Below are 72,089 nucleotides of genomic sequence, written 5' to 3' on the forward strand. Positions count from 1 at the left end.
GGGTTGGAATGCCATCTAGCTCCACCAAAATCACAAAAGTAGAACCTTCCTAGCTGGAGACATCTACGAAATTACTAAAATCTGAGAGTCACAGAATGAATGTCCTTTGGCTCATCTCTCCTGTGAGGACAATCTCTGGTGAAATGGCCCCTTTCTCCACAGCAGAAGCATGGTGATCCAACTGAAGTTTGCAGGTAAGGTGAAAAGTCTGGCCAGACCAGCACTACTGATAATCGAGATCTCTGAGTCATAAGACTCCGCTGTCCTCTGTCTGGATCGAGAGCTTTTCTCGAAATCGTGGTGATTCGGTCTGAGCCTGATAATAGGCCTCTGCTGTTTGGAACCCTGCCCGCGGATAACCCCGCAAGCAGGCACTCAGCCCAACCTGCATGCTTCACCCGACGCGGCATGGACGCCGCCGTCAGGCCTTCATCGCGGTCGGAGTGGTGGACTTGTATTGCCCACACAGCCCGGAGGCTGCCCCTGGTGTTCTTCTTCACCGCGGCCAGAGCCGTGGACTTTCCGCATCCTCCCATGCGGCACGGAGCGCCGCCGACATCATTTCATCTTCCGGGGCTGCAGGCTGCGAGCCCCAGACTAGAGTAGCAGCTGGAGCCGCCCCCGGGGCCTCCTGCAGTGGCTGGAGCTGCTGCCGTCATCGGGCCTGCTTCTCAGGCCAGCCTGCTTCCTCCTGACGTCGATGCTGTGCAGGCCGCTGTCCACGGTCCTGCACAGCCAGCTTCTTGCTCCTCCTAGATGCGCGGCCGCGCCTCTCTACAGTATTTAAAGGGCCAGACACAGGAAGTGTGCTGGCCCCACCTAAGATTGGACTTCCTGCTCCAGCCCTATAAAGGGCTGTCTTCGCATTACGTCTTCGCCTTGCATCGGAGTTACTTCAGTCCTGGAGGCTCCTGCCTGCCAGCGCTCCGACAGGTCCTTGATGTTCTTTGTGGAGCTCCTCGTTTCGTCTACTTTATGCCATGTCTTCGTGCCATGTCTTCATGCTTAAAGTCCCCATCCAAGTCCCCGGATGTCTCGCTTCCTAGTGTTCCAGCCCTTCTTGATGTTTTGTTCTTCAGTGCTCCTGAGCCTTCTGGTACCTGTCAGGCCGTGCTCTCTTGGATGACGTCTTTCCCGAGCATGGAGTAGCCTACAGGTGGACTGGTGTCCTATGCTCCTGAGCCGTCATGTCCTGCCAGCCTTTGCAGAGCTCCGGATGACTTATGGCTCCGTCGTCGAAGTTCTGCCTCAGCTGGATTCTTCCCTGCGCTTGTTACGTTCTCAGCGTGGTCCGGACCAGCCTCCTCGGGCTGTGTAGGGTGCGCAGTGGGACAGGGTGGTCCGCGACCAGTCCCGCGGGTAGACTGTGTAGGGCGCCCTGAGAGACAATGCCAATATCCTTCCGCCCAGCTTCTCGTCTCTTCTGGACTTCGTCAAGTTGCTCGTCTCGTCCCAGATGCCGTTGCATCAGTTTTGGTATCATGTTAACGTCTTGTTCCTGATGTCGTTGCATCGACCCTGGTCCGGGATGCCGTCGCATCAACCACTGGTCTGTGATGTCTTCACATCAGCCTTGGTGTCATGTCTTCAGCTACTTTGGTGTCATGTCCTGTGCCAGCTTTCGTCTCTGATGCCGTCCACATCAGCCTTGGTGTCATGTCTTTGTCTGCGATGCCGTAGCATCGATCTTGGTGTCATGTCTTTGTGTCAAGGCCCGTCTGCCCTCGACCTCAGGCCAGGCCTGCTGCTCCATGCCGATCTAAGCGGCAGGTCCGAAAGGGCTCGGAATGGTCGGAGCACCATTCAACTTCCAACATCATCCTTGGGAGCTTGCCGGCCTGGCAGAGGGTAAGACCGTCTGCCATGGTGGAACCCGCCGTCAACCCTTGGTTCTGTCCTGGATCCATCTGGGGTCGGGCTGAGGCCCAAGGGCACACTAAATCACCCTGTCACGTAACATCTGCTACTTCTAGGGCCTTTTCCACTGTAAGGCTTGGGTGTCAGTACACCCACTGCTGTATGCGCCATTTGAGGCTGTCTAGGAACTGTTCCAGGCGAACTGCCTTGGCTACTTCACTCCAGTTTTCCCTTCTGGTTGCAACCACTTCCAGGTGACATTTTAAGCCAATGGAATAGGTTCCTTGGATTTTCTCCAGCCTGCAGAACTCACCGCCAAAATTTCTGTTGGTAGGCTTCTGAGTTGAGTCCTGCTCTCTTGAGAATGGCTGCCTCGGCTTCCTGGTAGGTGGCCCTCCCTTCTGGATTAGCGATTTGGAAGGCTTCTGGACTAGTCCCAGTGAGTAGATACCCATATAGGTAGCCCACCTATTCTCTGGCCAGGCTGCCAGTCGTTCTGTGTATTCAAAATTTTTCAAGAAACCATTCTCTGGGGTTCATCTTAAGTAGTTGTCAATGACATGGAAGGTTATGGTCATTTGCACAATTTGGGCCATCTGCATTAGCACCATTTGCTGCTGCACCACTTGCTCTTGTAACTCCTGCTGCTGATCAATTTGCATTTGTAGGGCATTTTGTAGTTGTTGCTGCACTGTAGCAAGGACTTGATCACCTGCTTACCAAGCTGCCTCCAAACTATGTACCTTTCCAGGAATAGGAGAAAGGTTTCAAAAACAAAAAAAACCTGCTGGCCTGTCCGGCCCTTACTGAACTGCTTGACTCCTGACTATACAGTGGGGATAGCTCCCTTGTGTTACCTCTAGCAGGGCTTCGGCAGGCTCCCATGTCACTCCCTGACTGCAACTTCCGACTCAGCGTGGCACCGCGTGACTCACGGGTTGACCCTGCCCCCTTTCCATGTCAGCTGCCGGCAGAAGTTCCCATGGAGCACGGGAAAAAGCCCTACTTAAAGGGAGCTCTCCAGTACAGCAGGGCCTCGGCTAACTGTTACACCCCTGATAGTGGAACCGCCTTACCTTGTTCTAGTAAGATGTTCAGGAATCCGAAAGGCAATCCAGGTCGAGGTAGGCAGCAGGATAACAAGTCCGAAAGGCAGTCCGGGTCGAAGCAGGCAGCAGACAAGAGAACCAAGGCAAACGTAATCCAGAGGCAGGCAGCAAGGTAACAGGTCCGAGAGGCAGTCCGGGTCAAGCCAGGCAGCAGACAAGAGAACAGGAATCCAGCAGAGCTCCAGCATAAGCAAGCCTGTAGCCGAGGCCCTGCTGTGCTGGAGAGCTCCCTTTAAGTAGGGCTTTTTTCCGCGCTCCGCGGGAACTTCCGCTGGTAACTGACGTGAAAAGAGGGCAGGGTCAACCCGCGAGTCACGCGGTGCTGCGCCAAGTTGGAAGCTGCAGTCGGGGAGTGACACAGGAACCTGCCGAAGCCCTGCTAGAGGTAACACATTGTCCTGTTGCGCAAAACTAAGGGTGTATAACTGGGAGGCCCCACAAAAAAAGAGAAAACAAACTCTGCAGGGTTATTTTTTTTTCTCTTCTGCATTGTGGCTGTGGGATCTTGTCTCTGCTTCCCGCTTAGGCAAGATATCCCACTGTGCCACCAAATGTGGTAATTTGAGAGCAGCTTTTAAATAGCCAGAGTTAAAAGGTGGCAAACTCTGGCTGTTCCTTAAATGAAGTTTATTTACAGTGAAAACAAAGAGCAGTGTAAAGCAAAACAAACAAATTAGGCAGCTCACCTTGAAGTTCAGCTATCTCTCAAATACTGGGTATCACACATATTCCTGGTTTTTGCCTGCTCCCCAGGGCCTCTCTAACCCATGTGGGCCCTGCCAACTTATCGGGCCGATACAGTAAAAATCGCGCGAGAGCACAGGACACACTCCTGTGCACGCGATACAGTAAATACATTTATTTAAATTAGGCCCGGTGGTAAAAAGAGGGACACTAGCGCGTCCCTAGCGCCTCTTTTCGGACAGGAGCGGCGGCTGTCAGCGGGTTTGACAGCCGACGCTCAATTTTGCCGGCGTCGATTCTCCAGCCCACTGACAGCCACGGATTCGGAAACCGGACGCCGGCAAAATTGAGCGTCCGGTTTTCAACCCGCAAGCCGTGGGCCTATTTCAAATTTTTTATTTTTTGTTTTTTTACTTTTTTAAACTTTTGGGACCTCTGACTTAATATCACCATGATATTAAGTCGGAGGGTGCACAGAGAAATTAGTGCCTACCTTTGGGTAGGCACTAATTTCTGAAAGTAAAATGTGTGGCTTGGCCGCACATTTTACTTACTGAATCACACAGGAATACCTAATAGGGCCATCAACATGCATTTGCATGTTGCAGGTGCTATTAGGTTTGGGGGGGGGGGGTTGGTTGCACATTTTGGACGTGCTATTACCCCTTACTGAATAAGGGGTAAAGCTAGTGCGTCAAAAACGCACGTCCAAATGCTGGCTAACAGTGTGCATCCAAATGCTGGCTAACAGTGCGCTCTGTCGGAGCGCACTGTACTGTATTTGCCTGTATGTTTGGCTGAAGGCATCCTTCCTGGGCCCAGAATCCCTTACACGGCTGATCCTTAAGGAAAATCCGGCTAGATCTCTGTGGCCAGTCCCTTAAGGTACTTTGAGGGACTTTCTGGTATACTCACTGACAGTGACATTATCATCTCTTAGGTCAGAGATCCCCAAAACTTTCTAGTCACTGTCAGGCCGATAAGACGCGCACTTAAAATGGGCGCTTGTATTGAGCATCCGTTTTCCTAACATATGCGCAGCTGCAGCCCCTGTGTGCCCGATGCAGTATTTAAATGAGAGTGAAATTGCGACAGTGTAAAAAAAGGCACGATAAGGGAGAATTGTGCATTTCTGGTGCTCAAAGTAGTTTATTGCATTGGTATTTATACCAGCATCTGTTTCGATTGCTCTTCATTTTGATTATTTTGCTGAGGTTCATAGACTTTGCTGATTTTAATGTTGAAGTTCATTATATCAGGCGACCATTGCCATTGACATCTAAATTGTGCAGTCATAAAAGAAAGTACACTTCTTTTTAATAAAATCAATATTTTTTTTTTTCTCCACCAGAAGCAGTAAATTCAAGAGTCAGGATGATACTAAGGAGGGCGACACATTTATCGCAACACAGAGGACCATATTTTTTTATGTTTCTTACCACTGCAAATTAACTTCACTCCACCTCCGGAGCTGCAGTTAAATTCCCCATGTTAAAAGATGTCCACTAGGCACCCAGCCTTTGGGTGCACTTTCCTGCATTGGGAGGTAATAGCTAATGTCTTCATTTACATGAAATTTAAATACGATGGGTACTTAATGGTATGATTTTGTTGGAGTGCACGTTTCAAATATACTAATCTTGCTGTATCAGACACCATTATTGCTCGCCCAAAACATGCACCCAACCGCAAGTAAACATGTGCGCAAAGCTGGATGCACCTTATTGCATCAGCCTGTGAGAAGGCTGGGTTGGGGGTCTTGCCTCCCAGCCCCCTCAGCTTGGAGTCTGAGTTTGCTGAGTGGGGGGTAGGAGCGAGTCTGTCCTTTTCAATTACTTGAAATGTCAGAAGAGGGGGAGGCAGGAGACAGAAGCAGGGGTTCTCAGGGGAGAGGCAGATAGTAAGATTGTAAATAATAATATTTCTAGATTTCTCAGAAAATGGCAACTCTTACTCTGCCATGCCCCTAGGAAACTTGCCCCCTGCCTTCCTGATGTAAGAGCATATGCCACTACCTCTGCCTCTCTTCAGGGCACCTTAGGTGAATCTTTGTTCATTCTCTCCCTCTCCCCCAACTTAACTACCGGCAGCAGTGGCTCCGGTACAGAGCTCCCTTCTTTGATGGTACTGGCTGTGGAACAGCACCCCTCTAGTCATCACTCTGGCTAGATTTTGCTGCCCTCAAAACCTTGACACTCTAGGCAATCACCTAGTTTTCTTAATGGAAACACAGACCCTCCCTCTTCCTCTGTCTCTCCCCCTTTCTCCCTCCCTCTCTTACCCCCACATCTGCTTTCCCTTCCCTTTCTCCCTCCATCATCTTTACCTCCATTCTCACCCCCTCATCTCCCTCCCCCTCCCACCATGCGTTCCCTCTCACTCCCTCCACCATTCCTTACCTCTTTCTCACTCCCCCTTTTCCCTCATTCCCCCTTCCCTTCATCTTCCTTTCTTCTCCCATCCTTTTCTCCTTCCCCCTCACGCCTTTCCCTCTCCCTTCCCTCTCAGACCCCCTTCCCCTAACCCCCTCCCTTCCCTTCCAACTCCCTTAAGAAATTGCCATGATGGGTCAGATCAAGGGTCCATCAAGCCCAGCATCCTGTTTCCAACAGAGGCCAAACCAGGCCATAAGAACCTGGCAATTACCTACACACTAAGAAGATCCCAAATGCATCACGAGTCAAAAATTGCGTTTTTCAGTTTAGAGCAGTTTTTTGTTTTTTTTTTTTAGTTCTGGTTTATTTCCATAACTTTTTACTACATCCAATGGGGACTGGTTTTTTTTTTTTTGTTTTTTTTAACATGTGTTAAATAAAACCCATGCTAAAATCTAACTTTGATTTTAGGAATGGTTATATTACATCAGCCCTGTAGTTTGCCCTACTCCCAACTCCTTTGGCTCTCACTTATCCAGCTAGATATTCAGCTGATAGGGCTTGGCTTCTCCAACAGCAGCTGAGTTCAGCAGTCTGGGTTGACCTGCTTCTGTTCGGCTGATGGGGCCTGGCCTCCCCATCAGTTCAACTCAGCGGCATTGGTCAGCCAGCTCTTCTTCAACTGGCGGGTCCTGGGAAACCCCATCAGCTTTTCTGTTGTTGTCATTGCCATCACCTCACATCATCATCATCCATTTCCGCTGATGGGGCCTGGGAAACCCCACCAACCTGTCTGCTGCCTCCGATGCTGCATGTGAAATAAAAGTATTTTGTGGGCCAGAACCTGCAGTAGGAAGGCAAAGGATGGTGAGTTGGAAAAATAAGCTCTGTTGGCTGGGTCTGGCATGCGGGCCATAGTTTGGGAATCTCTATTTTAGGGTCACAACCTCCAGTTTACCTTTGTATACTGACAAACAAAACAGATCCAAATGGTCAATACAGTCAGAGGTTCAGTGTCATCAAGGTAGAGGTTAAGAACTGTTCATCTGGGTCTTGCATCACATGTCTGTAGAAAATTCTATGGAGAATGATAGTCAAAAGGTTTGCCCAGGTAACTTTTTGAGTTACCCAGACAAAATGCAGGATTTAAACATTGCCCTCCCCCCACCCCTGGATTTAAATATTGCCCTCCCCCCCCTTCTTCTTTCTGTTTACTGGTGTAAATGAAGTTGTATAAAAAGAAACAGCACAGGTGGCATAATGTAGATATTCAGCTAGTGTTGATAGAGTTAGCCAAATAAAGATATCCAGATAACTTTGGTAATAAAAATTGCTGCCCTAAAGTTAGCCAGATAACTTAAAAAAAACAAAAACAACTAGTAGCCAAACAGCTGTCAATCCCACCCCCACCCTCAATATGTTTAAACATTTTAGCATGAGCTAAGCAGTCTCCCTCCCTCCCCCCAATAAGTATAAAAATTATCGGGCCATGCAGCCCTATTCCCTTCTCCCAGTCTCCTATATTTAAAAAAATTGTGCCCAAACGTCATACCCCAAGCCCCCAAACATGTTCCCAAAGCAGAGTGGGAGAGGAGAGGCTCTTACCTCATTCTAATCCGCTGTATATTGCTGGTACAGTTTGACAGCTAACAGCATTTAGTATTAATTTATTCACTTTACTCCCTGGATGAAGCAGTGAATCCCCATTCAGAACTCAGTACTAAGAAAGGGAATTGGCTGCTTCTCTGTCAGTGAATGCTGAATGGATTTTGGTCTCTTCCCAGTGAATCAACAATTGTTCAAGGTGCATTGCAGTATCTGTCAGCGTGAGTGTGTGAGGGAGGTGGGTGCCGGAAATGGATAACATGTCTGGTACAACAATTGCCCGAGACAGTGTTCGAATACAATTGAATGCCCAGTGTCTTAGGAGGTTGGAGTGTGTCTGGATCAGTGGGCACCGCATTTGGAAAGGTCAGTGATAGAGAATATGATACAGCGTTTGTCAGGAGGTTCAGTGCAGAATCTGGCAGAGTGAGTTTTTGGGAAGTGGCTACCTTATTTGGCAGGGTCTATATGCTAGAGAGATCATAGGTGGGAGCAGTATCCATGTAGGATCTGTGTAGGAAGGTGGAAGGGTCAGTATCAGTGCTGATGCATTTTATTCGGTCTAATGTCGTGCTGCTGGCAAACTGAGGGATTTGTATCTTGTCCACGTAACCATTTTATCTCTGCTTATTCAGCAGTTGTGTTGTAGATTACAGATCCATTTAGATGGGTGTAAAGATTTTCCTGAAGTTTTTGTGTCTACTGCTATAGATAGAAAAGAGAGATGCATTCTAGGCTTTTAGGTCACCTCCCCTCTATAATCTTTGTTCTGATGCTGTTCCTTTCTTATGTGGTCCCTCTGCTGCTGTCTATTTCTGTTAAGACTGGATACACATATTTGTTTATTTGAGTACAAGAAATTATAACCATCTTGTCCAAGCCGGGGTGCATCCAAGGCATCCATAAAAAACATGAAAGAAGATAGACATACCCAATAAAAACATAAAAACATAATGATAGCCCCATTCTAACCTCAAGACCTGCTGGTTAAATCACACACATTCTCTTTCTGTGGTCATAGTTTTATGTGTACCACACACATGGACGGAGTATGAGATCTCTCTAAAGCAATGGAAATTACCTGTAGATCCGCATAGCGCAATCTACAGCAGAAGCTGCATTTTAGCAGTTTGACATGTTCATCATTTTTATTTTACAAGAGCCCTCAATTCTTTTCTTTTCCTGTGCATATTGGCTTAATTCTTCCCCCTTTCTGTTATGTCATTACCTCATTGCAGCCAGATGGAGAAGTTCTTTCCATATAATTGGTGCTGAGTGCAAGTGTTGACTGAGGATATACATTTACTCAGTGGTGTACTAAGGGGGGGGGGGGTTGTGGGGGTGCAGCCAGCCCCAAGTGACAGCCAGAAGGGGTGTGCCAGCCGGGAGGTCAGCGGCCATGTGTGCAGCCCATCCCGCTCGTGGTAGAAGAAGATGGAGGCCTCCGGGCTGTGAGCGGTGGGAGCACTAGGCGGCCACCTAGAGTGCCATGGGTCTGGAGCTGGCAATTGCATAGCCTTTTCTTCTCCCCCCCCCGTAGCCTGGAAGAGGAAGTGGTGGGTCCGCGATGGTGGGAAGAAGGAAAGGGCATGCAATCGTGGCCCCGAAGAAGGAGGAAGCGCTGTCCCCCAACCTCCCCACTGCAGATGCAGGAAGAAGAGCCCCACCAGTCCCCGTGTCACCTCAAGCAAAATGAAGAGTTCCCATCTGTCGCAGGGACTGAAGGAGGAAACTGCTGCTGTGCTTCTGTGTGTTAGAGCATGTGTGTGTGTATATGGAAGTGAGAGTGTATGTTTGTGTGTGAGAGAGGGAGCTGTGTGAAGGGGTGTGTATGTGAGAGAGAGAGAAATGGAGGGAGCCTGTGTGCAGGGGTGTGTGAAAGTGTGTGCAAGAGAGAGAGAGAGCCTGTACGAGGGAGGGGGAACCAGAGATCACTGGGGGGGGGGGGGGAGGAGAGACAGAGAAGTGAATCTGGGGGATGGTGCCAAAGGAATTATCCACCCCGGGTGCCAAATAATTTAGGTACGTCACTGCATTTATTTCACTTGCTGGGCAGTCCGGGAGAGAAAGGGAGTCACTCACTCTCTCTAGTCTCAGCCATTCTTTTCGTTGTACGTTGGGTGAATCCTTTTATCTCTCTCTACTTCAGTGTATCCAAACATCTAAAAAAATAACATTGCTGTTTCTCCTCTCCTCATGTTAAAATCTTCACCCAGACCAGGCCATCGCCCCCAGAACTGGTTGAAAGAAGGATTCCAAATGATTATATTGTTAAGCCCATCGTGTTCTTCTTTATAAGACGCTATAGAAGTTCTAATTATTATCATGATTATGTAATATGATAACATGAATGTATGATTGTACTTTACATCGGTCACTCTTGGAGACTGCGGATTATAAAACATGCTAAATAAATAAATAAATGATGGGACAAAATTTAATCCTTTCTATTGCTCCCCCCACATCTCAAGCTGGCATAACCAAGAAAAAAAAACCTACCCTGCATGTCCAAAACCTTGCGCCCACTTCACTTTGCTAAAAGTAGGCCCCTCCCCCACAGATGTCCTGCTCCCCCTAATCCTCCTTCCCACCTTATGATAGGGCAAGGCAAAGACGTCAAGAGCAGGAGTGATGACTAATTGTTCCTGCTGCGCCAGCAATGAAATTCAAAATTGCATCAGCTGAGTAGCACTTCTTTGCCCCACATGTAAGAGGTGATGCAGAGTTGTGGATCAGCCTACGTCCACCCTGAAGTTCAGTACTGCGATTCAGTATCGCTCCAGCTCCTTAAGACCTCAGTTTATTTGAAGGTAAGGGAGAGCTGAGTAGGGAGCCCAGGGACCTGGGACACTTCATTTCTGGGAACTCAGAAAGAGGCTAGTTTCAGTGTGCGCTAATCACAATTAGTGTAATTTCTTTGCAATTAGTTCACACTAGTTGTAAAGAGTAATTCCCTCTAATGCATGTGCATAGCAGTCACTACTGGCACAAACACAATGAGAAAAAAGCCAATGTAATCCCTATATACATACACACACAAACACACATAAATATATATGTGTGTGTGTGTGTGAAATAACTAGAAATCGGGCAATGTGCATATTATATCAAGTGCTCAATGAAATTATATCAGAAAAATTCCCAAAAGGAAAAAAAGCACTAATGATTAATGTCTACATTAAAAACAATACTTTATTCTTAAATTACAAACATTAAAATAAATGAGCAGCTTCTAACTTAATCCTTCCTTATGTGTCTCTATACATGAATGTTACTGGATCTCTACAATTTTACATGTTTTACAATGCTAGTCTTGAGCAACGCTAGATACATACCATACGTCGTAATATATTTAAACACTGTAAATCATATATGTATATATTTCACAGTGAAATTGAAGTACCACAAATTTTTAATGACACATTCCTGAAATCCTCACTAATCACAGATGAACAGAGAATGACATTTTATAGCACTCATTATCTCTAAATGAATACACTGAAAACCCCATACTTCCATTCAAAGAATACAAATAGGACTTGAGACTGTTGGATATTATTTCTTGGGTCTGATGGAAAATCCCCAACAAGGCCCTTGATTTGCCGGTGAAGGCTTCGATGAACCCCTGGCACAGAGAACACCGTGAAGTCTGCTTATCAAAGGCTTCTCCCAATGAATGTGAACAAGAAGAGCCGTGTCATTTTTTAATTTGTGAGGGTCAAAGTTTCATACCAGAGGAATAACAGTTGCGCTGAAGTTCCGATGAGCAAGTGTCAGTTGTGAAAATACTGCTAGATTAAAGTTGGTTCATTGTGTAATACTCAGGCAAAAAATAAATACGTGACACTGGGGGAGCTGCCTAGACTAATGTGGCATCAGCAAGCCTCTGATGCAGAAAGGTACAGTCTTTTAAACATGTTTTTGAAATGGTAAAATCGAAAACTCGACATTCCTCCTGCTACCAAATAGCTCGCAGGAACCAAAATGAGGCCTATATATTATACAAATAGGGACTGTATTTGTCTTAAACACTGAACAAAGATTAACAGACAGAAAGAGTCTGATTAGGTTATTTCCATATGAGAAATGATTTTCAGTGCTCTTTCAGCAGTATGATTAGCCAGAAATATGTCAATAATTTTAGTATTTAGAACAAAGGAAATGTTTCATTCTTTTTATCCTGAATTATTTTTATTTCCTAAGGCAAGGCTAGGGTTTCAAATTTTACAAAAGCTCCCCCAACTTAGTTACTCCTACCACTATGAATCAAAGTAAATAGAAGGCGCTGCTGTACTGATCATCATCAGAACATCACACTGATAACATGTATAGTGTAAATAAAGCATGGAAAACTGAAGAGCAGATCACCAGAGCTTCACACAGGCGACATACTGATAAATTTAAAGCATGAAGACAGCACAGACAGCTGAAGAGTAAACTCAAAGAGAATTTTTAATAATGGAATATAGCCATAATCAAAGGTCAACACGACCAAAAGGGGAATATTACCGAAAGAGAAGGCAATGAATTGAATACAAGAAACATGTAAGATTCTGATTGGAACATTCTAGCTGTTTCTACTATTGAACACCAAGAGGTCCACAGCTCCAAGACACAAAAGATTTAACCTGGATTCATCTGATGGTATGAATCCATGTCAGGTTACACTGGTTATTCTACAGAATTTATTAATGAGACTCAGATAGCTATATTTTGACTCATTGACCACTTCAAGCTGAAAAAAAGTATCTAAAAGCAAAACTCAACTAATCTTGTGTGCTATTACAGGGGATTATCTGAGGTGTGAAGAGTGCCACAGCAATGGGACAGACTGCAGAGAGAATACAAATATCTGTCGTCCAGGAACAAAACACTGTACTACAATGCTGGCAGAAGTGATTCTTGGCATGTGAGACTTCCCTCAAAGTGCTATCAGTGGGCAATGTACGAAAGAAATGCCAGGATGACAACCTTTGATTGTACCACTCAGGATTTTGCACTGTGTCATCTGATCATAAAAACCTGAAGTTGGAGGCATCAAAAGCAAATTAAAAGGTCAGAACAATACACCTCACAGAGCACAGCCCAGGAGATTACAGCCTGTAGTGTATGGGGACAAGAGTGAAGCAGAGCCTAGGGCATTACAGAGACATGAGGGAATTCCTCTGGTGTTACAATACAGACCAGTGGTTTCTAGGAGTGCCACAATGAAGATGCGTGAGATTTTTTGCATACAATGGAGGCAGTGCATGCAAATAAGTCCCTTACATATTCATTGTGACAATCCTGAAACCTGACTGGGTTGCAGCCTTTAAGGACCGAGTTTGGGGACATCTGGTAGAGGGGAAAGAGAGGTGCAGAGTATACGAGATTACAGTGCATGGGGGAGTTCTTCTTTTACAGTATGCAACATGACCAAAAGGGGTAGATTTTCAAAATCCTACCCCTGCGTGCGCCGAGCCTATTTTGCATAGGCAAGGCAGCGCACGCAAGCCCCGGGACGCGCGTATGTCCCGGGGCTTCGAAAAAGGGACGGTCCGGGAGCGTGGCCGGGGCATGGCGGCAGGCCGGGGCCAGAGGCAGGTGGGGGGGGGGGGGGGATTTAGGTAGGGCTGCGGGGGGGGTTAGATAGGGGAAGGGAGGGAAAGGTGGGGGGGACCAAAAAAAAAGTTCCCTCCAAGGCAGCTCCGATTTCAGAGCGGCCTTGGAGGGAACGGGGAAAGCCATCGGGGCTCCCCTCGGGCTCAGCGTGCACAAGGTGCACATGTGTGCACCCCCTTGCGCGCGCCGACCCTGGATTTTATAACATGCTCACGGCAGCACGTGCATGTTATAAAATCGGGTGTACATTTGTGTGTGCCACGTGGCGCGCACAAATGTACCCCGCGCGCGTAACTTTTAAAATCGGCCCTAAAGGGAATTTGACTAGAAGAGGATGCAAAGGAGAGAGAGAGAGAGCAAAGTATGCAAAAGATGGAAAAATGCAAAATACAAAAAAAGGGAAGTAGAGCAAGGATCTCCTCTAGTGCCACAGGACAGGGACAAGGAGTGAGCAGAGCCCAGGAGATTGCAGGGTCCTGGAGAAATCCATGTAATGTTATAATGTAACTGTGCTTCTCAACCCATGAATATGCATGCAAATCTGTCTCCTGCATATTCATTATGGATTTCATGAAAACTTGAGTGGCTAGGTGTGCCCCAAGAACTGGGTTGAGAAGCACTGCAGTATAGGGTGAGAGGGGAGCAGAACCCAGGACATTACAGAGACAGGAGGGGATTCCTCTGGTGTCACAACACAGGGGAAAGAGGGGAGCATAGCCCAGAAGGTTACAAAGATTTGGGGGCAAACTCCTTTAGTTAAGAACAGAGCCCATGAATTTACAGGAACATAGGGGAACTCCTTTTTTGTTACAATATAGGTGAGAAAGGGAGCAGAGCCCAGGAAGTTAGACATTGGAGAATCCCTCTAAGGGTTAGAGGAGAGAGATGAACAGAGCCCAAGAGGTTACAGAAGAAATCCACTGTGTTTCTGTCTGTGAGACAAACAGCCCACATAGGCAAAAGTCTGCAGGTACTTTTTATTATTATTAATAATAATAATAATAATAATAATATAATAATAATAATAGTAGTGTATTTCTGCCTTGTATGATGAAACTTCAAAGCAGATTACATTCAGATACTGTAAATATTTCCCTGTCTCCAAAGAGCTTAATCTAAGGGGCCTATTTACTAAAGGTTTTCTCCCATTCTATGAGCAAAATGCTTAGTAAACAGAGCCCTAAATTTGTACCTCAGGCACTGGAGGGTGAAGTGACTTGCCCAAGGTCATAATGGGGGTCATTAGGATTTGAATCTTAGCTTCTCTGCTTGTTAACCTACTGCTCTAACCGCTAGGCTACTCCTCCCTTCAGTACAATGTAGTCCAAATATTCAAAATGCAATGATACCACACGCTTGATCTTAGCCAAAAGGCTGTACTTAAATCCACCTTGTGCAGAATCATGGCTGACATACACATGCAAAGTTACACTTGCTCAGGAGCAGGAACGTGTATATTTATGTGCATATTTGCAAAAATTAAAAGAATGCCTGTAAATCATGTCCCCTGTCCCATCTACACCCCCCCCCCCTCCCCAGAATGCCACTTTGTGTAAAAGTACATGATGTTTAGAGTATTTTTACATGCACAACCCCCCAGGATATCTTTTAAATGCCATTTATGCATTGAAAATTACCCCTACAAAGTGGAAGAATCTAAGAGGTCAATACTGAAAGGGATCAAGCTGAATAAGTAAGGGCTTAGCTGGCTAATCAAAGCCTTTGAAAACTGACCAGGCTAACAGGCAAAATGTATCCACTTTACTTTCATTCCATGGCAACATTTAGCCAGTCAAATTCTGGTTCTTCCTGGGGGACGGGTCATGGCAGAGAAAGTTAGGGAGCCAGAACTCATTTTCCTTCCTTTTTGGGGCTGGAAGGAGGGGCACTTTCTTTTTGGAGGAAAGGAAGAGGTTGCATACCCTGGGACCATTTTCAAGGGTGAGGAGCGAGGGAGACAGGAAGAGGTCGCTAATACTTTGTTTTTTTGATTTTTTTAATGAGTTTTAAAGACCGGAGGAGGGAGGAAATGCATTGAGCCAGGAGGGGAAAAGGGGACATTTTTTTAAACATTTAGAGACATGGAGGGATAGAGGGCAGGGAATGGGCTGCCTGAGGAGAAGGGTTGTTTTTTCTTACAATTAAAAGGCATGAATCAGAGGAGGGAAGTGTTCAGGTGGCAGGGGTTCCATTTTTTAAATGTAAAGACCTATAGGGAGGGAAGGGGTGAGGGAAGGAGCAGTTTTCTAGATTTAAAGAATTCAATAACCTATAAAAAAAAAAAAAAAAAAGGATTTAGTTGACTAATGCCTAATTTTCCACACCACCTAAATTTAGCCAGGGAATTCAATTGCAATAAATCTAGCCAAATATTCAGTTAGAGACTTAGGAGTACATTTTCAAAGGGTTATGCGTGGAAAACCTAACTCTGCATGCCGAGCCTATTTTGTATAGACTCAGCGGCGCGCGCAAGCCCCAGGACGTGCGTATGTCCTGGGGCTTTCAAAAATAGGTGGTCCGGGGGTGTGGCCGGGGGCGGGGCTGCGGTTTGGTGGCAGTCCGGGGTGTGGCCGGGGGCATGGAGGTGGTCCGGGGGCATGGCCAGGGGTGGGGCGGCGGTCCGAGGGTGGTCCCGAGTCCTCCGGCACAGAGGCAGGCGTAACTCAAAGAAATAAAGTAGGGGGGAATTTAGGTAGGGCTGGGGGGGGGGTTGGATAGGGGAAGGGAGGGAAAGGTGGGGGGGAGCTAAAAAAAAAAGTTCCCTCCAAGGCAGCTTCGATTTCAGAGCGGCCTTGGAGGGAACGGGAAAAGCCATCGGGGCTCCCCTCGGGCTCAGAGCGCGCAAGGTGCTGCACTTCAGAGTTATGTAACAATTGTTCAACAATGTGTAAGTATCTCTAAGTACAATATGTAGTAGGGATGTATGCAGAAAACATGTTCATTTTGTTTCATTTATTTCATTTGTTTCAAACAAAATACATTTTTCATTTAAGAACATAAGAAATTGCCATACTGGGTCAGACCAAAGGTCCATCAAGCCCAGCATCCTGTTTCCAACAGTGGCCAATCCAGACTACAAGAACTTGGCAAGAGCCCAAACACCAAGAAGATCCCATGCTACTGATACCAGTAATTGCAGTGGCTGGCTATTACCTAAGTCAGCTTGATAAATAGCAGTTAATGGACTTCTCTTCCAAGAACTTATCCAAACCTTTTTTAAACCCAGCTACACTAACTGCACTAATCACATTCTCTGGCAACAAATTCCAGAGCTTAATTGTGCACTGAGTGAAAAAGAATTTTCTCCGATTAGTTTTAAATATGCTACATGCTAACTTCATGGAGTGCCTCCTAGTCCTTCTATTATCAGAAATTGTAAATAACTGATTCACATTTACCTCTCATGAATTTAAAGCCTCTATCATATCCCCCCTCAGCCGTCTCTTCTCTAAGCTGAACAACCCTAACCTCTTTAGCCTTTCCTCACAGGGGAACTGTTCCATCCCCTTTATTATTTTGGTCACCCTTCTCTGTACCTTCTCCAGTGCAACTATATTTATTTGTTGCACTGGATAATAATGTATCCTATTTTGGGCTCAAAAATTGGGATTTTCTAATCAATTGTACTGAAACTTGTGAGCAGAAGAGAAGCACTCCAAGACATAAAGACTTATCAAAGTGGCACAAATAGCACAAGCCATCATGACCAAGTTAAACACGCCTCAAGGCACCATGAAAGGAGCAGAGCAGCAGCAAAAGTGGCAAGACCATTCCAAAAGAGTGGTAAAGGTATCAACTAGGAGTGTGTATTTGGTCCCTACATATTGGTAATCCGCAATGGATGTGGCCATATTCGTTGTATTCGTGGGGAAGCGAAACGTATCGCGATTCCCCATGAATACACGAATCTTCACCAAATTATTCAGCCGTCTAAAGAAACCAATTTAAACAAACTCCCCACCCTCCTGACCCTCCCGCCCCCAAGACTTACCAAAACTCCCTGGTGGTCCAGAGGGGGGTCCGGGAGCCATCCCTTGCACTCACACCCTCGGTGCTGGTTTCAAAATGTCGCCAATAGCCTTTGACCTACTATGTCACAGGGGCTACTGGTTCCATTGGTCAGCCCCTGTCACATGGCCATCAGCGCCATCTTGTGCTCCTACCATGTGACAGGGGATGACCAATGGCACCGGTAGTCCCTGTGACATAGTATGGGCAAAGGCTATTGGCGCCATTTTGATTACTTGCAGCCAATGGTCGGAGTGGAGGAAGTTGCTCCCGGACCCCCGCTGGACCACCAGGAACTTTTGGAAAGTCTTGGGGGACCCTCCTGACCCCCACAAGACTTGCCAAAAGTCCAGCGGGGGTCCAGGAGCGACCTGCAGGCTATCACAGGCATAGCACCACCGTAAAAGGTGGTGCTATTCCCCATGCTACTACTGGCGATAATGTTTAGAACATTATCGATGGCAGTGATGCTGCCGCTGATTACCATAATTCCTTCCCTCACTCCGCCCCAACTCCTTCCCTCCCCCTAATTTAAATCTTACCGCTGCGATAAGGGCCTATTGCAGCTTGTAAAATAACCCCCTTAGTTAGATGCATAAAATAAATCTCAAATTTATTTTAAAAAATTTGTATTAGTATTTTATTTATTCCATGTAGATGTATCTGGTATTTATTTATTTTATTTATTTATTTAAAGGCTTTATATACCGGAGTTCATGCACTTGTGCATACCACTTCGGTTTACACAGAACAAGGAACAGAAAATTACATCAAACAGATTGAACAATTAAACAAATATACAATTACATCCAACAATTGGGTATAAATAACATGGCTAACTTAGTAGGAACTTAGAGTTTGAGGTAAAGGAGAGAAATAGTACCAAGTGGTAACAGAACAATGTTAATAGCTAAATAATAAATATAAATAGTAAATACAAATTCTTATAATAAATACAGGTGTTTACAGATTACAGTCTTCATGAAAAGTTTACGTCTACAGAATAGGGTTAAGTAAATAAGAACTGGCGGTTATTTCTATAGGAGTGAAGACTTCAAAAACTGAGGTTACATCTGGATTAAGAGGTATTGGTGTAGCATGCTCAAATATTTAATGATTTGGAATTGTGAGACCAAGGATAAAAATTAGGAGTTGTTTGATATGATTATAAAAGCGAGAATGATTCAAGTTCTGGGATGTGGTTCTGAGCTAGACCTTTAAGTGTAGGCTTTTGTAAAGAGCCAGGTCTTGAGTTTCTTTTTGAATGTTCGAGTACACGTTTCGAGGCGAATGTCCGTGGGGAGGGCATTCCAATGAAGGGGGCTGGCAGTCGAGAATGCACGTTTCTTGAGTGAGGACTTGGCTGAAGGTACGTGTAAGGTGCCTAAGTATCTGTTTCTGATTGGTCTTGAAGACTCGTGTAGGCGAAGTGGAAGGCTTAGATCTAGCGACGTTTGTGAATGGATGTTCTTGTGTGTTATAGTTAGCACTTTGAAAATGATTCTGGATCTGATGGGGAGCCAGTGTAAGTGTTTTAGTATGGGTGTTATGTGTTCACTTCTGCTGGTGTTAGTGAGAATCCTTGCGGCGGAGTTCTGCAACATTTGTAGAGGTTTTGTGGTTATGGTTGGAAGGTCTATAAGCAGAGAGTTGCAGTAATCGATCTTGGAAAATAGTATTGTTTGGAGGACTGTTCTGAAGTCCTGAAAATGCAGGAGAGGTTTCAGCTTTTTCAGAATATGTAGTTTATAGTAGCATTCTTTTGTTGTGTTCTTGACAAATTCTTTGAGGTTCAGCCTTTTGTCTAAGGTGACCCCCAGGTCTCTTACTTGAGTGGAATTATTTGAGTATTAATTATTTCATAAAATATTTAACTAATTAAAAAAAAACAACAATAATTTGGAAACTGTACCTTAATTTACTCAGCTATATTATTCAAGTGACTGTGCACAAAATTAATTCCAATACCGGGTGGTCTACACATTCTAATCCCTCCGCAATATCGCTCACAAAGATATTCAACAGAACTAGTCCCAGAACCAGTCCTTGAGGAACTCCAGTTATTATACTTTCTTCAGAGTAGGTTCCATTTACCACTACTCATTGACTTCTGTCAGGCAGCCAATTTGTAATCCATTCCACCACCTTGGGACTCACGCTCAAGCTTCTCATTTTATTAATAAGCCCCCTATGTGGGACTGAATCAAAAGCCTTGCTGAAATCCAAGTAATCCACATTGCTATTCCATGATCCAATTCTCTAGTCACACATTCAAAAAAAATCAATCAGATTTGATTAACAGGATCTTACTCTGGTAAAACCATGTTGCCTCAGATCCTGTAACTCACTGGATTGTAGATAGTTCATTATCCTTTCCTTTGGTAGTCTCACCATTAACTTTCCCACCACAAAGGTAAGGCTAACCAGACTGTAGTTTTCAGCCTCCTCCCTTCTATTACCTTTGGGAAGCAGGACCACAACTGCCCTTTTCCAATCCTGCAGCACTACACAGGTTCTACTGAACAATAAGAACATAAGATATGCCATACTGGGTCAGACCAAGGGTCCATCAAGCCCAGCATCCTGTGTCCATCAGGGGCCAATCCAAGTCACAAGTAACTGGCAAGTACCCAAACATTAAATAGATCCCAAGTTACTATTCCTTATTGATTAATAGCAGTTTATGGACTTCTCTAGGAACTTATACAAACCTTTTTTAAACCCAGTTATACTAAATGCCTTAACCACATCTTCTGGCAATTAATTCCAGAGTTTAACTACGCGTTGAGTGAAAAAGAATTTTTTCCTATTTGTTTTAAATGAGCTACTTGCTAACTTGCAAACAGTTAATTGAACTGCCCTACCTAATGGTGACCCCCGTGGTGAAGTTTGCCTACTTTGTTCCCTTGCATTAACAATTTATGCTTCCAGGTGGCCACTGAAGAGAGTGTTCTTTGATGGAATTTCGCATTAAGTAAAGTCTTATAATCCCAAAAATGTTTTTTATCCCTTTCTAAATTGGATAAAATATATTATCATTTAGCCCCCTTTACTTTATTGGGTAAGTCTAAAATGTCTCTATCTAGTTCTTTCCTACCTGGATAGAATAACCAAGAATCTCTCCTCATAGTAGAACCTTTTCTGTTTCCTAGAACAATATAGGCTGGCTCCTTTGTTGCTGGTTATGATAAGTGAAAGCCTGCCACTTGTCTAATAAGAACTGTTTAAAACCTTTGTCCAATAATAGCCAAGAGGACATTTTCCAATTATTTGAAGATGCATTGGAGGAGTTCTCCTCCAAAACACAAGAGACTGGACAATGATCAGAGATGGCTAGTGTTTCTATATTAGCCTGGGAACAACTAGGAAACAAACTTTTAGAGAGAAACAAATAATCTATTCACCTGCCAATAATGGAATCTTTTTTAGCTTTAGAAGGGTGCGCTCTAGAAATATGAGTGTAATCTAGGGATGTGTAGAGAGTACAGATTCATCCGATTCGGTATTCGTATTCATCGGCAGGCAAATACGTTGCATTCGTTCAATGGCGCCCCCCGATACGTTGCATTCGTTTTCCGGTTCCCATTAAAGTCAGTGGGGGAAGTATTTGCAGCCTATTTTTGGCTGCAGAATTAGGGTTTTCTTATCAATTTTGATGAAACTTCTGGGGAGCAATCATCAGAACAAGAAAAGAGCTCCAAGGTACTTAAACTATGGCAAAGTGGCACCAAAGTGGCATGAATAGCCTAAGATACTTTAAAGGGGCAAAGGGGTACCAGGAGTAGCAAGAAGAGTGCTTTAATAGAGGTGCAAAGCAGCAGCAAGAGTGTCAAAAACACACCACAGCTTCAAAAGAGAGCATCGATAACAGATGCATGAACCCTCAAAGGCAACACGACAGGCAAAGCGGCAAGACAAGTGGCATCAACATCCTACAGCACAATGAAGGGGGAACATAGCAAGCAGAAAGACTAGCACCAACAGACTGAGCAACCATGATAGTGGCAAGAATACCACAAAGAGTTCAGTGAGCCATCTGGTGTATGGCAGCAAGGCACAGAGGCAGAGGGTAGATACAGGCTGGCTACACCTGGGGAGAGTTCCCTTTCCTTTGCGCAGGAAAAGGCTCCCTAGAATGGGTACGCCCCTAGAGTGGGGTGTTTCCGTTGGCATCTAGTGAGCTCTCGCTGGTCTTTTAAAATCTGATGGAGTTAGCAGATATACAAATGAGAATTTTCAAGGCCGAGCAGGAGGAGGTTTCCATGTAAACAGCGGTTCAACATGGGTCAGAGGGTAGAAACAGGCTGGCTACACTCAGGGAGAGTTCCCTTTCCTTTGCACAGAAAAGGGCTCCCTAGAATGGGTTCGCCCCTAGAGTGGGGTGTTTCCATTGGCGTCTAGTGAGCTCTCGCTGATCTTTTACAATCTGGTGGATGTGGCTGATATACAAACGAGAGTTTTCAAGGCCGAGACAGAGGAGGGTACATGTGAACAGCGGTTCAACATGGGTCAGAGGGTAGATACAGGCTGGCTACACCCGGAGAGAGTTCCCTTTCCTTTGAGCCGGGAAGGTCTCCCCGGAATGGTTTGGCCCCTAGAGTGGAGCACAAGCCTTCAAAGCCTGGCGACGTGGAGCAGGGTGCCATGTGAACTGCGGTTCAACATGGGTCAACCGGTGCTAAGAGATAGGCTGCAACACCGGAGAGAGTTCTCTTTCTTTGAGCCAGAAAGGGCTTCCTTGGAATGGGTTGGCCCCTAGAGTGAAGCATGAGCCTTCAAAGCATGGTGACGTGAAGCAGGGTCTCACTGTGAGCATGGTCTCACTGTGTTTGCCACAGTCTAAGTACCTTGGAGCTCTTTTCTCGTTCTTAACATGGGTCAACAGGTGCTAAGAGATAGGCTGCAACACCGGGGAGAGTTCCCTTTCTTTGAGCAAGAAAGGGCTTCCTTGGAATGGGTTGACCCCTCTTGAGTATCGGTATAGTAAAAAGAAGTAAATAAATAAATAAATAAATAAAATAGTGTGGAGCACGAGCCTTCAAAGTGTGGCGACGTGGAGCAGAGTGCCATGTGAACAGCGGTTCAACATGGGTCAACCGGTGCTAAGAGATAGGCTGCAACACAGGGGAGAGTTCCCTTTCCTTTGAGCAGGAAAGGGCTCTCTGGAATGGGTTGGCCCCTAGAGTGTATAATGGTACAAATTGTTAGGATTTAAGCATTTGCAAACAGATCATGACTTCATAAGCAAGACGGAGGAAGTTCTCCTCTCAGCCCTGAAACTAAAGGAAACTTTTATTTAAGGATGCATGCTGTGAAGGATTACTAGTTTGAATTGCCAGAGACTGAAGTTTCCCTTTGCAACGAGGGTTCAGCCGTTAGGACTGGACGGACAGGCACAGCAATCGAGGACAGAAGTCAAACCCTTGCAGGGACATAAGGCCTGTAAGGATAGGCAGAGCAATCAGGGACAGAGGTCAAACCCTTTTAGGGACATAAGGTCTGGACGGACAGGCACAGCAATCGAGGACAGAGGTCAAACCTTTGTAGGGACATTAGGCCTGGACGGACAGGCACAGCATTTGAGAACAGAGGTCAAGCCCACATAGGGACATAAGGCCTGGACGGACAGTGCCTCTGTAAACAATGGGAACACATATGACAGGGCAAAGGTAGCGCCGGTGCCATTTCTACAATGCACCGGAGACCCGAGGGTAAAAGATCACACCGGGACCCCCCCTCTGGACCCCAGGTAATTTAAGGCATTTTGGGGGGGTTCGGGAGGGTGGGAGATTTAAAGGGTCGGGGTGGGTTTTAGGGATGTTTTAGTGTGCCGGTTTTCCCACCCTCCCTCGATTTACGATTTACACGATATTTAAAAAAACAAAACCGCGACGATCCGATTCCCTCCCCCCCCAGCCGAAATCGATCGTTAAGACGATCGATCACACGATTCACATCTCTAGTTTTCAATAGTACTAGAAACATTACTGTTGGCAAGGTCATGAAAAATATTGAGCATATGAAATATGCAAGCTCCAAACATATTAAGTCAGCTTTTTATGTTCTTACATTCCAAATGTGGATGGACAGGCACAGTGTTTGAGGTCAGGCTCTTGTAGGGATGTACGGCCTTGACAGTGGACAGAGTGCTGCTCCTGCTTGGGCTACCACAACTCTCTGAAGTGCCTGCTGTTTCCACCTCTGCTTCACACCTAATCTGTCTCTGCCTATGGCGCTCCTGTTCACAGACTTTTGCTAACAGCATGTCCTTCACCAATAAGAGACAATCGTACTGTAGGACAAATTTCCCTTTCACATGGGGATCACAGACTGTGGTGAGCATATATGTGTTCTGTTCTGTTAAAGGCCTTAATCGTTCTTCCACCTGCTGCTGCAAAATGTCCAGACAATGCAGCACCTCAACTGTCATTCCCTCTTCCTGTTTAAAGGCCTCCAAATTTTCATCCAGGAAATTAACTATAGGGATGATGTCAGCCAAGATAGCACTTCTGGAACTCAGCTCCTCCGTGACATCCTTGAAGGGCTGCAGGATTTTTACCAGCTGACTCATGACTAACCAATCATGATGCCCTAGGGGATTCTGCACACCTATGTCCATTGTACCAGAAAGTTCATGAAGGGTTGTCTGCAGCTCCACTAACATCTTGAGCATCCTAAAGGTGGAATTCCACTGGGTGGCAATGTCTTGAATGAGACGCTTGTGAGGCATGTCCAAATCAGTCTGTTTTTGTTGAAGAACCTGCCCAGCCTTCACACTTCTGTGGAAGTGCACTGTTATGTTCCTGCACTTCTGAATTAAGCTATGCAGGTATTCATTCTCTTGGTCATTGGACTCCAACCCCCAGAGCTGATTTCACTACCAGGTGCAGAGTGTGTGCAAAACATCGGATGTTCTTAAAGTGCTCGTTGTTTATTGCCTTAACCATGTTTGCACCATTGTCTGTGACAAAGAACCCTGCCTGAGGATTCCTGATTCGCTGGTGTAGTTGCCAGCCCTCCAGCATCTGTCTGATGCATGCTGGAATATTGGCTGTGGTATGGGCCTGGTCCATCAGGTAAGTATGCATTAAAGCCCACCTCCACCCTGATACGTTCAGTAATAGAGCTGTTGCCTGCCCCTGCCTCAGCCAGGTCCCACCAGTGTGCTGTCAGGGAGAGGTAAGAGTGGGCAGCATTCATGGTGGTCCAGATATCGCAGGTGAAATGTACTCTCCCCTCTGCCTTAGCTAGCAGCGCTTGGATGCGACTGCGACACTGCTTGTACAGGCTGGGGAGGACATTTCTTCTAAATGTGGTTCGGGAGGGGACTTTGTAATTTGGAACTACGACCTTCAGAAAACACTTGAAACCCAAATTCTTCACTAACTGCAAGGGCTGGTCATCAAGGGCAATCATTTTTCCAATGCTCATGGTTACAACTTTTGAGGCTGCCTGCCTCCTACCCCGGGATAGCATTACCACACTCCACCCCATTTCCTCCATGGTGGGTTGTCGCTTGTGCCACATGCCAAGGGGTTGCTGGCCTGCCACCTGACTGCTAGAAGGGGTTGAGGGCGTGGGCTGACACTGCTCCTTTTCAACCACTTTACACTGCTTAGAAGAGGTCCCCTGACTGCTACTGCCACCATCCCCAGATGGCAGTACTGTTGTTGGGTGTTGCCTCTTCATATGATGTGTCATGCCAAAATTAGATAGATGTCTCATTTGCTTGCCTCTGCTAATAGCCCTGTCACAGTAATTACACCGAGCAAAATGCAGGTCTTCCGTCACTTTAAAGTGGCTCCAGATTGCAGATGTCTTTTGTGATCCTCCCTTCTGTATAGCCTTGGAGGTGGATGCTGGCACTGGAGCTGAAGTAGTGGGTGCACCCTGAGAAGCAATGCCAAGGGCCTCAGTCACCCTCTGTGCCTGCCCTGACTGCTCTTTCTCCTTTTCATCATCATCAGTTTCATCTCTCCCCGCTGCATGGAAGTGGAGGCTAAGACAGGACTAACTGATCCTCCTAAAACTTCGTCAGCTATTACTTCTTCCGTTTCTGATGAGAATTCCACACAAGATGATTCTTAAACTGAAACAGAAGCAAACAGTGCCTGCGCTACATTGTCAATGCTGCCAAGACTGCTGTCCCACTGCTGCTTTTGGGTGTCGACATTTTGTCTGGCATCTCAGCCTCCCCTTCCCTTCCCTCCAAAACTATAGGGTCAGAAACAGGTGGTGGCGATGCAAAATGTTTAGATTTCATTTTTTTCCAGATGGAACTGCCTGCCCCTCCAAAGAGTTTAGATTGCAACAGGTCCCTTTTTAACTTTAATGGGTGACTGGCACTAGAGCCTTTTGAAGTGCCTCCTCTGCCAGTCCCAATCACTCGACCACATCTAGCTTTCCCTGACATTAAGGATTTAATGTCACTGCCTAGTGCCTACTGGCTGCCCACTGGCACAGTGCCTTGATATGCACTAATGTAATATGTGTGTGCACACACTAAGCTTGTAACTACAAAAGAGGCCCACTGGGGATTTGGCTGCACAGACTGTCCCAATAATATATTTGAGTCTGTTAAACTACCCAGTGCCCACTGGCACAGTGCCTTGATATGCACTAATGTAGTGTGTGTGCACACTCAGAGCTTGTAACTACAAAAGAGGCCCACTGGGGATTTCACTGCTCAGACTGTCCCAATAATATACTTGAGTCTGCTAAACTGCCTGCCCACTGGCACAGTGCCTTGATGTGCATTAATGTAATTTGTGTGCACACTCCGAGCTTGTAACTACAAAAGAGGCCCACTGGGGATTTGGCTGCACAGACTGTCCCAATAATATACTTGAGTCTGCTAAACTGCCTGCCCACTGGCACAGAGCCTTGATATGCACTAATGTACTACGGAACCTTCATTGGCTGCCAATAAAATATAGAATATTACACAAGCCCTCACCACAATTGATAAAACCATACACAATCAGCAACAACTAGACCTCCAGATTCCAATCAAACTATACTCATCCTCAAGACCTATAAGAGAAGCGTACAAAGGTACCCTGCAAGTTCCCCCAACGAAATCCACGCGCCTATCATCCACCAAAGAACGAGCATTCTCTACAGCGGGTCCAACCATTTGGAACAATATGCCCTCAGACCTCAGACTAGAACCCTGCCCTCGAACCTTCCGAAAAAAACTTAAGACCTCCAGGCCTTCCCATAACTTACTGAACCATTAATTGTCAACCAGACAGGACTCTGCTTTCCTGGCTAACGCCCCGCCATGCTTAGATGTTATATTTAAGCCGCTATTTCTTTGTCTCAATGCCTAATCTTGTGCTTAAAAAAAAAAACAGGGCTAGCTGGCAATGCATCCAAAAAACAAATATTTTTTTCTCTCTAAGTAACTAGCCTAGCTAGCAATTGAATACAGATTTGAGAACTCAGACTAGCTCTGAGTGCATCCACGTTCCGCACAGACAGAGCACCTCCCAGCCTCCCCAGATCACTCCTGCAAAGAAAATGCGTGGCATGCCACGTGCTTAAGTATATATAATGCTGGGTCATCAGGAAAAGCGTCACCGACTACTGAGTGAGAGCGCGATTGGCTGCATTCCAAAATTTCTTATCGCTGATACGTTGCACTCTGGTCTCCTTGCCACCGTGTCCGACCCATCTGACAGGGCTGTGAGGTCACTGATGACTCACAGGAAAGGGCTGGTTTTTGGCTATGGATACACCCAAATGGCGTTCTCCGATTGCAAATGGCGGCAAAGAAAAGCGCGTGGCGCCAAACGTATGAAATGGATGATATGTTATATTCATCGGGAGACGAGATACGTTTCGCAACCCCACGAATACAACGAATAGGGACATATACGTTGCGGATTGCCAATACGTCAAAAACAAATGTACACCCCTAGTATAATCTTTTGTGTGTGTTCAACACTTGCCATATATCTATGAGCTGCAAAGTATTACAGAAAAAATGTAAACCTTTCGCTGCTTTCATGAAAGAAGACAGGTTTCTCTGCTGACAATCCATGAGCGGGTCCATTACACAATTCATGTCACCACCAATTAATTGAGTGGGCCCCAGTTTAGAGATGATTGTTAATATCTTAGCAAAACAGATAGCATCAAAAACATTGGGACCATATAAAGAAACTAAAATCGTACGCCAGCCAGTAACAATCCCATCACTATCACACACCGCCCATCGTTACCAGCAAAAGTGTGTTCCTCTATAAATGTGATATTATGATGTAATAGAATTGCAACTTCTACTATGAGATGTCCCTTAGGCAGCGAAGACTTGACCCACCCATTTCTTTTTTAATTTCAGATGCTCCTTAGCCCTCATATGTGTTTCTTGCAGGAAACCAGGTCGCCTTTCAGCCTACGTGAATGCATCAGTACTTTTTCCCGTTTTATGGGCCTACCAATCGCCACTACATTCCATGTTATAATATTATTTATTTATTTTTAATTTTTATATGCTGACATTCTTACATCCGATGTAAATCATACCGGTTTACATTAAACAGAATAGCAGGAAATAAATTTCCATAGTCTAATACAATGAACATTTCTAATTAAAATTGTTAACAAGCGAAAAGAAAAGGTAAAGAATTGGAATAAAGGTTAAATTACAGAAAAATATAAAAGTTGTTTTTTGTTTTTTTTTAGAAGCACAAGGGTTGCACGAAGGGGAGCACAAAGGGGAGAGCCCCTTTGTCGCGCCCCTTCGGCACGCGGTGCCTGATGGTGAGGCGCTCTTCAACCGTCGCCGGGGCTCCCAGTGACGTCAGGGGGGGGCGTGGTCACACATTGCATCGCAGTCATTCATTTCCCTCACCTCCTGCTGTTGGTTCTGTATCTTTTTTCCCCCTGCCATTCAGTTTGGTGTTCAGTTCTCGGGGAACCCTTGTTGACTATAAAGCAGGTAATACCATAACTTTATTACCCTGGAATAATCTAAAACATGCAATTGTCTCTGCGTTTCCCCATCTAACACCATCTGCAGCACCTGATCCCTCGCATTAACATACTTCATATGAACCACATGTGTAATATTACCCAGCAGTTTTCTCACTTCTCCCCAACTCCTTCCCCCCATCTCTCTCCCCCCTCCCCATCCTTCTCCCCTCCCCTGCCCTCCGAACCCCATCCTGCACAAAAAGCTTCAAGAGCACCCAAACTGGAGCTAGGAAAATCAAAAGATGTGTTTGGGTGCTGTCTCCATCAGTCAGGTCGATCCAGTAAGGCCGCGGTAAAAACAGTGAGGTAGTGTCAGGCGCACCCTTCCTCCCCGCACGCACAGTTCTCTTCACTAACTCCCCGATACTCTCCTCTAATCGCATGCAAATGCATGCCGCGGCTGTGAAGCGTTAGGGAAGGGTTATGCCCGCGCAACCCATTTTACTGTATAGGCGCTGTAACAGCGCCTATACAGTAACCTGGGTGCGCTGGTACCTGTCATTTCAAATGACATTTGAAATGACAGGCACCAGGAAGTGTAAAAAAGTTTAAAAAGTGTAAAAAACAAAAAACCTGTGTGTTATATAAAAAAATAAAACAATTTTAAATACCTGTCGGAGGGCCGTGGGTCCCGGTGGGCGGCGGGCAGCCATCAGCGGCATCCGGTAGTCCCTTCTCCCTTCCTCCCTCCCTCCCCTGCCTGGATGAGTGCCAAAATCGCACGGGCGGGTCGGCAGCGGGGGGGGGGGGGGGGGGCGGCAGCGGGGGGGGCGGCAGCAGGATCGGGGAGCGGCGGGTAGGCGGCAGCGGGGTCGGGGGGGGCAGCGGCAGCGGGGTCCGGGGGTGGCAGCGAGATCCGGGGAGCCAGCAGCGGCAGCATGTTCGATCGGGCAGGCAGCTAGGTGGCAAAGTAAAGATGGCCGCCTGCACGGGAAAATCGTGCAATTGGCCGCTGAAGACGTGACGTCACAACCCCGTGACGCCAAACGTCGTGACGTCACGTCTTCAGCGGCCAATTGCACGATTTTCCCGTGCAGGCGGCCATCTTTACTTTGCCACCTAGCTGCCTACCCGATCGAACATGCTGCCGCTGCTGGCTCCCCGGATCTCGCTGCCACCCCCGGACCCCGCTGCCGCTGCCCCCCCCGGACCCCGCTGCCGCCTACCCGCCGCTCCCGGATCCTGCTGCCACCCCCCCCGCTGCCGACCCGCCCGTGCGATTTTGGCGCTCATCCAGGCAGGGGAGGGAGGGAGGAAGGGAGAAGGGACTACCGGATGCCGCTGATGGCTGCCCGCCGCCCACTGGGACCCACGGCCCTCCGACAGGTATTTAAAATTGTTTTATTTTTTTATATAACACACAGGTTTTTTGTTTTTTACACTTTTTAAACTTACCATAGCAGGCCCGAGCCTTGCTACTTTTTCGTTTGTTTTTTTTTGCCCTGGTCCCATCCGGTCTCCTGCAGCCCCGTCCGGTCCGGACGGGGCTGCAGGAGACCGGACGGGACCAGGGCGGGTAAGCAATGTTTTTACCCTACACTACACTAACTCCTACTAGGGGGAGGCGGTAAACTAGCAGGTTAAGGCCGCGGCAGAACAGCGGGTTACGGAGGAGATAATATCAGCGCCCGTTACAGTATCGCAGGGGAATAGCTAATTCCTTCATTATACAGCTTTTTCGTTCATTTACATGCCGGGTGCGGAAAGGGTTATGCGTCTGTTTTCAGAAGCGATACGGACGCGTGAAACTGGAGACTGTATCGCCGAATTGCCTTGCGCGCCCGAATTGTGCGCTACGAGCACGTTACAGACGGGCAATCCTCAAGCGGACGATACTGGATCGACCTGAGTGTTAGCTAGTAATTGAATCCATTCCCATAGAAAATAGTAGCAAACAGTTAACCTGTTATTAATGGCAACTATCCAACCTGCTGTCGTCATGTAACTGTGAACCCAGAGAGTCACAAAGTTCCATATACACTTAGCAATTGAGAGAGAAAAATAACACTACAGAAAGCGTTCAAGGATATTTTTTCAGCATCATCATAAGCTCCATGGCTTATCTTCTATGCAGAAATGTCCACAGTGCTTGACTTCCAGAAACGTAAATTTAAGCCCATGTTAGATTCCACTGGATGGGGAAATCAACCTTCTGCAGCTTGGTCACTCAGTGTTCCCTCCATAGATTTTAAAAAGGATTGAGTCTACATTGGCAAAGACATGAGTAGCTCCTTCATTTCATCAGATATGTTAGGGCAAACTTGATTTATTTTTAACCAAAGAGCTGCAGATGCTCAAAAATTATTTCCTTTTGAGAGATACAGCTGCTGAGTAATCTTGAAATATCAAGACAGTAGAAGACTGGTAAACCAATTTTCACTGCTTATGAAATTGCCGCAGAATCGCTAATTTGTGGGCGAAACTTTAAATTTTTGCGATCACCACTCTCGGCAGATCTGTTATCAGTACACGGTCGCAGTCGATGTGCTCGTTCCATCATCAAGTTGTCGTGTAGCGAGATGAACTCTAGGGCATTCAGCAGCCATGTTTCCAACATCTCAGCCAAATCCTCTTCTGGCAAGTCCTCTGGGAGACCAACAAACCGTAAGTTGTTCCTTCGAGACCTATTTTCAAGGTCCTCTAGTTTAGCATCTTTGTCTTTTAGTGATTTTTCCAGAGCATGCACTTTGCTTTGTAATGCTAAAAGTTTATCCTCATTATGCCCAATACACGCTTCTACCGTATTCATGCGGTTGTTAAATGACTCAAGCAAATCGCTTAATTCTTGGATTTGCGCTGTTAATTTGTCAAATTTTTGATCCAAGGCCAGAACAACAGCAGTAGTCAGCAAGGCGACCATTTGTTCATTCAGGCCACAAACCTCCATCTCTTCCGCATGTCCGCCATTTTGTTACCTGTGACTTAGCTTTTTCTTTGTCTTTTTTCTGCGGACGAGTAGACATGACACCACTGTGACTCTCAAGAGGTATTCTGTGGGACGTCTCACTTCTCTGGAGATATTTTGGTCATTAGCAGGGCCCATAGATGTGGCTATTTTGAGAAATAAACAGGAACAGCACCCAAAGCACAGCAATCAAATGTCTGCTGGCTTCACCACATCAATGACACACTCCCCTCCCCCCCCTTGACCAGAGATTTTAACCAAATTAAACAAATAGGATTAATTTAATTTAGGGGGCCCTGCATTTTTCAAATTTGGTTAAAATGAATACACATCTCTATGGAAGAACACGTTCTTCAGTAAACCGACCAGCACTTCTGTATCTTATCTAGCCCCATGGCCTTGTCCACTTTCAGTTTTGCTAGTTCCACCCAAATACTTCCTTCTGTAAATGGGACTATCTACCCCAATCTCATCCATACTCTTGTCAACCAGCAAATGTCCTTCCCCAATGTCTTCCTTAGTGAAAACAGAACTGAAGTGTTTGTTTAATATTTCTATTTCTTCATCTCTCCATGCTTTACTCCTTGACTCCTTTCAATCTCACAATGCCATCTCTGGCCTTCCTCCTTTTTCTGATATATCTGAAAAATGCTTTATCACTACCCTTTACCTCTTTGGTGACCTTTTCTTCCAGTCAAGCTTCTGCTTTCCTTCACCAAGTATTCTTCCCTGGGTTCCTCTTATTGAGTTCCTTTGCACTTTTTGAAGGTTGATTTTTTTTACTTTATTTTCTCAGCCACTTCCTTAGAGAACCATATCGATTTCCTTTTTCTCTTACTTATATTTTACATAAAGGTTTTCCGCCTATGTTATAGCCATTTTTATATTGGCACACTATTGTATCACTTCATCCATCTCCTCTCAGGCTTTTAGCTTCTCATCGAGGTATGTTGCCATTTTATCAAAGTCTGTATTTTTTAAATCCAGGACTTTGGTCTTCATGCGACTTCCATCCCTCTCAGTTGTTATATCAGATCATACTGTCTGATGATCACTGATGCCCATTTGTAAGTACCAGGTCTAGTATCACTCTCCCCCTCGTGGGATCCATCACCATTTGTCTGAGCAGAGCCCTTTGAAGGGCATCCACAATCTCTCTACTTCTCGCAGGTTCTGCAGCAGGGATACTCCAATCCATATCAGGCAGAATAAAATCTCCAATGAGCAACACTTCTCCCGTCCCACGTTTTACATGTGATATTTTTCTCATAAGCGAGATATGCGCATACATTAGCCAACTTTATAAAATACCTGCCTCTGCGCATAAACTAACGTTATTATGTACATGTTACAGTTATTTATTGTGTAAAGTATGTGTGTGTACTTTTATAAAATAGATGTAGAAACTCTGTGAATCCTGGCTTAAAAAATGTGTGCATACTAAAACATATGTAACTACTTTTGAGCAGAGATATCCACTGCCTCCTGATTCTTCTGGCATTCTGACTAAAAGGAAATTCACTGGCACTCTAAGCATCGGCTTTTAACAACTTTGCTGGAGAAGATTCTAGAAAGCTCTCAAGGATCCAAGTACCCACCTCACCCACCCCCAATTAGGGGTTGCAGGGATACACATCTTGTTTCATTTTGGATTTCATTTTCTAATTTTTTTACATTTCATTTTTTTTAAATTTTGTTTCATATTTGTTTTGTTTTTGGAGCCATAAAATCCCAAGAGAATGTTTACCCCTTCAGTCCTCCTTCCCTTCCTTCTCCTCAACACATCATCTTCCCCCCTCCCCTCACGCCCCTATGGATTTCTCCACATCCACTTACCAAAATCTTCTTGTGCCCTCAGATCCTAAAGGAGCAGGAGCAAACCCCAATACCCCAGTTGCTCTTTAATCTCTAATGCTGTAACACAAAATGACACCAACTGACACAGTCAATGCCATTTTGGATTATGCCATAATCCAAAATGGCACCAGCTATATCAACTGATGCTATTTTGGATTGCAGCTGTAATCCAAAATAGGATGATTCATCAATACCATACCTATAACCCTTAGAGTTCTTTAATGCAAATATTGGTCATGTTGACTGACTCTTCTTGGCTGCTGAGAACTTACAGGGTCAGAATCTTGTGTTATGGTTATCAGTCTCATTATTTATTTACTTTGTACTTTTCTTGAGCTTTTCAAAGAGAATACTGAAGTACACATCATACTAATGCATTTTATAGTAGGAAATGTTCTGCTCTTCAGAGGGATTCCTTCTGCACACCCTACTAAACATCATAGCTCCTTTTACAATAATGATGACTTGAATGTTGTCAAATATCATATTCTGGAATAAATCAGACTCCTTAATGAATCTTAACTAAATGATTTAATGTTCAATTAAACTGTACTTGTGAGTTAATCAATGTGGAATAACTCATAATTTAGTATATTAATGTATGTCAAGTAGGCAAGTGTGGCTCAAGATAAAGAAAAATGGATTTTGTTTTTAATACTTCTCTAAACTGTTGCTGGCTGTTCAAAATAATGAAATCTCTTTAATATTTCTATATTAGAATTAGCTCTACATCCAAACTATTAACCTAAAAAACACAGGTACATCTTCTTGCAATTAAAGTCTTCTGTACTATGCTGGAGTTATGCATTGCTCAGTATACGTGGGGGTGTCCTGTCCCCTTCATTATCAGTTCATTCCTTTTCTCTGTTTTTGGACTCCTGTCCCTCTCCCAGTTCCTGTGTTCTATGCCACCTTTCCCAGCTCCTCTCCACTTATCCCCCACTTCCTGTTCCAGTTCCCCTCCCCTCTGTTCCCTCCTCCAGTTCCTTGCCAAACTGCTCCCTATCCCAGTCCCCTCCTCTGTGCTTCCTTCCCTAGTTCCCCTCTTCTGCGCCTCCTCCTCCAGCTCCTAATTCCACACAGAGGAGTGATTATAGAGAGGGGTATGGAGTGAGAGGCCCCCAGAAATTGAGCATGTGAACTCCTATATCCCACGACAAGTGTTTAAAAGGAAAAGGAAAAGGTGTCTGAAGAGTATGATTTGCCAGTCACTTTGAGATGGGGTGAGATTGTGCGTGGAAAGAGCAGTACCTGAAGGTTGGGGAGATTCTTGTACTAGAGTATTGGAGAATGCAATCCACATATTTTGCTAAGTAAGGTTTTGAGAACGTTATGGAGGGAAGAGCATACTTTAAGGTGGGAGGTGATATTTCAAGCTCTGAAATACAATGTATCAATATTTTGGTCGAATGTTGGTCTTGCCTGTGTGTCCATGAACTCTGATTTATTCAGTGTTGTCTATCTGCCTATGTCAAGTTTATAGTTGCTGACTGGGATTTTCAAAATGAATAAAAGCTGAGTGAAGATATCCTTGAGCAGTCTTCGTTTTTTCAGGTTTCAAGGGGGGCCTGCGGTGAAGAGTTCATCGAGGGGAGAGAGGGGTTTATCTCTGACCAGATCAAGAGAGAAAGGGTGAAGCACTACCCACCTCACTGCCTTTATCCAATCCACATCATCATTTGCATGACCTAGGAATGTGAATTTGTTTAATTCAATTTCATTTTTTAGTGCACACTATTTGATTTATTGCACACTATTTTGAATTAATGTGCACTAAATAAAAATAAAAATTTAATGAAAGCAAAAAAACCCAAAAACTAACCACACGAAATGAATTTTAAAAGTGAGACAAACTGAAAACGAAAATGAAAATGTTCTGGCTGCACATCCCTAGGACCCATTTTCTGAACCCACAAAACAAATCAGAGAGATTAACCTTTGCTATACATAGGTCAGATCCTCTCAATATTTTATGTACCTCGTAAGAGGGGTTAAACTACATTAAAACTTGGACTAAGCAAGGCTAAGTCCTCCTTATTTGAGTCCTTAATATTTGCCTGGATATGTATAGTTATGCTTTAGAGTGATACAGTCAGCCTACACATGCCAGTACATTTTTAAGAGCTTCTCCTCATCTTCTTCTATGAATATTTTTGAGTCTCTAAATTAGGCTGCTTCATTTTCCCATATTGCATACTACACTCTGTCCTATAGGAAGATATCTAATGTAATTACTATAGTTCACATCACTGAGTACTCTGTAATGAAACCCTTTATCACACTCTAAGGTTAAAGAATAAATGGATTGAACCAGATTTGCATATTGCAATATATTCCTTATTAACTCTGATTGCAGTTTTCCTTAAATCAAATACCCTGTAGATCTGTCAGAGAATTAAAGCCTGCCTTTGAGGTACAGAAAAATCTAGCAGTAATTATCTATAGCAACAGATTCAATTTCAGTTCAAAGCCATGGTACAGTAACATAATTAGAATGCAAAATACAGTGCTAAGGTTATGGACATATGTAATATTCCTCAGTCCACATGTAATATAAAGTTTCATCCATCTGTTAATATGTCAGAAATAGGTTGGGCTGGCTGCAGCAGGAAAGCTATGGTTGTGGCATCCACTTATTAGGTCTTCTGTCTCTCCTCCCTCAGTCCTCAGCACCCCTCATCCACCTTACTCTCCATGACTGTCAAAAGGAGCAATGCATCATAAATGTGTCAGCTCCTTCTGCCACCTGGGTCTAGCCTTATGGTTTAAACCGTATAGTGCTGGCAGGTCCCGCAAGATCGTCTGATTCCCATGTAGTTTATACTGAAACCTGAGTTGGGTGGCAAACAAGACTGATGTGATAGGAAGCACCACACTTCCCACTTAGCTGGGGTAGACTAGAGAGAGCCTGGATAGGGCTGGCAGTCATCACTGGCACATGGGACTCTCCCTCTCCCGCAAGGTCAGGACCTTCTCTGCTGCTTCCCTCCATGGTGCAGAAAAGGGTGAGCAGGGAGACGTGAAACTTTAGAATTTAGATGAGGATGAGGAACAGTGCCTTCGGCAGCCCAGCCAGAGATTATTTGCGGGATCAGTGCTGCTGAGCAGCTACTCACCAATTCACATGTCCAACAAGACATCAAATCACAAACAGGCCGATACAGTTTGGATGCTCGTTTTCGATACGCTAGCTTTACCCCTTATTCAGTAAGGGGTAATAGCACGTCGAAAACACGCGTCCAACCCCCCCGAAACTAATAGCGCCCGCAACATGCAAATGCATGTTGATAGCCCTATTAGTTATTCCCGCGCGATTCTGTAAATAAAATGTGCAGCCAAGCCGCACATTTTACTTTCAGAAATTAGCGCCTACCCAAAGGTAGGCGTTAATTTCTGCTGGCACAGGGAAAGTGCACAGAAAAGCAGTAAAAACTGCTTTTCTGTGCACCCTCTGACTTAATATGGCGATATTAAGTCGGAGGTCCCAAAAGTTAAAAATAAACATTTAAAAAAAAAAAAATTAAAATCGGCCCGCAGCTTGAAAACCAGATGCTCAATTTGGCCGCCGTCCGGTTTCCAAACCCGTGGCTGTCAGCGGGTTTGAGAATCGACGCCAGCAAAATTGAGCGTCAGCTGTCAAACTCGCTGACAGCCGCCGCTCCTGTCCAAAAAGAGGCGCTAGGGACGCGCTAGTGTCCCTAGCGCCTCTTTTTACCACGGACCCTAATTTGAATAATTTTTGTTTCTGAATCACGCGCACAGGAGAGTGGCCTGTGTGCCGCAATTTTTACTGTATCGGCCTGTTAGAAAGGAAGAGGCAGGGTTTTTTGGGGAAAAGAAGCTACACTGCAGGGCAAGACAAAGGAGGAGGAGGTGATATTTTAGGGTTGAGTGAGTAATCACTGTCACTCCAGAGAGAGAGGGTGTGAGAATAATCGTGAAAGAAACTGGAAAGGCTGAATGATTAAGTCAGCGAGTAGGAAAAGAACAGCAAATGGGAGTAAATTATATGGGAGGGGAGGGCAATAGAGGTAGAGGGGGAGGTGAAGATGGAATGGGAAAAATGGGAACCTTTGAAGGCTGTGATGGATGGAGAGAGTGAAGGGGAGATGAAAGAATGAGGGTTGGAAGGGGTGAGAGAATAAATAAATAGGTTTAAGTTTTAGCCTCCCTTTCCAAATGATGCCCCAGTTGACTTACAGTATTATTAGAATTCAGGAACAATAAGCCCCTAACCCCAAAAAGATTACAATCTAAGTGGGTACTTGTGGCAATAGGAAATAAAATGACTTGCCCAAGGTCACGAAGCGTGCCATTGGGGGAAATGGGAGTTGAACCTTGCTCCTGGTTCTCAGCCAATTGCTCTAACTTTGAGGCCACTCCTTTCCAGAAATGGAGAGACAGAGAAGCAGGGAGAGAGAGAAAAAAGCTGGATAAACCCATGGAGCACAGCGATTCTGGGCCTTTCACTGATACAGGGATACAGGGCTTGGCACTTCAAGGACTGAATGTCTCAAGGGACTGACACAGAGCAGGGGGGCAAGAGCATTTGGCACCTTAAGAAAATCTTTGATCATGTACCCCCCTCGCCCAATGTACCTCCAGTACACAGCTTCCTTCTTTGGTGCTATTGACTTTGACACAGCAGCCATCTGGGTGGTATTTTGCTGCCCCCACCCCCCAAATTTTTGTACTCAGTGACTACCTAGTTTGCCTAATGTAAGTGAGGTGAACAAATTTGTGGATGAACAAAATTATGCAGAGTAGTTAAATCTCAAGTGGATTGTGATGAATTGTAGGAGGGGTTTGTGAGACTGGAAGATTGGGCTTCCAAATGGCAGATGAAATTTAACGTGGACAAGTGCAAAGTGATGCATATAGGGGAAAAATAACCCTTGCTGTGTCAGGTCGATACAGTAAGACCGCGTTAGAAAGAGTGCGGCAGTGCCGGGCGCACCCTCGTTCCCCGCACGCACAGTCCTGCTCCCATACCGCTCGATACTCTATTTAAATTGCTTGCAAATGCAAGCCGCGTCTGCGAAGCGTTAGGCCCGCGCAACCCATTTTACTGTATAGGTGCTTAATACAGCGCCTATACAGTATCCTGGGTGCGCTGGTACCTGTCATTTCAAATGTCATTTCAACTGACATTTGAAATGACAGGTACCAGGAAGTGGATGGTTCCCCCCCTCCCGAAGCAAGGCGCAGGCGAAAATTAAAACAAAAGTGTAAAAAAAGTAAACTTACTGGCGGGAGCCGGCGGGCGCACGTTCGAGGCGGGAGCGAGTTCATCGAGGCGGTAGCTGGCGGGCTGTCATCGAGGCGGGAGCCGGCGGGCGGGTAGGCGCGCGTTCATCCAGGCGCGGCGGGAGCCGGCGGGCGCGCGTTCATCCAGGCGGCGGCGGCGGGAGCCGGCGGGGGCACGTTCATCCAGGCGGCGGTGGGAGCCGGTGGGCGCGCGTTTATCCAGGCGGCGGCGGTGGGAGCCGGTGGGCGCGCGTTTGTCCAGGCGGCGGGAGCCGGCGGGCGCGCGTTCGTCCAGGCGGCGGCGGGTGCCGGCGGGCGGGCGTGCGTTCATCCAGGCTGTGGCGGCGGGAGCTGGCGGGCGGGCGTGCATTCATCCAGGCGGAGGGAGCCGGCAGCGAAAGCGGCCTCCAGCAACCCCCGCCGGCAGTGAATGAATGCACGCCTGTGTACGCCCGTGCAATTTTGGTGCTCAAGGCGTGACGTCATGACATTTGATGTCACGGCACGTGACGTCGGCGTCCTCTAATGGCCTGCCTTGAGCGCCGAAATTGCACGGGCGTACACAGGCGGGCATTCATTCACTGCCGGCGGGGGTTGCTGGAGGCCGCTTTCGCCGCCGGCTCCCTCCATCTGGATGAACGCACGCCCGCCTGCCGGCTCCCGCCGCCGCAGCCTGGATAAACACTCTTCCGCCGGCTCCCGCCTTGATGACAGCCCGCTGGATGAACGTGCGCCCGCCGGCTCGATGACAGCATGCCCGCCCGCCGGCTCTCGCCTCGATGACAGCACGCCTGCCAGCTCCCACCTCGATGACCGCACGCCCGCCCACATGGAGATGGGGGATTCGGAAAGTGACATCCAAGGTATTTATACCCATTTTTAGGTTTTCTTTTGTGGGAAAGTTTGCCGTCTACCCTTAACCCCTGCCTCTTACGCAGGGGTAGGGGTAGGCTGTAATTTAGCAGGTTAAACGCGGAGCAAAATTGCAGGGTAAAATAGCGATAGTCGGGGAGCGCGTTACTGTATGGGAGGGAATAGCTAATTCGCTCGTTTACATCTGATATACATGCCGCATGCGGAAGGGGTTACCCGGGGATTTAAAGAGGCGGTAAGGATGGGTTAAAGGGGATAGTGTATCGCAGGAAGGGCTAACGCTGCCGGAAAGTGAGTAGAAAGCAGGTTAGGAGCAGGGTAACCGCGGCCGCACTTTACAGTATTGAGCTGACAATTCTTAGGAGTTACCACCCAGGAAAGAGATCTAGGGATGTGAATCGTTTTAGGACGATTAAAATTATCGTCCGATAATTTTAATATCGTCTTAAACCGTTATGGAACACAATACAATACAGATTCTAACGATTTATCGTTATAAATCGTTAGAATCGTGAGCCGGCACACTAAAACCCCCTAAAACCCACCCCCGACCCTTTAAATTAAATCCCCCACCCTCCCGAACCCCCCCCAAATAACTTAAATAACCTGCGGGTCCAGCGGCGGTCCGGAACGGCAGCGGTCCGAAACGGGCTCCTGCTCTGAATCTTGTCGTCTTCAGCCGGCGCCATTTTCCAAAATGGCGCCGAAAAATGGCGGCGGCCATAGACGAAAAAGATTGGACGGCAGGAGGTCCTTCCGGACCCCCGCTGGACTTTTGGCAAGTCTCGTGGGGGTCAGGAGGCCCCCCACAAGCTGGCCAAAAGTTCCTGGAGGTCCAGCGGGGGTCAGGGAGCGATTTCCCGCCGCGAATCGTTTTTCGTACGGAAAATGGCGCCGGCAGGAGATCGACTGCAGGAGGTCGTTCAGCGAGGGTTCCGGCGCCTCGCTGAACGACCTCCTGCAGTCGATCTCCTGCCGGCGCCATTTTCCGTACAGAAACGATTCGCGGCGGGAAATCGCTCCCTGACCCCCGCTGGACCTCCAGGAACTTTTGGCCAGCTTGTGGGGGGGCCTCCTGACCCCCACGAGACTTGCCAAAAGTCCAGCGGGGGTCCGGAAGGACCTCCTGCCGTCCAATCTTTTTCGTCTATGGCCGCCGCCATTTTTCGGCGCCATTTTGGAAAATGGCGCCGGCTGAAGACGACAAGATTCAGAGCAGGAGCCCGTTCCGGACCGCTGCCGTTCCGGACCGCCGCTGGACCCGCAGGTTATTTAAGTTATTTGGGGGGGGTTCGGGAGGGTGGGGGATTTAATTTAAAGGGTCGGGGGTGGGTTTTAGGGGGTTTTAATGTGCCGATTTTTCGATTTTTCGATTTTTAACGATTTTTCACGATTTTTCACGATATTTTACCCCCCCAAACGGCAACAATACGATTCCCTCCCCCTCCCAGCCGAAATCGATCGTTAAGACGATCGAGGACACGATTCACATCCCTACTAGGCATCATAATATATTGAAATCGTTGGCTCAGTGTGCTGTGGCAATCAAAAAAGCAAAAAGAATGTTAGGAATTAATTATTAGGAAGGGAATGGCAAATAAAACAGAGGATGTCATAATGCCTCTGAATCGCTCCGTGGTAAGACCGCACCTTGAATACTGTGTGCAATTCTGGTCACCGCATCTCAAAAAAGATATAGCTGCACTGGAGGAATTGCAGAGAAGGGAGACCAAAATGATAAGGGGCATGGAACGGCTGCCCTATGAGGAAAGGCTAGAGAAATTAGGGCTGTTTAGTTTGGAGAAGAGACGACTTAGGGGAATATGATAGAAGTCTACAAAATCATGAAAGGACTTGAACAAGTTAATGTAAATCGGTTATTTACTCTCAAATAATAGAAAGACCAGGGGGCACTCCATGAAGTTAGCAAGTAGCTCTTTTAAAACAAATTGAAGAAAATTATTTTTCACAGTACATAGTTAAGCTCTGGAATTCATTGCCAGAGGATGTGGTTACAGCAGTTAGTGTAGCTGGGTTTAAAAAAGGTTTGGATAAGTTCCTAGAGGATAAAGTGCTATGATGGTAATTAATAAGCAATAGCAGCTTGTGATCTATCTAATGTTTGGTTACTTGCCAGGTACTTGTGACTTGGTTGGCCATTGTTGGAAACAGGATACTGGGCTTGATGGACTCTTGGTCCGACCCAGTAAGGCATATCTTATGTTATGTTCTTATGTTAAGCACTGGCCCTGACACAGAGATACAGAGTCTATCACCTGTACAACTAGATGGATCAAGGGATCGACACAGGGACACAGAGTCTGTTATCTCTAGGGCTGGACGGTGCAGGGATAGAGTCTGTCACCTGAAAAAGTGGTTGAATCAGGGGACTAGCACAAGGATACAGAGCTTGTCACCTCTAGTGTAGAATGGCTCAGAGGATTGGCACAGGGATACAGACCTTCACATCTAAAACTCTAGACTTGATTTACTAAGGCTTTTTTTTTGTCTATTGGGAAAAAAAATTTAAGTGAATCAAGCTCTCTGATAGAAAACAGGCTCAGCTCATTAGCAGCTAAAATCAATTATCATGTGAAGAACAGTAAGCAGCTACGAACATCACTAAAACCCACTACCACATTGAGAGTCTTGTTGGTAGCCTCAGGAAACTGCCCATGCCAGAATACATTGCAATGGGAGCTAAATAAAAGCTATGCTAAGTCTTTCTAGGATTACCCCAGTCGGTACTTTCAGTATTGTTTTCTGGTCTCCTTAATATAGAATGAAATGCAGAATAAGTTTCTAAGACGCTGCTTGGTGACCTATTTGTAGACCCTAGTTTTACAGCTGAAGATCAAACATGGAACATTTCTCTTCTGTGAGAGATTGTATTACAGGCTAGGCACATTTTCCTTTTTTTTTTCTTTTTGTCTTGCAGCTCCTGCACGCGTCACTTCATACAAGAACCAACTAAATATAACCAGCAGCAGTTTCCTGATGCAGAAATGTGGCTTCAGTGCTGATATTGTACTGATAAAGACCAAGTCTGACTTTAGAAGTCACATGATTTCAATGTGTCGGCCCAAGGGAAAGAAAGGAAAGAGCATAAATTAGGCATAATGAAGTTCTATTGCTTTTTCCTGGCTCCTTTTTTCTGGAGGCAGCTGAATTGGGCATCTCTGGAGAAAGGAGGCAATTAAGCTGCAGGTGTATGACTCTAAGGGATCAAAGCCGTTTTGAATGCACACAAAGATGTTTTTGAAACTGATTTCTTCTTTATCTCTTACTTTCTTGTTGCAACACACTGGGGAAGGAAAGAACGTGATTCTTTGTCGCTCAACAGGAGAAACCAGAAAATAAACCCAGGTCTGGCTAATCCTCAGCAAAATTTTGAGTTCAAACTTTTGTGCAGTCCTCCCAGGATCCTCTGTTATGGGCTCAAAACAATCTCCCCAGTGGATGTACTTTGAAAGCTCATGTTGTCAAGTTATTTCAAGGATATGTCTTATCCCAGGACTAATCAAGGCTGTGCCATATAAATTAGCTTTCTCATTAGGCTGAGCGAATTGCTACAGGCTTCAGGTTATCCTTACTAAAATATCTCCATCTAAATGTAAATTTTGACATATTCTACACAAAACTGTTAGAACAGAATATTAAAAGATTTCCTTCAGAAGCACTGAGATAGAAAAGAAGAATTAAATATTAAATTTTTTTAGAAAGAGAGCTTGGTAAATCATGTTTTCTTTTGTGCTGTGATAGCTGTCTAATTTGTCATTGTTTGGCAATCGCAAAAAAAGAATCAAATTTCCACTAATTTTCGGGTTAAAGTCGGTTTTTGAATTACTGCGCACTAACAGACGTTAGTGCGCAGTACCGGGACTTAGGGCGCAGTAAATGCCCCCACACTATACTGCGCAGTAACTCTGTCAGTGCGCACTATGTGTACGACAGTGCGCATTGATATCTGTTAGTGCGCAGTAAGATAAAATGATACTAAATTGACACTTTTTTGTCAATTTAGGGATGAATATGTATTCCTATTGGGTGTCTTCTTGTTATTTATTCATTACCAAGGTTACCAACAGCTGAGGTGCTGTTTTTTACAGATTGTTTTATTTGGGAGGATGAGGAATGGGAATGGGGGATAGCTTGACAAACGTTCTAATCCTACTGTAGTGTGTCTGTGATTATTGTGATTATGTCATCAGTCATGTGACTAGAATTTGTTTGTTTATTCTTCTGTTACCAGGCACTGGCAGATGAAATGTTTTGAATTTGCCAAGCCCTGTGCTGCATTTTAGAAAGGGGGTCATTGTTGCATTATATATGCATTATTCATATGCATCATTTTTGAATTGTCCAATTATAAGTTTATTTTCCCTCCTACTTTTAGTCAATAGCTATAATAGCTATATAATAAAGGGTGCTCTGCTTGTGTGTTGCTTTTGTTTTGTGGGTTTGAGGTGAAAACATTAGTTCTTTATTCAATCAGTCATTAGCTGCAGTTGTTGATTGATAGTTAATACAGTCTTTATTGTTAAGGGGTAGCTAGCTTAGCTAGCTGATACTATCCAGCCAGTAGCCATAGTAGCCTATATAGCTAGCAGCCAGTAGTAGCCTAGCCACTACCAGTGAGCTTGCTAGCTAGTACTGCTACTTTTTTCTGTTTCTAATTGAGTGAACACTTTGCAGCATTATCCTAGCCTAGGCACCAGTAGCAGTGCTTGTAAAGGACAAGGTAGGTGCTTTCTGGGCATTGCAGCAGTAGAGTTTTAGTAGATTTATATTATATCATATTATATAATATTATATTTATTAATATTATATAGATGTATTAAGTTGTTTAATCTTCTAGATTTATTATAGCTAGCTAGGCTATTAGCCTAGTGTCACTGGCTAGTGGCTAGCTATTAAAGCCAGTGAGCCACTACTAGTATAGTATATCAATTCTAGTACTAACCTATAATTGGCCAATAGGTGTCTATACATCCAATATCCTATATTATGCATCTGCTCTGTGGTCTTGGGCTATATATCTAAAAATACTTTCATCTTAACATGTTCTAGGAGCTGGCTGTTTTATATATATATATATATATATATATATATATATATATATATATATATGTATATATATATATATATATATATTTATTAGTATCCTTCCTGTCCTGTGAGTCTGATTCCAGCTCATGTCTCTGCTCTGCTCTCAGGTGTATCATCTGGTTTCCATTCCTGGGGGTGGCATGTACCAGTTCAGTATTTTTTTCCCACTATTGTAGAAGTCTGCAGGGACTCTTGCTTTTTTCAGGGATTCATATAATGTAAGTTCTTCCAGAAATATGAGGCTGGAAGTTGCAGACTTTCCCTGGATACCAACCATGCATGGCCGGTCATCCCTTTGATGCTTGTGCTTGGCTTCTGCCCCTGTGTGTGAGATTTGGGGGATGGGAGGTAAGGAGAAGTGTTAGATAGGGAATCCCTTACGGGTAAGACTTGAAGCGGGAGGGAGAAGTTATTTTAGTCCAAAGAACAGAATAGGCCTGAAAAGGATAGGAAATAAGAATAGGATTGCAGTGCCACAACTGCTAACCTCATTGCTTGCATGTAGCATTAGCAGCCAGTAGCCTAGCCACTGCCAGGAGGGTAATGTAATGAGTGAGTTACTGCAGCCTAGTTTCAGTCTGCTGCAATTTGATGCTCTGGCCAATGCATGGTAAATATATAATACTGCAATTGCAATATAATATATATACTATATCAAATTATCAATTGTCAGTGTCACTGACTGACTATTAATAAATAATCACTATATTCTTCTTTGTCCTCTGGTCTGGGGCTAGCCCATAGCTATTAGCTCAATAAAGTTTAAAAAATAAATACCAACCATATTTGCCAAATGGCAGCAATGGCCAAAATGCAACCTGACGCTGGAGGACTTTCGGCGTAGTCTGGCGGAGACGTATATAACCTCAGACAATGTATTACTTCGCGAAACAAACTACAAATTTCTGTGGCAGGTGTACATCCCACCAACTCGAGCGATTCATATGCGTATCACACCCAACAACAGATGCCTCAAATGCACCACGGACGTGGGGACCTACTTTCATTGTTTTTGGGATTGCACAGTAGTCCAAGCCTTTTGGACACAACTGAGTACTTTTTGCTCCCACATACTACATGTCGACCTTCCACTTGACCCAACAATATGGCTCTTTGGGACCTTGACAGCCTCTCAACTTATCTTGAGTAAAAACGAAAACCTTTTCCTACAAAAAGTAGCTCTTTTAGGGAAAAAATCTATTTTGCTTACTTGGACATCTAACCAAGCCCCGAATTACGAACATTGGTTTAAACAGCTGATACATCGTTGTGCCACTGAGATCGCTTCAGCTCGAAATACATCAGCAAAGACATATGCCACTGTTTCTTCGGTTTGGACTCCTTTGACTAGTTACCTCTCTCCTACTACTGCACCTTAAAAGCTACATACTTTGTCTGATGCACAGCTTTTGTTCTTTTTCTAGGGTAATTCGACCACACACAAATACCACCCAGAGACTATACTCACCTTGAACTGCATATATATTTGGTGGGCCTTTGCCTTTTGTACTGCATAACAGTTTAAGTTTTTGCTGAAGTAGTTATGGTGGGGACTGTTACTTCCAAAATATCCAGAATAGAAGCCTGTTAGGGAGATAACCTAGGGATCATGTTCTTTTACTCATGCTCCTTTTCTCTTTCTTTATACATTATTATATTATTATTTTTTTTTTTTGTAATTAAAATTTTATTTTGATTTCCATCATATCATTTTACATCCGTCACAAAATCCGAAACAGAATGTAACAAGCAAGAACATCATGTGCTTCCACGTAATACAACAACCTTTGAACATTGTCTATCTAAATTGCAATTGCGCATATATTATTATTTTATGCCAGACTTACCAATTATACTATTGCTCCTGATGGAACTAGAGGGAGGGAGGGGGGGGGGGGGAAGAGTACAAGGGTGGAAAGTGGAACACAAAAAATGAAAACTATACTGCATTTCTTAATTTTGTACCACCAATGGTATTGTTCTGCCGGTTGTGTTATATGGTTGTGAGGTGTTAATATGTAATGTTTCTACTCTTGTATTACTTGTTTAATCACATCTCTTGATGGGCGTTACAACTGTTCTTGCCTATATCGGCTTGCGTATTGTTTGTAACCTATGCTTTTACCTCAGAAAATCAATAAACATACTTTCATAAAAAAAAAAAATACCAAACTAATTTATTAACTTGTTTAATCTACTAGATTTATTATATCCTTCTTTGACCACAGGATCATCATGCCACTACCAGTACCCTCTGGAAAAAAACGTGGTGCTAGTACTAGTGCTACCGGAAAGAGCTGTCTGCCAGTCCCTAGGGAAAAACTGTGATTTTTTTGAGAAGAAAGAGGATGTAAAAGCGCAAGGAAACTTATTTCAGGGGAAGGAAGGAGCAATATGTGAGGAAAAGGTGAAATTCTTAGATGAAGAAAACCTTGGATGATGATGAATCAGATATTGATGAGGAGGAGGATGTTGATGATCAGGGGTTCTTGGCTAGCAAACATTCTGAGGAGGAGGACGAGAACACCAGCAATGAATGACAATGTTAGTCAGATTGCAAAAACACCAATGAGAATGACTACTACTGCTACTAGTCAGATTGCAAAACAAACAACTACTGCCAGTGCCAGCAGTATTGATGATACCCTGTCCCCTACACCATTTGAACATCCGCACATGACTAAAACTACTACTACTATTACTATTTCTACTACTAGTATGAAAATGACAAGTATCCAGCCTAGAGTAAGGAACAGTACAAGGACATCTAAGATTTGGAATCATTATCATGTTGTGGCTGACCAGAGATTTGGACAATATATACATTGTAAAAAGATGGTGAGCCGTGGAAGAATTATTGGACATCTTACTAACAGCAACATGAAATATCACCTTGAAAGAGAACATAGAGCACTGTTGCTTGCAGAAGAAGCTGGTCCCAATGTGCTTGCCCAGGCTTCAAGTAAAGCAACAGGGAAGCAGCCACAGAAGGAAAGTAGTAGTACTAAAGAAGATACAGATTGTGTGCATCTGCAGAAGCAGCAGTCTCCTCCTCCTCATCCCCAGCAGCAGCGGCAAGCTACCATTGAGCAGATGGGGTGGTGTTCTTCTGCAATGTCACAGAGCAGGAAGCAGGCAATGTCCAGTCCAAAGTGGAAACATGACATATTGCTCTAATGATTGCTTTGGATGATCAGCCACTGCAGATTGTAGAAAATGAGGGATTTAAGCGGATGCTCCATTATTTTGCCCCTTACTGTTATGAAAGTGGACCCTTGTTTCGAGGTAGTAGTTACCGTCGAAGGGCAAGGCCTTTCGAACCAAAGAAACTTGCTAGAAGACTTCACCCTGGAAGCACGTGACCCCCCCAGGAGGAGCCCGTAGGGGTCCGGCCGCTGGGACTTAGGCGACTTCTTCTGAAGACTGTAAGAGGTCTGGATGCAGGCGCCTCCTGCAGGTCGTGGGTTCCAGATGGCTGGCACCTCCAGCAGGTCGTGACAGTCTGAGAATGGAATTGAAGAAGAGTCCAAAGCCAGTCCAAAGTTCAATATACCAGCGGGGTCCGAATCCAGTCCAGGGTTGAAGCAGGAGAAGGGTCCGAAGCCGTACCGGGGTCGAGACAGGAGAAGGATCCAAATCCGTACCGAGGTCAAGCCAGAGAAGAGTCCAGAGCCGTACCAGGATCAAGCCAGGAGAAGACACGTCCACCAGTCCAAAGTCAGCAGCCAAGAATCAATCCACGGAGCAAGGGAGAAGAGCGGGACGAAGAAGCAAGAACCAGGAGCCAGGAACACACTCGAGGCAGGAATCTTAATACCAAGGCAAGGACTGAATACTCAGCCCTTGCCTTAAGTACAGGAAGCAGGAGGAGGAGCTTCAGGGGGAGCCATGACACTTCCTGTCATGGCCCCTTTAAGAATCTCCTACAGCCACGTGCGCAGCCCTAAGAGGCACAGGGGGAGGAGCCAGATTGCCGCGGAGCCACGCTGCCGGCTCAGCGATGATGGCGGCCAAGGAAGAGAAAGGAAGGGCTGCCCGCCTCCGCTGACCCCCTCAGCCAAACCCCGGCGAACCGGGTGAGTAATCTTGCTGCCCCTGGTCCTGCCTTCGTCGTGGCCGGCGGCCATGACACCCGGTCCCGGTTGCGGTCTGCCGCGGCCGACGCCACTAACACTTACTACAAACTTCCTTCAAGAAGTACATTTAGCCGTCAGGTGCTTCCATCCCTATACAGAAAATGTTGTGCTGAAATGCAGATTGTGATGGCAAGGGCAAAGGGGAGGAGCATCCATCTCACCACTGATGTTTGGACTAGTATGAATGCAATGCATGCATATTTGTCTCTAACAGCACATTGATGGCAGCTGGATGAGGCATTAATACCTGTAAGCAGCACTAGCAGTGGCAGCAGTAGCACCAGCAGCTCCAACAAGGTTTCGCCAGGATACCGGTGGGCTTTACTGCATGCTCAAGTGCTAGACAAGAGCCACACTTCAGAAAATATCTTACATGCAATTCAGGGGATGATGGAAAGATGGAATGGGCTCCTTAGAAGCAGTGATATGGAATGCTTAAATGGATATTTCATTACTGATAATGGTTCCAATATTATTAAGGCTCTGGCTGATGGTGGATTCAAGGGCATCCGAAGCTTTGCACATACCCTGCATCTGATAGTGAGGGATGCTTTGGGGCTTAGTGGCAAGGAAGGTGGTACTAGTTGTAGTAGTCAACTTCTGAAGCGGTTGATTGAAAAATGTCGCAAAATAGCTGGGAATTTCAACCGCAGTGTGAAAAGTGGGAAGCAACTCAGAAAGAGGCAAATAGCAGTTGGCGCACCTTTGCACAACCTTCTTCAGGATGTGCCTACCAGATGGACTTCCACCTATCTTATGTTGGAGAGGTTGTCTGAATAGCAGACACCTCTTCATGATTTGGCAATGGCAACTGAAATTGGATTGGAAAATCCTCTTGGATGTCAGGACTGGACAAGCATTGCACAGATGGTGCATGTCCTCAAGCCTTTCAAAGTATATACTGATGCATTCAGTTCAGCTATGGCCACGTTGGGTGGTGTCATCCCTGTAATAAACTATCTGGAGGAGGTATTAGAGGAATTTCTGCATCAGCCAGATTTCTCTAAGGAAGTGTTACTGCTTGTTAAATGCTTAAAAGAGCAAGTTCAAAAAAGACTGAAACCTCTCATGCAAAGGGATTGCTATGTGTTAGCCACAATGTGTGACCCACATGTGAAAGGCAGTATTGCTCTCAAGTGCAATGCTCTTATACACTGGAAAAGAAAGTTGATTATAATGGTTGAAAACATAACGTCAAACAGGGTCTGTGCTAGGGATGTGAATCGTGTCCTCGATCGTCTTAACGATCGATTTCGGCTGGGAGGGGGAGGGAATCGTATTGTTGCCGTTTGGGGGGGTAAAATATCGTGAAAAATCGTTTAAAAATCGAAAATCGAAAAAACCGGCACATTAAAACCCCCTAAAACCCACCCCCGACCCTTTAAATTAAATCCCCCACCCCAATAACTTAAATAACCTGCGGGTCCAGCGGCGGTCCGGAACGGCAGCGGTCCGGAACGGGCTCCTGCTCCTGAATCTTGTCGTCTTCAGCCGGCGCCATTTTCCAAAATGGCGCCGAAAAATGGCGGCGGCCATAGACGAAAAAGATTGGACGGCAGGAGGTCCTTCCGGACCCCCGCTGGACTTTTGGCAAGTCTCGTGGGGGTCAGGAGGCCCCCCACAAGCTGGCCAAAGTTCCTGGAGGTCCAGCGGGGGTCAGGGAGCGATTTCCCGCCGCGAATCGTTTTCGTACGGAAAATGGCGCCGGCAGGAGATCGACTGCAGGAGGTCGTTCAGCGAGGGTTCCGGCACCTCGCTGAACGACCTCCTGCAGTCGATCTCCTGCCGGCGCCATTTTCCGTACGAAAACGATTCGCGGCGGGAAATCGCTCCCTGACCCCCGCTGGACCTCCAGGAACTTTTGGCCAGCTTGTGGGGGGGCCTCCTGACCCCCACGAGACTTGCCAAAAGTCCAGCGGGGGTCCGGAAGGACCTCCTGCCGTCCAATCTTTTTCGTCTATGGCCGCCGCCATTTTTCGGCGCCATTTTGGAAAATGGCGCTGGCTGAAGACGACAAGATTCAGGAGCAGGAGCCCGTTCCGGACCGCTGCCGTTCCGGACCGCCGCTGGACCCGCAGGTTATTTAAGTTATTGGGGGGGGGGTTCGGGAGGGTGGGGGATTTAATTTAAAGGGTCGGGGGTGGGTTTTAGGGGGTTTTAGTGTGCCGGCTCACGATTCTAACGATTTATAACGATAAATCGTTAGAATCTGTATTGTATTGTGTTCCATAACGGTTTAAGACGATATTAAAATTATCGGACGATAATTTTAATCGTCCTAAAACGATTCACATCCCTAGTCTGTGCCACTGGTAATGATGAAAAAGAATTAGGATCATCCTCTCAGTCTCCAACTCCATCCTGCTCAAGTACTAATATCAGCTGCTCCCCTACCCCTTCCATGACACATCAAAGTATTAGTCATTCCAAGTTTAATGAACTGGCTGCCATGTCACAAGCAGTCGCATCAGCTGTTGGCAGAAAAGTGACTACTGAGTCCTACCTGCAGGAGAATGTTTCAGAAATGCATGTTAAGAGTTTTCTGTCTGAGCCAATTCAGAGCATGGACTCAGATCCCTTGAGATATTGGGCACAGAAAGCTTCAATGTGGCCTCATCTTGCAATAGTAGCACAGCACTTTATTTCCTGCCTGCCAACCAGTGTGCAAAGTGAAAGAGTATTTTCAATGACAGGGAACATAGTGAATCCACACCGTGCACATTTGTCTCCAGACTTAGTAGAGCAATTGGTTTTCATCAAAATGAACTTTCCACTGCTTGGGTATCCGGACTTTCCCTGTGACTGGGAGGAGTGAGCCTCTTGTCGAGGCCCGAGATCCAAGGTCAAGGGCTGGAAGAGAGGCTTGGCTCTATGCAGCTGTGCTCCCTGCATCGCTCACTGGGGCGCCCGGCAGTGCCGCTACCACTACACTGCCGTTGCTGCCTCTTGTGACCCCCAGGAGAAGCCAGTCTGGGAGTCACAAGACATGAACACTCCATCTTGCTGTGTCCCCAACACAGGCTTCTCATTCCCAGGCTCCTTTCCCCCAGTGTCCACCTCCGAGGCAGGCAGGTCCTCGCTAGGTTCCTCTGCCTCAGCATCCATCTCCGATGGCATGATTGTGTGAATGAAGTATGAAAGAATTTCAGGCCAATGCAATATCAAATTGCACTTACAGTGCACAGAGAGGTTGCTAGCTAGTGGCTACTAATGTGATATTAGGCTTATTAGCTACTACTAGTAGTAGCTAGCTATACCTGTTATATCCCACTACTGTAACAATACATTGATTAAAAAAAAATATACACACCCTCGAGTGTGTGTGTAGCTGTGTACTGGTAGTGGTAATGTATGCAGATTGAAGAATAGATACACTTTGATACCAAAATTTTCCATGTGTCCTAGGAGCCCATTTAAAGCAGAGAATATATTTTAATGCCTGTAATTCTGCCAGTCCCAGTATTGTTGTTCATAGCAATACTACTAATAGTAAAGTAATAACATACTACAGTAACTAACTAACTACTACTAGTACTAGGACTAAGAAATCAGAATCATGTGGAACAAACAAAAGACCTTAAGAAATCATAATAAAAAAAGAAAACTGAGCACCCAGCAGTTGTACATTTCTGAAGGATTTTTTTTTTCATGATTCTGCTTTCTTCTTAGTATCACAAGCATTACATTTTCTGCTTCAAATGGCTGTCTTGGTCATGCAGCAATTTTTGGCATTGACATGTGAGTCATTGCAGTAGCTTGAGTGCTGCACACTGCACAATATTGCATTGGCCAGGTTGAAAGATGTGTGAATGGTCAGTAGCCATGGTTGAAGCCTTGATGTTGGCGCTACTGCTCACAAGTATACAACTTGTACTAATTCAACCAGACTGAATGTTTTATGGAAGTGTATGACTGACTGAGTGCCATACTAGTACAAAAACTCTAAAATTTGTTGGATTATAATACGACATACATCCGTACATGTCTGCTCTCTGTAATTTAGTAGTACCATACTATTTAATTTTGGAATAATTCATTATTATTAGTTAAATAATTCAGAAATAATATATAAAAAAGAACAAACAAACATTTTCAATAACAAATATATAATTTATTTTTACAAATTTAACTAAAATAAAAAATATATATATATTTTTTTTATTTTCTATAAAAAAGAAAAATGAGTGGAGGAGCCCAGGCCAAGGCGATATATGATGCCTTGACTTCATGATGTTGCAGCAGAGTCAGACTCATCATGTGGAGAGGAGGGTGCCGACCCCAGAGGAGCCTGCTCTGGAGCAGTGGGAACTGGCATCTCCTCCTCATGAGGCATCTCGTGAGGAGGAGAAGCCATTTCCCTCTGCTCCTGAGGGGCTGCCTCCAGGGCTGACAACCTCCTCTCCACATTTATGACGCTCTCCTTTACATGTCTGACCTCCTGCTGCAACATCACGAAGTTGGCATCATATTTTGCCTTGAACTGCCTTTCTTCCTGCAGGATCTCCTCCAGCTTTGAAAACTGTGCACAGCATTTACAGCTAGGAGGAGATCCTGGAGGAAGTATGGCAGTACTGGTGCTGGTGCTTGGCCGGGCTGCTTGTTCCTCTTCTCCTGTAAAGAAATGTAAAAAAAATAAATTCAACATGAGACACAGAACAATACATATATTACATACATAGTCATATATGGCAAATAAATAAGCAAATACTGGACACTAGGGATGTGAATCGTTTTTTGACGATATAAATATCGTCCGATATATTTTAAATCGTCAAAAATCGTTAGAGCCGCGATACAATAACAATTCCCCCGATTTATCGTCAAAAAATCGTAAATCGGGGGAAGGGGGAGAGGAAGGGGGAGGGCGGGAAAACCGGCACACTAAAACAACCCTAAAACCCACCCCGACCCTTTAAAATAAATCCCCCACCCTCCCGAACCCCCCCAAAATGCCTTAAATTACCTGGGGTCCAGAGGAAGGGTCCCAGTGTGATCTTTTACACCCGGACCTCCGTGCGCTGTAGAAATGGCACCGGCGCTACCTTTGACCTGTCATATGACAGGTCAAAGGTAGCGCCGGCGCCATTTTGTTTTTTTGTCCCCCGACGGACCCCCGCTGGACCCCCAGGGACTTTTGGCCAGCTTGGGGGGGCCTCCTGACCCCCACAAGACTTGCCAAAAGTCCAGCGGGGGTCCGGAACGATCTCCTACCGCGAATCGTTTTTCCATACGGAAAAACGATTCGACTGCAGGAGGTCGTTCCGGACCCCCGCTGGATCCCCAGGGACTTTTGGCCAGCTTGGGGGGGCCTCCTGACCCCCACAAGACTTGCCAAAAGTCCAGCGGGGGTCCGGAACGACCTCCTGCAGTCGAATCGTGTTGCCGTACGGCCGGCGCCATTTTGCAAAATTTAAGACATTTTGGGGGGGTTCGGGAGGGTGGGGGATTTATTTTAAAGGGTCGGGGTGGGTTTTAGGGATGTTTTAGTGTGCCGGTTTTCAATTTACACAATTTACACGATATTTAAAAAACCCAAACTGCGACGATCCGATTCCCTCCCCCTCCCAGCCGAAATTGATCGTTAAGACGATTGATCACACGATTCACATCTCTACTGGACACGTGTGAGCAAGTTTATAAAATAATCTACCCCTTATTTATTAACCTTGAGGGTTATAGGAAAATGAGGAGTCCATCACAGGGGAGAAGGAGGGAGGGGGAGAGCGGAGGGATATCAAATCAATCTACATAGATTAGAGATAGTACATAATTTGAAGGATTGGAAGGAGAAATAATGGAGTCTCTCTCAGGTTAGACAGAATATGATGGTAGGAGGTATACTACAAACAAATCTCTTCTTCTCTTTCTCCTTCCATTCCTTAGTTTACTCTCGTAGTCACTCAGTGTCATTTATAATATATACAAATAAATAAATAAATACACACATCCCCAGCCACTATAACTGACTAATATAAAAAATGATTTTGTTTTTCAGCCTCAGATATACTACTGGCCCAGATATATTATATTATTACCTCGACCACTAGCTGTCGCTGGTGCCTCTGTCCTCCTCTGGTGGCAGCTCTGCCTCCTGCTAGGCCCAGGAAGCCCCGCCTCATCCCTGCCGGGGTGTGGTTCTGTCCAAGACAGATCAAAATTCAGAGAACAACAGTTAAAATTTTAAAAACAAGAATGAGATCAGACACAAGGATTCATTCACTGTTATAGTAAACAAACATAATTAAACACAAATTCCATTACAATTAATTGAATAATATTTGTGTCCTTGTGTAGTGTTCTGAAAACAACCTACCAGGCAAGGGACGGGACAATGTTTGTTGGACCTCCTCGAGCCACCTACCCTCGTGCAGTCGCAAATGGTGACCTGAGAATTAGAGGAATATACAGGAAAAATAATAACATTGATTAATAATTACAACATGCCCAAGTTTTGCCTTGACCTACTAGGTTATTTTTTATGCAACATAGAAAAGTTAGTAATAACAAAATACTATTTAATTTATATTTCAATGTGGCATTCAAAATCCCAAATACCACCATTTCAAATTGATAAATATAAATATCAATAATATACCACAGATAATTTTCTTTCCTTTGTAGTCTAGTTATTAGTAAGTAAGTATTAGTAATATATAGTATAGGGCAGTGGTCCCCAACCTTTTTTGCACCAGGGACCGGCTTCAAGTAAGGCCATTTTCCCATGGCCCAGCAGGGCGGGGTGGGGGTGGGGCAGGGGCGGGGCTTTGGTCATATGGGGCGGGGTTATGGAAGGGGTTGGATTTTAGTGCATACTCATCATTTAATAATGACATTTATAACGTGAATGTGACTCAACTCACCATAGGTTCTCACATGCATGACACACTGACCCATGATCGTCACGGGGCTAGATGTAAAAGTACAGTTTGCATCCACGGGGACCCCCCTGACCCACAATAATGGATGTAAAGCAGAATTATGACATTCCCCATACAACTCACCCTACAAAAAAGATATTCTGGTTCTGGTGTCATCTCAGTAACAGCAACTCAAACTCCTTCTACTTCCAGGCTCAATAGCCCTACTTATGAAAAGACAGCAGTTTACCACCAATGCATGTCCTCTTGAGAAAACACAACAAATAAGACTGATACAAAACGCTTACATGCTAGTAAAATATCTCATCTCGGTAACAGACACAGAACCAACCTAACATACTCCCAGGTCTATAGTAATGCACATAAACTAATCCGCACACAGTTACACCTGTATTATGGTATACACTCAAACAGGAGCAACCCTATCTATGAAAAGGCAACATTACAAATATTAAATCAGGCCCTAAAAACCAATATACCTCTTATTAGGAAAACAGAACTAGCAAGTAGCTATAGATCCCCACACAGAAATAATTGTAAAACTATACTAATAAGCAGAATAAATGTTTCAAAACAGCTATGAACAGAATAACATCCAACAATTAAAAACTCACAAAAACTATTAAACATTCTCCAAACACCAATAAAATATTTCAAAAAAGCAGGCATCAAATGGCAGTCAATCAAGAAAAATAAAACTTAAAAAGCCACCTTTACTTACCCCCTCCAGCAGCTCTCCTACTCCCCTTCCATGCAGGCCATAGCACACACCAGAAGCAGCAGTAGAAGCTAAGCTCTATAACTCATGGTCCTCTTCCTTAGTGCCCATGTCTCTCACACACATACACACACACACACACACACATACACACCATACCAGTCATACCCCCATGACCAGTTTCTGTCTCTCACACACCAATCATCTCCCAAACAGTCTTTGACACACAAACACTAGTCACCTTCCTGAACAGTTTCTATCATGCCATACACACACACAGGCTTCCCACTCCCATGTTCTACTTACATATATGGGCTTCTCACTCTCATAATCACTTTCTCTGTCTCTCTCTCTCACACACATACACACACACACCAGTCTCTCACTCCCATGCTTGTTCTCTCCACATGCACAGGCTTCTCATTCCCATAATCACTTTCTTGCTATCTCACACACACACACACACACACACACACACACACACAAAGGCTTCCCATTCCCATGTTCTCTTTCAGATATACAGGCTTCTCACTCCAATGCTGTGTCTCACACACACCCAGGTTTCTCACTCCCATGCTCACTCTTCACATGCACAGGCTTCTCATTCCCATAATCACTTTCTTTCTCTCTCACACACATACACAAACACACACCAGTCACCTGATCTCTCTCATGCATACACACACACACACACAGGCTTCCCACTCCCATGTTCTCTTTCAGATATACAGGCTTCTCCCTCCCATGCTGTGTCTCACACACACCCAGGTTTCTCACTCCCATGCTCACTCTTCACATGCACAGGCTTCTCATTCCAATAATCACTTTTTCTCTGTTACACACACACACACCAGTCTCTCTCATTTCCATGCTCACTCTCCACGTGCACAGGCTTCTCATTCCCTGAATCACATTCTTTCTCTCACATTCACACACACCAGTCTCTTTCTCTCACACACCCCGTCACCTTACCAACCAGTCTCTCTCTCTCATGCATTCACACACACACACAGGCTTCTCACTCCCATGCTTTTTTTCACACCCCCTCTCCACAACACCAGGCTTCTTATGCCCATGCTTTCTCACATACCCAGATTTCTCACTTCCATGCTTTTTCTCTCTCTCACACATACACATCAGTCATCTCCCTGAGCAATCACTTTCATTGTCTCTCACATATACACACACACATCAGCTCTCTTAACAGTTTCATTCAATCACACACAGGCAGGCTGGCTGGTTGGCTGGCTGCTTCACTCTCTTTCTCTCCCTCACTTCCTCTCCCCCCCGAGCACAAATGGTAGCTGCAGCAGCCTCTTCCACCAGCCCCCAAAGGCCAAGAAAGAAGAATCCCATCGGCCACGGGAGGCTCATGCTGCTGTCTCCTTTCCTGATTATCATCTGCTTTGATTGCTCGGGGGCCGATGCTGCTGCCACCACTGCTACTTTTCCACGCGGCACGGCCTTTCTCTTTCCCGCGCACCGCTCTGTGTATCACTTCCTGTTCCGGGTCACCGGGGGGGGGGGGGGGGGCAGGCACGGGAAGAAGAAAAGGCCAGCCGCATGTGCCACAGCTTCTTGCACTGCTGCCGTTCCCACTGGGCTTGAACGTGCTGATAGCCCGGCGGCAACAGCAGCAGGGAAGGAAGAGCAGCGGGAGAGACCGGGAGTACGCGACACATCTGCTGGTGCTTGGCGGTGCCGCGGACCAGCAAAAAAACCCCAACGGCCCGGTCCTGGTCCGCGGACCGGTGGTTGGGGACCCTGGTATAGGGTAAGGGTGGTACACTAGTAGCTAGCTAGCTATTAGTATTTCTGTTCTTTTAAAATATATTTATTTAAAATTATAACTGTTATTATAGTAGTTATTACTTTATCTAACTAGATAAACGACGCTTGACCGACGTGCCGCAAATGCGCAGTAGAGAGCACTCTACTGCGCATGTGCGGGCGAGCACGTCGGTCTTAGGCAGCGTCAAAAAAAAAACAAACATGGCGGCGGTGGCGGTAGCGGGTGGTGGCGGCACCGGCGGCGGTAGCGGGCGGCGGCGGCGGTGGGTAGCGGGCGGCGGCGGCAGCAGCGGCGGCGGCAGCGGCCATTAGCGAGGGAGGGAGGCGAGAGAGAGAGGGAGGGACGGACTGAGAGGGAGGGAGGGGAGTAGGAGGGATGAAGAGAGAGAGTGGGAGGGAGTGACTGAGTGAGAGGGAGGGACTGAGGGAGGGTGGAGGGACTGAGTGAGGGGGAGGGACTGGGGAGGGAGGGAGGATTGGGTGAGTGTGTGGGAGAGAGGTAGGGGGTTGGGAAGGTGAGGGGAGAGTGAGAATGAGGGAGAGGTGAGCAGTCCGGGATGTGAGTAAGCTGGAAGGGGAGAGGGAGAATGCGGGAGAGGTGAGAGACAAGGGCCGCAGCGGCGGGTGGCGAAGACGGGTGGCAGCAGTGAGGGAGGAGAGAGAGAGGGAGGGACTGACTGAGAGAGAGGGAGGGACTGAGTGAGAGGGGAGGAGAGAGAGGGAGTGGGACTGAGTGAGAGGGAGGGAGTGGGACTGAGTGAGGGAAAGGGAGGGAGTGGGACTGAGTGAGAGGGGGAGGGAGTGAGTGGGACTGAGTGAGGGGGGGGAGGGAGTGAGTAGGACTGTGAGGGGGGGAGGGAGTGAGTGGGACTGAGGGAGGGAGTGGGACTGAGAGAGAGGGAGTGGGACTGAGGGAGAGGAGGGAGGGAGTGGGACTGAGAGTGAGTGGGACTGAGTGTGAGTGAGAAGGAGGGAGAGAGGGGGAAGGAGGGAGTGAGACTGAGTGGGAGGGAGGGACTGAGTGAGAGGAGAGGGAGGGTAGGGAGGAGTAGGTGAGTGTGAGGGAGGGAGGTAGGGGGTGGTGAAGAGTGAGGGGAGAGAGAATGAGGGGGAGGTGAGAGACAGAGGGATGTAGCCCGTTTTAACGGGCTTAACGGCTTGTAATAATATAACTCATTCTATGCTACTAGCTACTGTAGCTAGTACTATCATACTCTATTCAATTTTCAATTACAAAATATACATAATTAAATAATATGATTGACCAACAATATTATCTCTCACCTTTCTTCTTGAAGTCTTCAACCTCACGAGGGTAGGAGGCACACTGGCAAAACTCCTCCTGGAGAGAGGCCCAGGCAGCAGTCTCCCTTTCTAGATTAGGCCTGCTGCCTGGGGGGGGGTGTATAGGTTCCTCTCATCCAGGAGGATGAGCTGAGCCAGGAAGTCCACGTCAGCCTGGGTAAAGTGGGGCTTCCTGGACCTGTCTTTTTTGGCAGCTGCCACCTTGGAGGAAGATGGTGGGGAGGAGTCAGAGTCCCTTTCATGTTCCATCCTACCATGAGAAAATAAAAAAGATGAAGAAAAAAAAGTATGTGCTTTAGGACAGCTGTTTGTTCAGAAGCTCACACATTAATGCAGGGAGGGAGCTGTCTCACCCTTCACCATCCTCCTCCCCTCTCCCACACACCATTCACTGGCTGGCGCATGGGGGAGGGGAGGATGGAGGGGCCAGGCAGCTCCCCCCCCCCCCCCCCCCCCCGTCTGTGAAGCCAGCCTCACACTAGTAATGCAGGGAGGGAGCTGTCTCACCCTTCACCATCCTCCCCCCCCCCCCCCCCCGCCCTCACTGGTGACACTGACAATCTCTGCTGTGTTAAACTTTTTTTTTTCACTAAACTAGCATAAAATAAAATGAAGTACTTTGTGGGTTAAACTTTTAATTTCCCCTAATGTAACTTCAATTAATATTATTTTTATATTTTTATTTTATGCTACTTTACAGAAAAAAAGTGCATTAACTATAACTAACTATATAACTAAACTAAGTAACTAGTAAAGTATAATTATATATATAATACTGTAGAAAAACTAAAACAAAACCTTATATACTTACAGTGGTAGAATTTGAGCTGTGTGTGTGTATGTTGTACTAGTAAGAGACAAGAGAAGAGTCAAGAGAGTCAGTCTGCGCTTACTTCACTGCTGCACTAAGTGTCTGTAGCTTTGTTAGCGCATAGTAGAAGCAAAATGGCCCCTGGAGACTCCACAGAGCACGCTCATGTTAGTGCGCACTAACTTTAGTTAGTGCACACACATTATGCCATAGTGCGCACTGACTCACATTAGTGTACACTACGCCGGATGAGTTAAAGTAATGGTTCTACATTCCCATTGGCTGTCTTCAAGGTGGAGTGAACCAGTGGAAACCCAGAACCATACCTCTAGCTAACGAACTCCTCATAAATTCATACATTTTAACTTTTAAGTTGCACTTTTTGTTAGTGTGCACTAACGCCGAGATAGTGCGCACTAACTCAGTTCGTCGGAAAAAAAAAAAAACGACATGTGGAAAAACTAAATTTTTGCACGAAGCAGCCGACCGAAGCCCGACCCGTTACCTAAAAATGAAGCACATCTCTACTAAATATATATTAATTCAAAGACTTCTTTTCAAAGAAAAGAAAATGTTACTTGCTAAAGCAGGGGAAAGAATCTGAAATGTTGGCTCTTAAACTTGGCAGAGCAGGTGTCTTGTGGGAGCAAATACATAAACGATGTGGCAAAGTCCCCCAGTCAAATTCATGGGAATCAGAGAACCCTCTGGAAGGATGCAGTGGGAAATGGTATAATTGTGAACAGAAGAGAGGAAAGTCTCATCCCTAATGAAAAGAAAAGTTGCCAACTATAACTAAGAGGACAATTTTCAAAGGAACTGTACTTCCTAGTGGTTTCCCTTTGAAAATTCACTACAAGTTATGCCCCCAAAACTAGCTGTATTGCTTGAAGATCCTTGGTTGATCTATAGTTCTCCAGGGATTGACACAGATAGCTTATCAAGGCTGATTGAGTCTATTATTGCTACACTTTTTTTGAAAGAAGAGAATGAGGTTTTTTTTATTTCATCTTTATTATGTTTCAAATCATATTCATGATACAAAACCAAGAAATTCTCACATTTTGAAATTTTACAAAATCAAATTTCAATACACATCTAATCTGAACAAGCCCTCATTATAGCAGGGGACATATGCCAATATACTAAAAGAAAAAAAAATATGATTTAAAAGAAAAACTGCCCAAATACCCATGCAACTTATCCAATTCCTCAATCAACCCAGTCAAGATGATTTAGCCACTAAAAAGGTTCCTAGGTGCATCTGATCTACAAATGCTGATCCCCAAGCATCACAGCCGAGTCATGACTCCACAGGATTGCTCTGCCTCCTTTTCACCAAACGCCACCACTGAGGCATGACTCCATTGGCTTTCCCCTGCCTTCTTCACCTCAACAACCCTTTGGGGTGAAGCAGGCAGGGGAAGTTGATGGAGTCATGCCTAAGTGCTGGCATTTGTCAGACACCTGCACTGAAGCATGACTCTTCCAATCTCCCCTGCCTGCTTCACCTCAACAACTGTTTGGGGCGAAGCATGCAGGGGAAGTCAGTGGAATCATGCCTTAGTGATGACAATTGCTAAATGCTACCTCTGATTCAGGACTCCATTGAATTCCAATGCCTGCTTGCCTTCAACAACTGTTGAGGGGAAGCATGACATATGCTACTGGACTGGTGATCAGCCAGGTGCAGCCATACTTCAATAGAGAGAAGCATCCCCCTATTGTTGTCTGTATACTTGAACAGAATGACTGGCATCTCCCATGCCACTCTACCTTAATACTATACCCCTCATCCTACAACTTTGGATCCTAGTGCCACTCAGCCTTGCTGCCATGTACAGATTTTATACCTTGGGGTTCTTCTTTCTGCCTCTGTATCTTCCTTGCATACTCCAGCTCTTACAATTTGAGGTCTTCCTGCCAATCTGGGTTGCTGCTGTGCACTTCTCCTAATCTTTTGAAATCTTGATATCACTCTTTCTGATTCTTGGTCCCTTTATCTGTACCTTAGGATATTTCTTGTCACATTTCCAGCTTTGTTTCCCCTTCATGGTGCCATCAAGTGTTCATGACACTATTGCTGGGTTGGCATCCTCGTTTTGCATCTTAAAGTGTTCTTCCTCCTCTTGCTGCTTCTTTCCTCCATCGAGTTGCTTTAGCGAACTCCTGCCAATCCTGTAAGCCTGGTATCCCTTTGCCCCTTTGCAGAGCCTCAGGCTACTATTTATGCTACTTTTGATCCCACTTTGCCACACTCAAAATACCTTCCATTTTTTTCCCTTTTCTGATGATTTCTTCTCACGTTTCATTACAATTCATTAAAAAAATCACTATTCTGGAGCCCAGAATAGACTGCAGTGCTTCCCAAATAGGTTTTAATAGAAAATGAATTCAAATAATCAAACTAATTCTATGCAAAATAAAAGAATAATCAAACTAATGAAACAAATTTTTGTTTTCGTATTGAAACTAATAAAATAAATATATGTCCCAACAAACCGAATGAATGAGCCGAAACTAAGTTTTTCTTTCTGCACATCTCTAATCCTTATTAGTATCTGTACAATATTTCATTCTCTCCAATTTCAATAAAAGTAATGCAGTGATCCCAGTTCTACTTGATGTATCTGCAGCATACAGTACATTTTCCCATAATGTTCTTTTTCAGAGACTATACTCATTTGGAACTGGCAAGAACACTATACAATGTTTTAGCTCATAACTTACAAACTGGCTTATCTAGCTCAGAACTGGGAAACATCTCCTCTTGGAAGGCCTTAAATTGTGGAGTGCCTTAGGAGTCTGCCCTTTCAGCAATCCTATTCAATATATATTCACAACTTCTAGGCTCTTTTATTCCATCTTTTGATGTGAATTACAGAATTTTCGAAAACTTTATATTATTTGCATTTACAAAAGGAAAAGCAATAAAAATAAAGAAAATGGAAAAAATAAAAGGAAAAAAAATATGTATCTACTAGAAAAATGCCTGGCGATGCTTGGGTAATATGGTCTACAACAGCCTGTCAGGCCAATCCAATACCATGTGCTAGCCGCTGCACATGGCTTAACACATGATTGGACGCACGTTTTGGATGCATATGTGGGACAAACTAAAAGGAGCAGGGTAATAGAGCGCCATTGCAAGAGAACTGGCTGAGAACAGCCTCCATCACAGAATCAGAGGCATCCACTTCTACCACGAAAGGCTGTGAAGGGTCAGGGTGAAGCAGGCAAGAGTCATGAAGGAAGGCCCGCTTCAGTTCTTCAAACGCTTGGAGTGCCTCTGGTGACCAGTCCTTGGCATTGGAATCTTTCCTAGTAACAGCGGTGAGTGGAGCTACCAGGTGCGAGTAATGAGGGATGAAGTGCTGGTAGAAGTTAGCGAACCAAGGAAGCACTGGAGGGCAAGGATCCACACCGGGCATGGCCAGTCCTTGATAGCTGAGACCTTCTCGGGGTCCATATGGAATCTGGTGGTGGACACTATGTATCCCAGAAATGGAAGAGACTCCTGCTCAAAGAGGTACTTCTCAAGTTTGGCAAAGAGGTGGTGTTCTCGGAGGCGTTGGAGTACACGTTGCACCTCCTTGCGATGAGTGGTAAGATCCTTTGAATAAACCAGCACGTCGTCCAGGTAGATGCAGGGTCGGTGGAAGCACTAGGCGAACTAGGCCTGGGCCTAGGGCTCCGAGCATTCGAGGGCGCCGAGCAGTGGTATACCGAGGGGAGGTCAGGGAGAGCCAATGCGGCCGCTGGTGGACCTCAACCCACTGGCGGATGTGCAGTGAACTAACGCTGTGCTGTGTGCTGGACTCACACAGCAGGAAGATCGGCAGGGCCGTGGTGGAGCTCATGTCACCACGGCCCAAAGAAAAAGGTCGCGTCCAAACCTGTAAGTGCTCCTCCTCCTTCCTGCCCGCGTGGCCCCGGAAGAAAACGTTGCCAGAGCCACGCGGGCAGGAAGGAGGAGGAGCATCAGCCATGTGCAGAAGAGGAGCAGCGTTTATAGTCATCCGTGAATCTCAAGTCGCAGCGGGCTGAGAAGAGGAGGAGGCCCGGTAGCAGGGCAGCCACCGCGGATCCCACATTACGGACAGCCCGAGAAGATCAGGGCCACTGCAGGGCCCATCCTGTGGTGACCCGTGAAGAGGAGGCTCAGAGGCAAAAGAGAGGCTGAGGGCCTGTAGAGTGTGTGTGTGTGAGAGAGAGAGAGTGAGTTGAGAGTCTGTGTGTGTGGGAGTGAGGACCTGAATGTTTGCAGAGACAGCATGTGAGAGCCTCTGTGTGTGTGTGTGAGACTGTATGTGCCAGTGAGAGACTGTGTATGAATGATTGTATGAGAGAGAGCATGTGACAGTGAGAACCTGTGCTTGAGCAAGACAGCATGTGTGAGTGAGAGAGCCTGTGTGTGTGAGAGTCAGACAGCATGTGCAAGAGAGAGACTGTGTGTATGAATGACTGTATCAGAAAGAGTATGTGAGAGTGAGAGCCTGTGTGTGTGTGTGAGAGAGAGAAAGCATGTGAAAATGAGAACCTGACTGTGTGTTTGAGGGAAGAAGATAGATGGAGAGAAAAGAAATAGAAAAAAAGACAATATGAAAGGAATTGGAAAAAAAATAGGAAAGGGAAGGTGGAACAAAAAAGCCTGTGACCAACCGATTAGAAAACTAAGATCAGACAGCAAAGGTAAAAAAAACTAAATTACTTTTTACTGATTGGCACATGTAATCTTTGGTAATGTGCAAGAGTAGCACTTTCTCTATGCGGATCTCACAATGTACGAGATCAGCATGGAGGAAGTGGAAACCCACGGGGCCTGCACAGAGGAGGCAGCAGAATGGGCTTCAGTGCCAGTAGCAGCAATCAGCGCCTCCCCAATAGCCATGCGGCAGCAGAGGAATGAAAGAGGCTCTGAGGTTGCTGGCAAAAGAAAGAGAGGGGGTCTGCCTTTAGTGTGTGCATGTGTATGAATGAGAGTCTGCCCGAGGTGTATGTGTGTGAATGCATGTGTGCCTGCCTGAGGGTGTGTCTGTGTATGAGAATGAATGGGTGTCTTCCTGGGGTTTGTATGTGTGAGAATAGGTGCCTGCCTGTGTGTGGTGTATGTGTGTGTGAGATGAATTGGTGCCTGCCTGGGGGTCTGTGTGTGTGAGAATGAATGTGTGCATGCCTGGGGGATGGTGAGGGAGTGGTGTGAAAATGAATGGGAGCTTGCCTGGGTTTGTGTGTTTGTGTGAGAATGATTGGGAGCTTGCCTGGGTAAGTGTGTGTTTGTGTGTATGTGAGGGAGCCAGTGAGAGTGCGAGCATGGGTGTGTATGAGAAAATCCAGGGGAGTAAGAGTTTGTGTGTGGGGGTGTGTGTGGAGGGGGAGAGATGTCTTAGAGCTTGAGAGTGTGTCAGTGTCTGTGAGAGCGAGAGGTTATGGTGGGTATAAGAACATGAATGTGTATTTATGTGACAGTGTATGTGTGAGAGAGAATGGACATGTGAGTATGTGTGTGAGAGAGAGGATAACCTCCTAATCCTCAACAATATCAGGGTGACTGGAAATCAAGAGCTCCCACATATGGACAGCAGGGGCTTTTTAAAATCCTTAGTAGTTTTAATTATTGGGTGTTATTTGATATATGTGCTGTTTTGAAATATTTTATTGGTGTTTGGGAAATTGTAAAAAATGTATATGATTTTAATTAATAGAAATTCTATTTATCTGTAGTTTTAAAATATTATTTCATTAGTATGGTTTTACTATTATTAACTGATGCTTTATGTTTCTTCATTTTATTTGTTTTATGAGGAATGGTGGTTCTGTTTTTCCATTGTTAATACAGAGTGGCTTCTTGGGGTTTCCATTTCAGTTTGTCTAATTTGTACTCCTTTATTTTGTATTCTGTAATTGGTGAGGGTCTGTCTCTGCTCTGTGTGTGTGACCATGATGAGAGATTCTGCTAGCATATAGTGTCTGTGTTGAGACTGTCGCTGCCTGACGTCTACACTCCGCCCTCCTTACCTCTCTGGCGACTTCTCCTGCGGTTGACGGACGTTTGGCTGCCGCAGTGTCTTCCTGTCGTCCTCCCCGGCATTCCCGGACCGGCTTGGGCGCTGCCTCCCGCCATGCTGTCCAGTTGCCTTAGGGCGCGTGCGCCACGTGGCCCTGCTTCAAGTACCTTCAGTGGCACGAGCCTCAGGGGCATCCCCCTGTGATGACGTCATGCATCCAGGATACAAATAGCCTACACGATTGCTAGCCTACGAGTTATCAAGGTGAAGGTGAAGGTTTCCTAATGGATGGGATTCGCTCTCCATACCTAGCTACTCTGCCTTCATTCTGGACTTACTCTATTTGGGGTACCGCTCCTCGGGGGCCTCTCTCTCTCTTCTTTTTCAGGTCGCTGCCTGGAACCGGTACTCACTCCTCGAGGGCCCATGTTCCTGGACTTGCTACCTGGACTTCACTTCTGCCTGGAAGACACCGCTGCCTATACCATCTGTGAGTTACCATCTATATCTCTCAGAGCTGTTCCCTGAAACCAGGTACTCACTCCCCGAGGGCCTGCCTTTACTTCAGCTCCTGTGCTCCATACAGAGAGACCGCTGCGTGAGTACATTACCAACAAGGCTCTATTCCTGAACCCTGCATATATTGCTGCTACTCACAATCTCAGTTTCTCTCCACTACAGCACAGCCATTGTGGGATCGCTGTTCCAGAGCCTGAGGGACTACAAGCCCAGCCGGGCTATATTCCAGCTCACTATTGCCACCTCTGGTGGCTCACCAATACTGTCTAATAAAAGATCTAACTGTGTGTGTCCTAAAGCTGAGCCTGACCTGTGGCCCCTCACGGGACTTCCCCCCGTGGGTGTGGTCATCAGCCACAGAGTCCAGGGGTCCACCCAAAACCCTTACAAACAATAACAGTCTGTATAAGGATCTATACCAATCGGGTTTGTTTTGTTTCCTTAGTAGGTGGTGTATTGGTATTCTAGGACCCAGTGTAATATTTACCCTTGCTTTTTCACAGGTAGGGTTATTGTTGTTTGAGTCCTTGGTGTTATTACTGTTTTATACTGCAGTATAGATTTTACTGTTTTATACTGCAGTATAGATTTTGAGTGTCTTTTTTGTGGGGTTTTGTGTTAGTTCACAATGTGCCTGGCAGTGGAAGGTGTTTGTGCTGCTGTTACTGTGAGGTGACACCAGAATTTGAAAATATCTTTTAGTATAATGAGCTGTAAGGGAAACATCCAAGCTCCATTGTTTGGGGGAATTTCAGTGGATGCACAGAGTTACAGAACTGGAGGTGCAGGATTTATATTGACATTCTGTCCCTTCCTATATATTCCAGACTTCACCCTCATAGCCATATAGAATTAGTTGAATGAGGCTAGCAAATAATTTTATGGTGTGAAACTAGCCAGCTTTTTAAATTACGCAGAAGACCCTTTGGACTTTTTTATTAACACTTTTTTTTAAACCAATTTTAAAGCAGGATCCATGCTAAAGAGGTGGGTGTGATGAAGAAATGTCATTTTGGCTCCCCCCCCCCCCAAAAAAAGATTCTTCTGTCTAGAGACGCCACTGATTTTCTGTGACCTTAAGCATTAGTACAAGAAGGATTAAGGGAGGATGCTGGAGAGGCACACAAATGCATTGGTCCCCGGGCGCCAGAGCCCTTGGTACGCCACTGGGTGCGAGCCATATGGGGCCGCAAGCGGTGGCAAAGAGGAGTGGAGATTTGGTGGGCTACGAGCAGTACCCAACCTGCTCACGACCCAGAAAACCACACAGTCGGCAGGCGTGATCAAGAATGAGGTATGAGTCGGGGCCGAGACTGGGGGGTGGCAGTGCGACCCCGGGAGGGGGGGGGTGCAAGGGAAAAGGCTCGCCTAGGGTGCCAAATCCCCTTGCACCGGCCTGGGTAGATGATCACAAAGGAGTGGAGCATGTCCCGAAAGACCTCGTTCATGAGGTTTTGGAAGAGCACCGGAGCACTGCACAGTCCAAAGGGTATTACTAAATACTCATAAAGCCTGTCAAGGGTATTGAAGGCGGTCTTCCATTCATCGCCAGGCTTTATACGCACTAAGTTATAAGTCCCTTGGAGGTTGAGTTTCGTAAAAATCTTGGCTCCTTGCAGGCGGTCTAAGAGCTCAGGGATGAGCAGCAGAGGATACCTGTCCCGATGAGTGATGGCGTTGAGACCATGGTAATCTATACATGGCCTTAGGGAGCCATCCTTCTTGGCCATGAAGAAGAATCCAGCTCCTGCCGGGGAGGTCGAGGGTCGAATGAGTCCCCTCTTCAGATTATCTTGATGTTGCGTTCGTGCTTGTTCTCGTCCTCGCTCCACCCTCTCTACCTTTGTGGCGACTCCCTTTGGGTCTGACAGACAGATGCTGCTGTGGCTTCTCCTCGCCGCTTCTCCCGGCTGGCCCGCTGGCCTGATGCTGCGGATCCATCATGTTCCTGATGACGTAAGGGCGCGCGCTCCTGAGTTTGTACCGGCAAGGGCGCGAACCTCGGGGGCGTCCCCCTGTAGTGACGTCATCCGCTTCCAACTTAAAAGGTCTTTGCTTGCAACTACGAATCGATTTAGCAAGGGGGGAAATCTTCTCTCTGCTGCTCTGCCTCCACAAACTTACCTACGGGTATCCGCTTCTCGGGGGCCCCGCTCTCTCTTCTTAATTTCAGATTGCTAAGACGGGATCCGGTACTCACTCCACGAAGGCCTATGTTCCTAATCTCTGAAGACTCCCTTCTGTCTAAGACGTTATCGCAGGTACGGAGATAATGAGTTATTATTGCAGATTGCAGATAGGAACCGGTACTCGCTCCACGAGGGCCCATGTTCCTAAAACCCTTCAAAAACTCTCTTCTATCTCAGAAGTTATCGCATACCTATATCTTGTGAATTACTATTACAGATAGGAACCGGTACTCGCTCCACAAGGGCCTATGTTCCTAAAACCCTCCAAAGACTCTCTTCTATTCCAGAAGCCATCTCATACACAGATATTGTGAGTTCTTATTCCAGACTGCATATAGGAACCAGTACTCGCCTACGGCTCCTGTTCCTGAAACACTGAAGACTCTCTGTTGCATAGAAGCCATTACAGATATCTACAATTGTGAGTGTATCATCTACTACTGGTTATGTATCTACAGCTCAGCAACCCAGAGATCGCAATTCCAGTATCTGAGGGACTTCAGCCCTGCCGGGCACATCAGCTCACTACTGCCACCTCTGGTGGTTCTACTTCCTGTCTAATAAAGAACCCTTCTGAATTAGGTGACAGTGTTTTACAGAAATATCTAATACTACAACAAATGTTTGTCTCCATACTCCAGCCAGGTGGTCCCTCTCAGGATATCCTCCTGGGGGCGCTGTCATCTGCCATCGGCCCAAGGATTCACCAATTTCCATTAAGTGGTTATTCCTTACACTACCAGAGCGGTATCATACAGACCCCCACTCTGTGGGAGCCAACCCACAACAGATCATTAACTCCGCCTATGGAGGATTACAAATTGCTAACTCCTCCTTTCTTGAGGAATAGAGCAATAACAGATTGCCAGCTCTGCCCCCCTGGCAGGGTGATCGCTAACAGATTGCTAACTCCTCCCTTCCTGGCGGTAGATCCACAACTGATTGCTAACTCCTCCTCCATCGGGAGTATCCAGCAGCCAGATCCATAATACTTGAATATATTGCATCATTGCTTGAGTCTCAGGCAAAGACAAGGGATAAACTCGGCATCAGGGCGGAGTAGAGTAAGGTTATAAATCAATAGCGCAGTCAAAAGGACGGTGCTCAGAGAGAGTCTCGGCCTTATCTTTTGAAAACACATCAGTAAAGTCCGCATAGTGAGCTGGAAGGGCCAATGAAGTGGTTGCCAGAGGTAGTCGGGCTCAGGGTAATTCCAGCAGGCAAGAGGAGAAGCAGGCTGGACTCCAAGCTGTAATTTGAAGTCTCCCAGTCTATGTGTGGGGAGTGCTTTTGGAGCCAGGTTAGCCCCAACAGTAAAGGGTGGATTGCTTTTTCCAGAATAAAGAAGGTGTTCTCCTTCTCGTGGAGAATCCCAGTGCGGAGAGACACTGGAGCAGTAATGTGTAACCCAGCCAGGAAGGGGAGTGCTGTGGATGGAGGATATCCGCAATGGTGGAGTTCTAGATAGCACTGGGAGCTGTAGCTGTTCCACCAAGTCTGCCAAAATGAAGTTTCCTCCAGCTCCGGACTCGATGAAAGCTAACATAGGGAACGTGCATTGGGGAGCAGGACTCACACAGCCTAGGGTCAGCTCCCCTGTGACGCCTAGGCTCGGGGGTTTTCCGGTTGTTCCTTGCACTGAGCCAACAAGTGGCCCAGTGCCATCAGGTTATCTACCACGAATATACATTAGATAAGTTTGTGTTGGGAATCCCGGTCGCAGATCCCTGCAGCCAGGCTCCGTTACCTCGGCCGGCAGGCGCCGGTTTTCGCTTCTCTCCCCAGTGGCATGGGGCAGGCCGCTCCCAGGCCCTACTGTTGCGCATCTCCCACACGGCTTCAGATGCCACCGACTTCCTCTTCGCGTCTTCCTCCCTAGGCGCGCATGCGCGACATCTGCCGCATCTTAAACAGGCCGCCGCGGGAAACCTCGGCCTGGCCCCCGAAGATGAGGTCATCATTCAGGGCTATTTAAGCCCAGCTCCCTGCTCTGTTCCTTGCCTTGGCAACAGATCAGCTCGTCTAGAGTAGCTAGTTGCTTGTTCCTGCATTCCAGCCTCCATTCCTGTGTTCCTGCTTGTTCCAGCCTCCGTTCCTGTGTTCCTGCTTGTTCCAGTTCCAGTTCCTGTGTTCCTGCTCCCGTGTTTCCACTCCTTCTCCTGTTTCCTGCCTTTAGTTGTCTCCTCGGTTCTGACTTTGGCCTGGTATTCTAATTCTTCTGTCTTCTGCCCGTCCTGACCTTTGGCATGTTCTCCGGTTCCTGCTTGTCTTCTGCCTGCCCCGACTTCTGGCCTGGTTTATCGTGTTGCACTGCTGTTGCCTGTCTCGACTCCTGGACCGTCTTCATTCTTCTGGACTTCCACCAGCCCCGACTCGGACTGCCTACTGGACTTTCCTCCACCAGGAGACCTCCGCCTAAGTCCTGCTGGCCCCAGTTCCCAAGGGCTCAACCTGAGGGGAACGAGGGCTGGTAATGGTGAAGCTTCTGATAGGTCTCCTGGTCCCGCACCGCCTCCCGACTACGAGAACCACTAGAGGGCCTCCCCTCAGTGGAGTCACCAGCTCTCAAGCCGGCTCAAGGGTCCACAGTACTAACAGTTTGCCAAGGCCATGGACCCGGCAGACCTCTCCGGCCTCCAGGCCATTCCAGGCAGCAGCAGCATTGTTTGGATCTCTTGGTTGCCACAGTCGAACGGCTGGCTAACCGTCTGGACTCCACTCCCCAGGCTGCAGCTCTGCCCACCCCTGTTCCAGTATCGGCATCTGCCAGCACCACCCCACTATACTGGGGATCCCATGCAGTGCCAAGGTTTCCTCCCCACCATGTGTACTACCCTGTTCAATTACAAGGTTTGCACACCTGGTGATGCCAGGCCTGTATGGGGATAGATTTAAAGATCTAAACATATAAACTCTGGAGGATCTCTTGAGGATCTGGTGGAAAGGCGAGATAGAGGAGATATGATAGGACATTCAAATATCTCAAAGGTTTCCATGCTCAGGAGGTGAACCTCTTTCAACAGAAAGGAGGCTCTAGAATGAGGGGTCAGGTGATGAAGTTGAAAGGGACTCAGGATTAATTTTATGAAATATTTCTTTTCTGAGAGGGTAGTGGATACATGGCGCAGACTCCCAGTGGAGTAGTGAAGACAAAAGCAGTATTTGAATTCAAGAAAACATGGGATAAATATAGGGGACTGATAAATGATGGGAATTGTAATGCTAAATTAACTGGACAGGTGGGCAGAATAGATGGGCCATATGGTCTTTTCTGGCCATCATGTTCTTATTTTATCCTTTTTGAGATATGGTTTCCAGGATTGAACACAGTACTCAAGTTGAGGCCTAACCAATGACTTGAACAGAGGCATTATCACTTCCATTTTCTTGCTGGTTATGCCACTCTCTGTGCAGCGCGGCACAGATGACAAGATGGCCTTAGTTACCACCTTGACAGTTTGCTTCACTGCCTTCAGATCATCATACATTATCACCCTGAGGTGCATATGTCTATCACCCCCTCC

The 72,089-nt window shown here is 46.0% G+C and overlaps 1 long non-coding RNA gene across 1 annotated transcript; it reads left to right on the forward strand.

Annotated features, from left to right (window-relative positions):
- Window positions 1-5,012: 5,012 nt before the first annotated feature.
- On the forward strand, window positions 5,013-42,197 carry LOC115099409. The gene is made up of 3 exons (XR_003858768.1): window positions 5,013-5,196; window positions 12,419-12,685; window positions 42,040-42,197. It is a non-coding gene; the product is annotated as an uncharacterized LOC115099409 (long non-coding RNA).
- The last annotated feature ends 29,892 nt before the right edge of the window (window positions 42,198-72,089 follow it).

The sequence above is a fragment of the Rhinatrema bivittatum genome, chromosome 9 (assembly GCF_901001135.1).
Source record: "Rhinatrema bivittatum chromosome 9, aRhiBiv1.1, whole genome shotgun sequence".
NCBI classification, from domain to species: Eukaryota; Metazoa; Chordata; class Amphibia; order Gymnophiona; family Rhinatrematidae; genus Rhinatrema; species Rhinatrema bivittatum.